Source organism: Myotis yumanensis, unplaced genomic scaffold (assembly GCF_028538775.1).
Source record: "Myotis yumanensis isolate MYYU_CA2020_CCGP unplaced genomic scaffold, mMyoYum1.0.hap1 SCAF_18, whole genome shotgun sequence".
NCBI lineage: Eukaryota > Metazoa > Chordata > Mammalia > Chiroptera > Vespertilionidae > Myotis > Myotis yumanensis.
In genome coordinates, this window is record NW_027223769.1 from 8562778 (window position 1) to 8630975 (window position 68198).

At 50.2% G+C, this 68198-nt stretch overlaps 4 protein-coding genes and 1 pseudogene across 15 annotated transcripts; 1 reads left to right on the forward strand and 4 right to left on the reverse strand.

Moving 5' to 3' along the window:
- The first annotated feature begins 4270 nt into the window (after positions 1-4270).
- Positions 4271-8300, forward strand: LOC138997327 (lysosome-associated membrane glycoprotein 1 pseudogene; annotated as a pseudogene).
- Positions 8301-12065: 3765 nt separating this feature from the next.
- Positions 12066-25461, reverse strand: MAG (myelin associated glycoprotein). Of its 3 annotated transcripts, none has more exons than XM_070397810.1 (11): positions 25414-25461; positions 23677-23735; positions 22921-22988; positions 22382-22750; positions 20953-21249; positions 20616-20873; positions 19218-19478; positions 14848-15135; positions 14396-14492; positions 13550-13643; positions 12066-12581 (listed from the first exon to the last, which is right to left on the reverse strand). In XM_070397810.1, exons 3-11 carry the CDS (start codon positions 22964-22966, stop codon positions 12417-12419), a joined length of 1875 nt encoding a protein of 624 aa, XP_070253911.1. In that variant the 5' UTR covers positions 22967-22988; positions 23677-23735; positions 25414-25461; the 3' UTR covers positions 12066-12416. The 3 variants fall into 3 exon arrangements, with proteins under 3 accessions (XP_070253911.1, XP_070253910.1, XP_070253909.1); XM_070397808.1 differs by lacking the exon at positions 25414-25461 and adding an exon at positions 13255-13292 and having other exon boundaries at positions 12494-12581; positions 23677-23733; XM_070397809.1 differs by lacking the exons at positions 13550-13643; positions 25414-25461 and having other exon boundaries at positions 12420-12581; positions 23677-23733.
- A 4025-nt stretch (positions 25462-29486) lies between these two features.
- On the reverse strand, positions 29487-31623 carry HAMP (hepcidin antimicrobial peptide). Of its 3 annotated transcripts, none has more exons than XM_070398800.1 (4): positions 31532-31619; positions 31008-31186; positions 29999-30058; positions 29487-29917 (listed from the first exon to the last, which is right to left on the reverse strand). In XM_070398800.1, exons 2-4 carry the CDS (start codon positions 31089-31091, stop codon positions 29813-29815), a joined length of 249 nt encoding a protein of 82 aa, XP_070254901.1. In that variant the 5' UTR covers positions 31092-31186; positions 31532-31619; the 3' UTR covers positions 29487-29812. The 3 variants fall into 3 exon arrangements, with proteins under 3 accessions (XP_070254901.1, XP_070254902.1, XP_070254900.1); XM_070398801.1 differs by having other exon boundaries at positions 31008-31183; positions 31532-31607; XM_070398799.1 differs by having other exon boundaries at positions 31008-31623.
- A 1735-nt stretch (positions 31624-33358) lies between these two features.
- USF2 (upstream transcription factor 2, c-fos interacting) lies at positions 33359-43515 on the reverse strand. 3 transcript variants are annotated; one of them, XM_070398796.1, is made up of 10 exons: positions 42876-43515; positions 42570-42616; positions 42343-42461; positions 42117-42236; positions 41459-41609; positions 41251-41338; positions 40903-40961; positions 34341-34435; positions 34104-34232; positions 33359-34010 (listed from the first exon to the last, which is right to left on the reverse strand). In XM_070398796.1, the coding sequence occupies exons 1-10, from the start codon at positions 42935-42937 to the stop codon at positions 33921-33923; spliced, it is 960 nt and encodes a 319-aa protein (XP_070254897.1). In that variant the 5' UTR covers positions 42938-43515; the 3' UTR covers positions 33359-33920. The 3 variants fall into 3 exon arrangements, with proteins under 3 accessions (XP_070254897.1, XP_070254896.1, XP_070254898.1); XM_070398795.1 differs by having other exon boundaries at positions 42036-42236; XM_070398797.1 differs by lacking the exon at positions 42117-42236 and having other exon boundaries at positions 42876-43513.
- Positions 43516-44026: 511 nt separating this feature from the next.
- Positions 44027-58016, reverse strand: LSR (lipolysis stimulated lipoprotein receptor). Of its 6 annotated transcripts, none has more exons than XM_070398087.1 (10): positions 57868-58013; positions 56404-56748; positions 51028-51147; positions 49064-49120; positions 48380-48526; positions 45598-45759; positions 45372-45428; positions 45148-45279; positions 44243-44862; positions 44027-44155 (listed from the first exon to the last, which is right to left on the reverse strand). In XM_070398087.1, exons 1-10 carry the CDS (start codon positions 57974-57976, stop codon positions 44120-44122), a joined length of 1785 nt encoding a protein of 594 aa, XP_070254188.1. In that variant the 5' UTR covers positions 57977-58013; the 3' UTR covers positions 44027-44119. The 6 variants fall into 6 exon arrangements, with proteins under 6 accessions (XP_070254188.1, XP_070254187.1, XP_070254191.1 ...); XM_070398086.1 differs by having other exon boundaries at positions 45372-45431; XM_070398090.1 differs by lacking the exon at positions 45148-45279 and having other exon boundaries at positions 57868-58016.
- Positions 58017-68198: the final 10182 nt, after the last annotated feature.

A 68198-nucleotide genomic window follows, 5' to 3' on the forward strand; every position in this document is an offset into this window, starting at 1 on the left:
GACATCCCACCTGGCCGGTGTGGCTCAGTGTTTGAGCATCAACCCATAAACCAGGAGGTCATGGTTCGATTCTGGTCAGGACACATACCTTGGTTATAAGCTCGATCCTGGTATGGGGCTTGCAGGAGGCAGCCAATAGCTGACTCTCACTCATCATTGATGTTTCTGTCTCTCTCTCTCTCTCCCTCTCCCTTCCTCCCTGTAATAAATAAAAATATATTTAATTTTTTTTAAAAAGAAAGTGGACATCCCTGTAATATTCCTGATCTTAAGGGAAATGCTTTTAGTTTATGCCCATTGAATATGATGTTAGTTATGGGTTAGTCATATATGACCTTTATTATGTTGAGGCATGTTCCTTATATTCTCACTTTTGCTGAGAGTTTTTGTCCTAAATGGATGCTAGATTTTATAAAATGCTTTCTCTGCATCTGTTGGTATTATCATATGATTTTTATCCTTCATTTTATTTATTTGGTGTATCACATTAATTGATTTGCATATATCATACCAACCTTGCATCCCAGGAATAAATTCTACTTGATCATTGTGTATGATCTTTTAATTGCTGAATTTGGTTTGCTAATATTTTGTTGAATATTTTTGCATCTATATTTATCAGGGATATTGGCTCATAATTTACTTTCTTTGTAATATCTTTATCTGGTTTAGGAGTTAGGATAATGCTGGCCTTTTAAAATGAGCTTGGGAGTCTTCCTTACTCTTGAATTTTTTGGAATAGTTTGATAAGGCATGTGTTATCTTTATTCGAATGTTTGCTGCAATTCATCTGTGAAGCCATTGGGTCCAGAACTTTTGTTCGTTGGGAGTTTTTTTTATTATTATTATTACTGCTTTGATTCATTAGTTGTAATTGATCTGTCCAGATTTTCTTTTTCTTTCTTTTTTTCTTAGAAAATACATGAATTTATTAACCATACACATAAGAATGCTACCCATCAACTCAATAGTCCCGGGAGCCGGTCCATCCTTGCTGTTTCAAGGGACCTGGCGTATATGGCATACTGTTCTTAATATGTTTGCTCCCCTTCTTGGCGCTATGTGTTTTAACCAAAGTCACCTCTCCGAGAAAGGTTGTTTCCCCAGGTAGGAATTTTTCCCTGAGGTTAGGGAGGGGATACAACCCCTTAATTAAGTGCCAGGCGGGTAGTTAAGCTACATAATCTTTACTCCCTGGAATGGAGATAAGAAACGCCCTAACCTTTGTAATAGAAATTGACAGGATTAAAATCGGCTGGTATAAATACGGATGTAACAAGACAATAAACATCAGATCCTCATCAGCTCCTCATCAGCTCCTCATCAGCTCCTCATCAGATCCTCATCAGATCCTCGTCAGATCCTAACCAGAACCTAGCCAGAGAACATGGCAAGAGATCCTGGACAGAACCTGGCTACAGAACTTCACTGGAGAACCTAGACAGAACATGGCAAAAGAACCTGGCAACAGAACCTGGCGACCAAACCTGGCTGGAGAATTTGGAAACCCTGGCTGGAGAACCTAGCAAGAGAACATGGCTACAGAACTTGGCTGGAGATCCTGGCTAGAGAACCCAACTCTGCTGATGAACTGAACCCAGATTCCATGTCATTCATTCTTCGCCGACTCCGTCCACACCTTTGGGGACCCCTGGACCCGCTGGGGTTGGACCCCAACACAATAGCACATTCTCAATATTAGAAGTGAAAAGACCCAGAGAGATTTTTGGGTCCAGAGAGGACCTCTATCTGAATCCTTCAAATATGTTTTGAAAGGTATGTCATGCAGAACATAAAATTTGTATACAGATAAAGTCTTAGATAATTCTACATTTTCTGTTTTAAGAATCATAGTCTACATAATTATTTCTACATAGATTTAATCTGATGATATTCACTCATCAAACATAATTTTATGCCATACATACTCATATTCTATAAGACTGTACTTAGCCTTAAATAATATTCCTTGAAACAAATATTTATTGAGTATATATTGTGTACTAATATGAAGTGAATGGTGTTTTGAAAGCCACTGGCCTAAAACCCAAAGTTACATTACTAAACCTAGTTAGTTTTGGGCATTCAGAACTTGTTTTTTTTAATATGTAAAATAAATTAATCCCACTCATAGGGTTATTTGAAAAAATTAAGTTAACTGAGAAATGTAAAATATTTTATAAACTGTGAAATAAATCACAAAAATGGACAAATCAGTTAATTATCATTTACATGAAATACATCATTGCTTAATTTTCAAAACATCCGTTTTGGTAAGCTTAAACCCAAATATGTTTTCAATAAGATAAAATGATTATTATTTATAAAAAAGTATTAACAAATTTATAACCTACATTTATATAAGTTGAGGAGTGGCTTTGAATCAGCTAATTCAAGACAAATTTGTCAGTCCAAATGTGTTTTGAGTACCTATCAGTACAAATATCTTTTTTCAAATTAAATCTTTATTGTTCATATTATTACATTTGTTCCTCTTTTTCCCCCCATAACTCCCCTCCACCCAGTTCCCACCCCACCCTCCACCCTCACTCCCCCCTGTCCTTATCCATAGGTGCACGATTTTTGTCCAGTCTCTTCCCGCATCTTCCTCACCCCTTCCCCCCGCCAAGAATAGTCAATCCACTCCCTTTCTATGCCCCTGATTCTATTATAATCACCAGTTCATTCTGTTCATCAGATTATTCACTTGATTTTTAGATTCACTTGTTGATAGATGTGTATTTGTTGTTCATGATTTGTATCTGTACCTTTTTCTTCTTCTTTCTCTTCTTAAAGGATACCTTTCAGCATTTCATATAATACTGGTTTGGTGGTGATGAACTCCTTTAGCTTTGTCTTATCTGTGAAGCTCTTTATCTGACCTTCAATTCTGAATGATAGCTTTGCTGGATAAAGTAATCTTGGTTGTAGGTTCTTGGCATTCATCACTTTGAATATTTCTTGCCACTCCCTTCTGGCTTGCAAAGTTTCTGTTGAGAAATCAGCTGACAGTCATATGGGTACTCCCTTGTAAGTAACTGACTTTTTTTCTCTTGCTGCTTTTAAGATTCTCTCTTTGTCTTTTGCTCTTGGCATTTTAATTATGATGTGTCTTGGTGTGGTCCTCTTTGGATTCCTTTTGTTTGGGGTTCTCTGCACTTCCTGGACTTGGAAGTCTATTTCTTTCACCAGGTAGGGGAAGTTTTCTGTCATTATTTCTTCAAATAGGTTTTCAATATCTTGCCCTCTCTCTTCTTCTGGCACCCCTATAATTTGGATGTTGGTTCACTTGAAGCTGTCCCAGAGGCTCCTTACACTGTCTTCGTATTTTTGGATTCTTTTTTCATTTTGCTTTTCCGGTTGAGTGTTTTTTGTTTCTTCGTATTTCAAATTGTTGACTTGATTCTTGCGATCCTCTGGTCTGCTGTTGGGAGTCTGTATAATATCCTCCATTTCAGTCAGTGTATGCTTAATTTCCAGTTGGTCCTTTATCATAACATCGAGGGTCTGACTAGATTTCTTGAGGATCTCACTACATTTATCAGCGGTCTCACCAGTATTTTCGAGGGTCTTACTAAATTTATTGGCGGCTTCTAGGAAGTTCTTGAAAAACTTTAAAAGTGTGGTTTTGAACTCTATATCATCGTTTGCTTTCCTCCATTTCTGTCATTTGTGTCCTATTTCTTTGTCTCCACATTTTTTGTGCTTCCCTGTGTTGATGGAGTGGCTTTCTGTGCTAGGTGTCCTATAGGGCCCAGAGGCTCAGCCTCCCCAATCACCTGAGGTGGACACTCTTGGTGCACTCCCTTGTGGGCTGTGTGCACAGTCTTGTTGTAGTTAAGCCTTGATTGTTGTAGGTATCACTGGGAGGAATTGACCTCCAGGTCAATTGGCTGTGAGAATCAGCTGTGTCTGCAGTGGGAGAACTTCTGTGCTGAAGACACCCTTATGGGGCAAGACTTGCTTCAGTGGAGCTTTGGTGCTCACTGAGTCTGCCCCCTGAGTGTGTCCCTTATGGGTCCAAGGGGTTGCAATCTGGATGGTCCCACTCTGACCACCGAGTATACAGGCTCCTGGATCTTTCAGGAGGTGCTAATCTAGCCTTTGCCTGAGGCTAGTCAGCAGGAGCTCAGCTGTGAAGGAATGCAAGTTGCCCTGGGGCCTTGGGCCAGCTGCAAGTTTGTTAGGTAATTTTCAGATTGCAAAAGCCTCCGTGCACAGCTTGGGCGGGGTGGGGTCCTAGGGGATCAATAGGGCGGAGCAAATAGCTATGGCTGATCGTCAGTCCTGCCCTAAGAGGCCCCGAGTCTCAGTGTCCCGGTAATCGCTGCAAACACCTCTGAGAGAAAGCCACCCTCAAGATGTGAACGATGCCAGACAGTCTAGCCTCTCCCCGTATCAGTCAGGGTCCCCAGAGACTCGCCCCGGACTGGAGTTCAGAGCAGTCGGGAGTTTGAGACTCCCTCCTGATTGAAAAAGCCAACCGTGTCCTCAGCCACCAGCCCTTTCTGCGTCTGCCTCCGTACCTGTGCACTTAACTTCCACACTGCAGCTCCTCTGAGTCCCGGTATGCTTTTCTCTTTCCTTCTAGTTGTAGTATTTCCACTCAGCCAGCCTTCCTGTGGTTCTGGATGATGCCCATTCTGTCTTTTAGTTGTATTCTTGAAGTGGTTGTGCGAGGTAGCAATCTCCGGTGTTTACCTATGCCGCCATCTTGGTTCTCTTTTACATTTTAATTCAGTGGTTGAGCATCAGTTTTGAAAGATTGTGTGCATTCTAGGAATGTATCCATTTTTTCCAGGTTATCCAATTTGTTGTCATAATATCTATATATGTAAAAGCCTAGGCGACTGGCCCACTGTTCAACCGTCCAACTGGTAGCTATGACATGCACTGACTACCAGGGGCTAGACCAGCTGTGGGCAAACTATGGCCCACGGGCCGGATCCGGCCCATTTGAAATGAATAAAACTAAAAAAAAAAAAAAGACCGTACCCTTTTATGTAATGATGTTTACTTTGAATTTATATTAGTTCACACAAACACTCCATCCATGCCTTTGTTCCGGCCCTCCGGTCCAGTTTAAGAACCCATTGTGGCCCTCGAGTCAAAAAGTTTGCCCACCCCCGGGCTAGACTATCAACACAGGAGCTGCCGAGCTTCAGTGACTTGGCAGCTGCGGTTCTTGAGTGACACACCTGGAACCAGAGAGGAGTGAGCCTGATTCTGGGGTGCATCACCAGAGAACCACACTCTCACAATCCAGGACCCCTCGAGGGATGTTGGAGAGCCAGTTTCAGCCTGATCCTCACAGGCCAGGCTGAGGGACACCCCCACACACACCCCGTGCATGAATCCGTGCACTGGGCCTCTAGTTTTCTTATAATAATTTTTATTTTTGTGGTGTCAGTTACTTCTCCTTTTCATATATGATTTTATTTGTTTGGGTCCTCTCTCTTTGTTTCTTTTTTTTTTTTAATACATTTTATTGATTTCAGAGAGGAAGGGAGAGGGAGATAGAGATAGAAACATCAATGATGAGAATCATTGATTGGCTGCCTCCTGCACACCCCTTACTGGGGATCAAGCCCACAACCCAAGCATGTGCCCTTGACTGGAATCAAACTCGGGACCCTCCAGTCCACAGGCCAGCGCTCTATCCACTGAGCCAAACCAGCTAGGGCTCTCTTTGTTTCTTGATGAGTCTGCTTAAAGGTTTATTTATCTTGTTTATCTTTTTATCTCTATCAGCTCTTGGTTTTGCTGATCTTTTATATTGTTTTTGTTAGACTATTTTTCATTTATTTCCACTCTGATATTTCTCATTTCCTTCCTTCTACTCACTTTGAACTTTGCTTGTTGTGCTTTTTCCAGTTCCTTAAGGTATAAATTTAGTTTATTTGAGTTTTTCTTACTTCTTGGGGTAGGACTATAATGCTATGAATTTCCCTCTTAGGACTGCTTTCGTTATGTCCCACAGATTTGGGGTTATTGTGTTTTCATTTGTCTCAGGTATATTTTGATTTCTCCCTTGATCTAATTGTTAGTTCATTTCATTGTTTAGTAACATGTGCTTTAGCCTCCGAGTGTTTTGTGTTTTTTATGTTTTTTTCTTGTAATTGATTTCTAGTTTCATACCATTGTGGTTGGAGAAGATGCTTGATATGAATTTAATCTTCTTCAATTTACTGAGACTTTTTTTGTGTTCTAACATGTAGCCTATTCCTGAAAGTGTCCCATGTGCATTTGAAAAGAATGCATATTCTGTTGCTTTGGGGAGAAATATTTTGAAAATATCAATTAAATCCATGTGGTCTAGTGTGTCATTTAAGGCCGCTATTTCCTGGTTGATTTTTTGTGTGTGGATGATCTATCCATTGATATCAGTGAGGTGTTAAAATCTCCTACTATGATCTTATTATTGTTGCTCTCTCCCTTTTGCTTTGTATATCTAGGTGCTCCTTGGTTGGATGCATAAATGTTTACAAGGGTTCTATCCTCTTATTGTATTGATCTCTTAATCATTATGTAATGTCTTCCTTTGTCTCTTAATATAGCCTTTGTTTTAAAGTCTATTTTGTCTGTTATAAGTATTGATACCCTGGCTTCTTTTTTGGTCCCATTTGCATAAAGTATCTTTTTCTATCCCTTTACTTTCAGTCTGTGTGTATCTTTCATTCTGAGGTGGGTCTCTTGTAGACATTATATATATGGGTCTTGTTTCCTTACCCATTTAGCTACTCTATGTCTTTTAATTGGAGCATTTAATTCATTTACAATTAAAGTGACTACTGATAGGTGTGTATTTATTGTAATTTTGGGTTTTTATAACTATTTTTTTTTCTCTTTCTCTTCCTAAAGAAGTCCCTTTAACATTTCTTATAAAACTGGTTTGGTAGTGCTCTTGACCGCAGGACCTGCTGCTCTCACACCGGCCCCCAGCTCTTCCCCAGTGCCCACCCTCTGGTGGCCCAACCACCCGACCCCTCCAAGTTCCCATTCCCGTGGCCCTGGTGCCCATGGCGACCCCCGGAGGCAACCCCTGCTCCTGCTGTTACTCACAGGCCTTGTGTGGTGCATCAGCAGTGTTGTTTGTAGTGAAGGTTGGCAACAGGACAGCTTCTATAATGGCCAACTTCTCTGCTGACTTCTCAATCAACTGTAATACCAAGAGTGGCTCTAAGAATGCGATCTTCGACCTGTCACCTAATGCAAAGCATTAAATAGCAGCTCCTGTGCTAAAGAGGAGCTTCTAACCCCAGTCTCATGATTGCTTTTGGAAGAAGACATACACTGACCCTCAATTTAGCAAGAAATGCTACACGTTACAGTGTCCAGATGATTCGTTCTGTTTTATGACTTATCAGACACACAGATTTTCCCCAATGCAAGCTTCCAGGGAGTCAAGACTGTAAAATCCATAACTGACATCATGGCAGACATAAATAAAAAATACATATGTGTGAGCAGCAACCAGGTCCACATGAATAGTGTAACTGTCACCATCTAGGCAAACCTTTCAAATGATAGCTTCAGCAAGGAAGAGACATGCTGTATGCAAGATGGACCTTCCCCAACAATTCACCAACATCTCATCATCCCCTCCCCACTCTTCACCTCCCCGCCCTCCCCCTCCCAACCTTCACCAACCCCTCCCCACTCCACCGTCTCCAGTGCCTGAGAGCCCCTCGGTGCACAAGTACAACGTGAGTGGCACCAACGGAACCTGTCTGCTTGCCAGCTTGGGGTGCAGGTGAATGTCACCTACAAGAAGAAGGAAGACAAGACTGTGACCAGAGTATTCAACATTAACGCAGATAACACCAAAGTCGGTGGGAGCTGCACTACCCAGCTCATGACCCTTGAGCTCCAGAGTGAGACCAGCACTTTCCTAGTCTTCCAGTTTGGAATGAATGTGAGTTCTAGCTGTTTTGGTTTTTTTTGGGGGGGGGGGGGTTTCAAGAAATCCAATTGAACATGACTCTTCCAGACACCAAAGACCCCACCTTCAAGGCCACTAACAGCTTACTGAGAGCTCTTCAGACCACTATAGGGAATTCCTACAAGTGTAATGCCAAGGAGCACATTTGGGTCACAGAGGCCTTTTCTGTCAACATTTCAAAGTGTGGGTCCAGGCTTCCCAGGTAGAAGGTGGCAAGTTTGGGTCTGTGGAAGAATGTCAGCTGGATGAGAATAACATGCCAATCCCCATCACCGTGGGTGGTGCCCTGGTAGGGCTGGTCCTCATCGCGTACCTCATTGGCAGGAAGAGGAGCCATGCCAGCTACCAGATGATTTAGTGTGGCTGCAGACCAGCAGAAGCTGCAGGGCTCTGTTCATTTCCCTGAGCTCAGGTTGACGTTGAGGGAGGCACACTTTAATGCAAACTGATTTTCAGATCTGCTTTATCCAATGTGAAGTTCATCTTGCAACATTTACTATGCACAAAAGAGTAACTCTCCCAATGATGGTGTTAATTTTGCTAATGGGGTTAAATATTTTCCTAATTGGTTATATGTTAATATTTACCAAAGTAGAACTTTAAGGGGGAGAGGGTAAGAGTGCTTTTCTAAATGGGCACTGGCTCTACTGTCATTTGACTTTTTAAGGTTCTGGTGTCTAGTTTCTCTTCATTCTTGACTCAGATATAAGCCTTACAAAGGGAGGTTCTGTGGTCTTAACACTTACATCTAATGAAGGCTGGCTAACTGTTAGACTGACACAGTTCATAAATTAGTAGAGAAAGAAAATTCTAAAACAGAAGTACTTCAAAAGAGGAAACTCTAGAATGCTTAAATTAAGCTTTAGAAGCCAAGACAGGCCTGGCCCTCACAGGCTGCACAGCTGAGCATTAAAGCGATTGGTCTTTTTATGCTCTGCCACTCAAGAGCTGGCACTTCTTTAAATAGAAAAATGGGTGTTATTTTTATTTACTTTTTTTTTGTAAAGTGATTTTCAATCTTCTGTCTGAGGTTCAGGGTGATCTTGTGTCTGCACTTGTGTACAATAATCGGTTCCACTCTGATTTATCTGCTTGCAGCTTGGGTGGGCTGTGCACTGAGGATCCCTTCATTTAATGCATTGCTGTAACAAGGCTAATAAAATGTCTCTTTCTTTAAAAACAAAAATAAAACAAAACAAAACAAAAAACTGGTTTGGTGGTAATGAAATCCTTTAGCTTCTTCTTGTGTAGGAAGCTCTTTATCTGTCCTTCAAATCTAAATGATAGCTTTGCTGGGTAAAGTAATTTTGGTTGTAGGTCCTTGCTTTCATCACTTTGACTATTTTGTGCCAATCACTTCTGGCATGAAATGCTTCTGTTGAGAAATCAGCTGACGGTCTTATGGGAGTTCCCTTGCAGATAACTGTCTTTCTCTTTCTGCTTTTAAGATTCTTTGTCTTTAATCTTTGCCATTTTAATTATGATGTGTTTTGGTGTGGACCTCTTTGGGTTCATCTTGTTTGGGACTCTGCACTTCCTGGACTTGTGTGGGGTTTTTTCCTTTACCAGGTTAGGAAAGTTTTCAGTCATTTATTTCTTCAACTAGGTTCTCAGTCCCTTGCTCACTCTCTCTTCTCCTTCTGGTACTTTATGATATGAATGTTGTTATGCTTGATGTTGTCCCAGAAGTCCCTTAAACTATCCTCATTTTTTAAATTATATTGTTATTGATTTCAGAGAGGAAGGCAGAGGGAGTGAGAAATAGAAACATCAATGATGAGAGAAAACCACTGCTGCCTCCTGCACACCCCACACTAGGGATTGAGCCCTCAACCCAGGTACGTGCCCTGACTAGGAATCAAACTTTGACCTCCCAATTCATAGGTTAATGCTCAACCACTGAGCCATGCCAGCCAGGCTCTATCCTCATTTAAAAAAAAATTTTTCTGCTCTGATTTGGAGTTTTTTGCTACCTTGTCTTCTAAATCACTGATTTGATTTTCTGCTTCATTTTATCTGATATTGATTCCTTTTAGAGTATTCTTCATTTCTGACTGGTTCTTTTTTATAGTTTCTATGTCCTCTTTTATGTTACTATCTCTTTGTTTAAGTTCTCACTGAGTTTATCCATTCTTACCCTAAATTTCTTGAGCATCATTATAATTATTGTTTTGAAATCTGTACCAGTTAAATTGCTTGCCTCCATTTCATTTAGTTCTTTTTCTGGGGATTTCTATTGTTTTACATTTGGGGTATATTTCTTTGTCTCCCAATTTGGCTGCCTCTCAGTATTTGTTTCTGTGCATTAGGTAGATCTTCTATGTTCCCAGTCTTGGCATGGTGGCCTTATGTAATAGGTGTTTTCTGGGCTTGGTGGTGGAATCTCCCTGATCACCTATTCTAGGAAACTTGTGAGGATTATGTGATCCTCTGGTTGTAGTTGAGTCTTGATTGCTGTTGGCCCATAGTCAGCCCAGTTGACTATGAGGATTGACCCTGACCACAGTGTATGAGCTACTGTGAAGAAGCTGACCCCACATAGCAGAATTCATCCCAGCAGGGTCTGGTGCCTGCCAAGATCTCTCTTTTGATGTGTTGGTTGTAGAGGTAATCGGGTCATGCTCTGATGGGGTCTGAATCCTGCCACCAGGTGTGTTGTTTCTGAGGCCTCTTGGAAGGGATTCTGGTACAGTTCAATGTCAGGTACTTTCTGTGATCATCCCTGGGCTACCTGTTTGGAGCTACAAAGCAATCCACAGTTTGTGGCTACCTCTACTTGGCCTGTGCACATGGGTGGTGTCAAGCTACATAACAAGACCAGCTTCCATTAGCATCAAGCTGGTCAGCAAAGGGTCCCAGACACCTGAAATCCTAGATTCACCTCCTCCTGCTGGCTGCCTGTTAAGCTCAGTCATGAAAAAGCCTCTGGGCAGTACACAAGTTGCATGAAGTAGGTTCTCAGTGAGTGACCAGGTAGGGGCGAGTGGTGTTCACCAGGTTCATACAGCTTCAAACTCAGCACCAGTGCTGGGTCTGAGGCCACTCAGCAAAAGTCTCAGGATACACCAAGGCCACCTGCTACCTTCCAGGTACCTGTGGACCTTTGTGGTTGGCAGGGTCTTAGGGAGTCATCAGAGTGAGGTCAGAAGAGTTCATTAGGCTGAAACAGACCAAGATTTAGCCATGTGAAGGGAGGACTGTGCACAGAATCAGTAGTGCTGCTTGGGTGTGCGAGGGGAACATGGCCCCCGCCCTAGAGCCACCCAACAAGTCTCTCCATGTGTCTGCCCAAACCATCTCAAGAGTCTTCCAAGAGAGTCTGGACCACAGGCACAGGTTGTCCACAGCCAGCTGACAAATTTGCAACCTCGACAAGGCGTGGCCCCTGGGAAGTCAGGAGGTAGGGTGTGGCTAGTAAATCTCCTGTGAGTGTGCCACTCAGGGTCTGGAGCCTGGCCACACCATTTACTAGCTTCAGGACCCTGGAAAAATCACCTAGCTTCTCTTGGCCCCAGTGTTTTCATCTTCAGAGGGTTGTCCTGGGGGTCCCTTCCCAGGATAGCCTGAGCCTCCTAAATGGGCTCAACGCACAGCTGGAACCTAAGTAATGTTTCTTAAACCAAATGGAGTAGTTTGAAGACTGAAGTTGCAGAGTGCAACATGAATGTTAAGGATGGCAGTCAAACCAATACAGGCTCATGAATAGGCCTCGGGTCACCCCTGACCTTCAGAGCACAGGAGGGCATGTCAGTGAGTGAGGGAAACCAGCCAGGTGTGGGACAACAGGAAATGGTGGGAACTACGGCATATAGGGAGCCCATAACCCTTCTCTTTCAGTGAGTCACAGCTGTGGTAGTCAAGTGCAAGTGCAACACTGTCAGTCACTCTGTGGCGGAGGCAGGAATGAGGGTTGTTATGTGAAATAAACCAGAAGTCAAATAAGGCATGCTGTGAGCCAGATCCAGCCCACAGCTCAGAGTGGGAGCAACTTAATGGTGGTTGGCCTGGACTCAGGGCTAGAATCCCTGGGCCTTGCCCACACACAGGGCCCAGCAGAGGATAAGGAGGGGGATAGAAGTCTCCCGCAGGGATAGGTCAGAAATCATCAGGATCTAGACAGGCATTTGGCTTTGGGGCATTTATTCCATGTCCCTTCAGTATACACCCTGGGGCCAGGTGTAGGGGAGGAGACCAGGCAGGGGATAGCAATAAATAACACAGACAGACAAAACTCCCCTCCAGACAGATGAGGTTAAAGGAGGTTAGAGGAGAGCCACACTGTGAGGATGCGGTGCTGGCCGGGGAGGGGCAGCTGGGAAGGATGGGGGGCCAGACCCCCAGGACCTTGCTGTCACCTGCTCCATCCCTTTCCTGCCTCAGCCCCCAGTACTTTAGGGAGGAAGGGAGCCCGCAGCCAGTGTGGGCCAAGGAGGGCGCTGCGAGGGTGGCAGCCACATAGGCTGCCCCAGCTCCCTCACTTGACACGGATTTCCGCATACTCGGCCAGCTCCTCTGTCAGGGTGTAGCTGTCCTTGGTGGGTCGTTTTCCCAGGTCCGAGTGAGAAAAGCTCAGGTCCAGCTCTGGGTGCTCCCCCCGAAGGCCCAGAAGCCTCCTCTCAGATCCCAGGCGCCTCTCACTCTACGAAGGGAACCAACCCATTAGAAGGGTCCCGTTCCACCTTTTCCAGATCCAAAGGCTGGAGTCACTTGCACCCCATCCCTTAGAGTTAAGTCCCAAAGCTCCATATGAACCTCTTTTTCTAAGGACCTCCAGCCCAGCCAGCCCCACAGTCCCCGCGTCCACTCTAGAGCCTTTTCCCATGCTGATCCCCCTTCGCAACACCCACCTCATCGCTTAGCCTGAAAGTTGCCTACAAATTCAATGTCTTCAGGAAAACTTCTTCAACATAGGAATTTGGGGGCACACAACTCAATCCATAACACCTTTCCAGAGTAAAGCCACCTGGTCAGATTTCACCTTTCCAAATGTTTGTACACCTCAATCTTGGTGATCCTGTAGGTGTGGCTTTGGCTTCCCCTTCATGCTTTCTACCACCACCCTCACCCCACTCCCATACTCCCCTCCCACACACACACAAGCCTTTGGACAGACACATAGAACAATGGCCAAAGACAGACAGACAGACGGGAGTAGCAGTGGGACAGAATAGACAAGGCTAGGAGTGCTGGGCAGGGCAGACTTAACCAGGGACCATCTTGGACTCCTGACAGGGAAGCACACATATGCATGACAGCCCCAAGGCCCACTGAGGGCCCAGAGGCAGGCACACTGAGGCCCCCCCGGAACCTACCTCCTGGGTGCTCATTCCAGGGTAGAGACCACTCTGGACTATTGGAGAAGGAAATGCTGTCATAGACCTACATGAGGGCTTCCCTTGGGCCTGAGCCCCATAGTCCCCGTCACAGTCTCAGCCTCAGCACCCCTCCCAGCCTAGGTCCAAGCCAGCCCTCCATACTTCCTCCTTGTCCCTCCTAAAGGGCATGGCCTCCCCTCTGCCCCTTGGCCTCCCAGGCCTCTCCCAGGACCCCAGTGTCCCTGACATTTAGGTTCCAACTAGCCTGGAGCCACAGGGTTCTGGCCCTCACCTTCTCCGGTGCCCCCGAGATGCGGAAGTCGCTGCTGAACAGGACTGGGGGGTTGTCCCCTGCGGAGAAGCTGGGGCTCTCTGTCACGTTCTTTCTGTTGGGCAGGAAATGAGAGCCCCAGTGGGACTCCCAGGCCTCCCTCCCCCTCCCTTTCTATACCTTCATCTACCTTAGGAATTTGGCCCAAGGGACCCCAGAGTTGGTCCCACCAATCTCTCTAAGATGGGGCAGACGGGCTCTACAATGACCAGCCCTTCCTGTCCACCACTGTCCATCCCTCCCCTGTTTTGTGACCCCTGATCTCTACCATTTTTTAGGACCCGCCTGGCTTCTCCAGGTTCTCTTCATTTGCTCTGGGTCTGTCTACCCCTCTTGCTGCCAAGATATGGAGCAGGGAGATTAACTCATTTTCGGTAGAGCCACAAGGAAGGAAAACAGCAGCACAGTGGTGGCAGGTGGGTGTGGTTTGGGCTGGGGAGCATTTTTGTTGCCACAGATGTGGGTAGTCATTGGCACTTCTGGAACCAACTGTGACCGACGCTGTAGCTGCAAGCAGGGAAGCTGGCTTTCCCCATCACACCTCTTGGAGGGCAGGAGGGCAGAGTGGAGAAACAGGAAATGACTGGTGGAAAGTGCTTGACTCAGGCACTGGCACATGCTGACCTGTAGTGGCTCATGGAAGCAGGACTCCTTTCTCCTCCGTCCAGCGGAACATCCTCAGAGCAGAATACACCCTCCCACATACACAGGGCTGCCCTCCCTTGCCTAGCCCTCAGCCTCCCTCCACCCCTCCCCCACCGTTAGAGTCTCTCCCCTCCCCCAGGTGGGCCCCAGCGGGGCACTCACTTTCTGCGTGTCTGGGTAATGTAGCAGACGATGGCAATCAGGATGGCAAAGGCAACCACGGCTCCCACGGGCCCAATCTTAGCCCACATCAGGCGGTCTGAGGAGAGAGAAAACCCAGGTGCCCTCAGACTGCTGGTGGGAGCGAACATGCCTGGGTTCTTAGGAGACGGACTGGGACATCAGTGACAGTGAAAAATATCTGTACAGCTGGCACATCCTTCACTGACTGACTAGCCTGGAGGGCCTGGAGGGCCTGGAGGGCCCAGGACAGTCAGGCAAACTCAGGGCGGCCTCTCCTTCCGGTCCAGAGGGACCTCTTTACCATATGATCCACCTGCGTAGCCTGACCCAGGCTCGGTGGCTGATGGTCAGCCAGCCTTGGGGAGAGGAGCCTGGATCCAAGAGGAGCCCCCTCTTCCCTGTGGCTCCCAGCCCCAGACCACGCCACTCACGGGCTCCCTGGAAGGGCAGCTCCAGGCTCTTGGTGCCGTAGAGGTTGCGGGAGGTGCAGATGACGCGGGGCGGGGCCTGGGCCTGTCCCCGCAGCGTGAGAATGCTGGTGAGCAGGAGGCCACTGCGCTCCGAGTACACGAACTCCCGCTCTGTCTCATTCACGGTCACGTTGCGCGAGGGCAGCTCGAAGGCCACAGACGGCTCCGGGTTGGATTTCACCACGCACAGGCACTGCACCGTGTCTCGGGCCGCTGCACAGTGGGACTCCAAAAGGATCACCGGAGCAACTGCAGGGGCAAAATCGGACGGAGTGGCTGGAGACAGCCGGAAGCCAGGACTCCCTGGCTGAGGGCCCGGAGCCGCATAGCTGTCATCGAGGTGAGCTGCGCTTTCTCCTTTACACGGCTAACTTTGTTCTCCCAAAACATAAATTACATCATGGTGCTCCCTGCTTAAACCTATCCTCCAATCGCTCTGTGTCACTTAGAATAAAATCCAACTTATTTGCCTTGGACTGCAAGACCCTGCGGGACTGAGCCACACTCTGACCTCCGTGTCTTACCCTGAAAGGCTCATTCCTTCCCGTCACACCAGCCTCCTTGCTGTTTCTCGGGTTTATGGAGCTTTTCCCACCCAGGTATTTGTGTTTCTCCCTCAGCCTGGAACACTCCCTGAAGGCACCTTCCCACTCGCTTCTTCGCTCCATGAAGGTTCTACTCAGACCACTCAGATACTCTCTCCTCCTCTACCACCTCGCTCCACTGACATCACTCCCGTCCCGCTAAGTCTCCTGCCCAGCACTCATCCCTACCCGGGTTATATATTGATACGGCTTATCTCTCTTTTCCACCAAGACAGGCTCTTATTCTGTCTCGCTCTGTTGCCCACACTTACATTGTGTCTCTCACGTAGCAGAGCTCTGGGAAGACTTGTGGGGTGACCTATTGAGTTCTGCCGCCCCCCTTTCAGGCCACCCTGCAGATGGCCCTGTTGACTCTCCAGAGCCCCCTTGCATTCTGATCCCCCTCGTGAGAGTCCCAGTGCCACTCGAACCCAGCACCACCCTCCACCCAAGGTTCTGTTGAGCTTTGCTTTACTGCCTTTGTATTTTTTAAAATGGTACAGGTATGATGATTTTCTTTCATTTTCCAAAATATGAAATTGTCGTCAAAATTTGAATGCTGCTTTTTAAAACTATATTCTCTTTCCTCCTGGAGAGTCGAGCACTCCCCTCTGCTCACCGTAGCCTGAGTTCTGGTTCTCGGTTCTGACCAAAACCCACGTACACCCGGGCCAAAGACCCTCAGCTCGCCAGCCCACTTACTAGTATTTTCACTTTCCAGCAAAAGAATATCCAGGTGACAGTGATGGGCCAGGGAGTCACGTGACCAGATGTATACATAATAGAGATGGTTCTAATCAGAACCTCAATGCGTACACATATCTAAGTCTGGTAAATCAAAAGTTAAATACCCCCAATTCTGTTTAGGCAGGCATACACCAGTCTTGCTGTAGTGTTAACGAATTAACACACTATAAGTAAACCAATAATGACAAACCTGAATGGACAGCAATTAAATTTTTTTAAAAACCCTTTCGTTCAAGACTGCACCGCTAGTGCTCCAGTGACGATGTCTGCCCGAGATGCTACGGGAATGCTGGCACCTGCCTGCATGTGCTCAGCATTTTCCAAGCTTTGCAGGCCGCCTGGAACACCCCAACTGACACTAGACAAACCCCAAGTGGCCATCTACTGGCTGGTGCCTCAATCAGGCCCTCAGCATCCTTGGGCCTCCAAGATGGAGTTCTCATTTATGCAAACAGGGTAATGGTCCTTAACTCACAGGGGCTACAGGAACTCTGAAGATAGACACAGGATTGTGCTGTAAAGACAAATTAACATCCACCCGAGAACTAATGATTAGAAGAATAGAACCATTCCAGCAGAGGGCGCATGTGAGCAAGGCCTTGGCTTCAGCATGCAGGGCGGACATCCAGCCTGGAGTCCAAAGGAAAGGTGGGTGGGAAGCGATGAGGATAGCTAAGACTTACGGAACATATAGGAAGTGTCAGATGCTGTGGAAGATCACCATCATTTCCGTAGTCTTCATACCCAACTTTGGAGTAAGATACTCTTATCACACTCATTTTTCAGAGGAAATGATTTAGGCTCAGTAAAGGTGAAGTCTCTTGTCTGAGATGGTGCAGCAAGACGGAGAGAGAGCTGGCATATAGACCCAGGGTGGTTCAGCTCTCGGGTACTTGATACCAGTAACATTTCAGTTTCCTTAAACTGGTTTGGGGTAAAGAACAACAGTCCCCTTTCCCAATCACATTGTTGTGAGAATAAAATTGCCAATACAGGCAAAGAGCTCAGACTCATCGCTTGCATGAGAGCCTCCTGCAGTGCCCAAGCCATGCCGGCTCTGGGGTGGGCAGGTAAGACTGGGAACCCTGCACCAGACTGGGTACCCACCATTGTCAGTGAGCACTAAAGCCAGGTGCTAGGGGACACAGACTTTAGGGCTGAGGCTGCACTCCCAGAGGGAACGCACTATGACACAGGCCTTGGAGACGCCTGAGGAGCTTAGCAGGGCGGCCGGGGGGCGGGGGGGGGGGGGGGGGAATGTCATAGCTGCTCTGCTACTCCAGTGGGTTGATGGCTTTATATTCCAAATCGAGTCTTTTTTTTAAAAAAAAATCCAGATTTTAAGTGAGTCCTTGGGTGCTAAGACCTGCAGGGAGGTGAAGCAGCTGAGGTTTGCCAGGTAACATCTGGGGCAGACGGGAGTCCAGAAGAATCTTGGCTCTGACCAACCTTCCTAGCTGCATGAGCATGGGGGAATTCTGACCTTCGTTCTACTTAGTTAAGGACTAAGGCTAACACACACCTGCTTCACAGGCCACCAGGAGGACCCAGCAAAGCCACACCGATAAAGGATGGAATCGTGACCCGGAATAGGCCCTTTATGGCCATTTGCTGCAACCACTCTTACTATGCGGGGGGCAGAGGGGGAAGGGTGACTGACAATGTACATGAGACGGTGTTGTGTGTATGTTCAGTGGGTTCTGACTCTTAAACTAAGGACAATTGGCTTGGGGTGTGACAGAAAAAAGGGTACATCAGAAGAGGGAAGCTGGGCCCAAAGGGCACATACGGAGAAGACAGTGCCACAAAGCCCATACATGGTGACCACATTGGATGCTGTGAGTGACCAGGGACTGAAGGGAATGTGGCCAATGATGAAAGGTCAGCAAAGGAGTGGATGGCCATGGCATTGCCCTGGAAGATGGCACTCCGGGAATGATCGATAGCTACCATGTACTGGTTATCACCATACATGCAGAATATTATGTATGGGCTGTGCTCGTTATCTTCCGGCAAACTTGTGTTGGGGGACCATTATAAGTGAAGTAATTGAGGTTGAGAGTAGTGAAGTTTGGAGACTAGTGCCAGAGGTCAGGTCAGAGCTGAGGAGGAAGCAGGAGAAATGGAAATATGGAGGTGACATTCCAGAGAGAGTTGCTGAAGGAGGGGGGGGGGTCAAAACTGTGACTTGGGAGCTACAACCCAGAATGGTGGCCAGGGTGGGCGTCGGTGTGTTAGTGGTGCTGTCCATAGAGAGGATGCTGGGGAGGCACCAGCTGGCAGTGGAACAAGGAGTTTCATTTCCAAGGCAGTTAGCTTTTTATGTGCATCCATCTCATCTCCCTGGCTTATATCTGTTAATAAGCTTGGTGTCTTCTTGGTGCTCTGCCCCACCTCTCACAGAGCCACACAGCCCTTTGCACAGAACCACTGCTGGACCACTGACTGTATTCTGATGTAATAATGCAGGATGAAGTAAGCTTTGGGCAGCACAGAAGAGTGGAACCAAACTGCCTGGATTTGAATCTTAAAATTCTGCCCTTTCCTAGCTGTGTGACCTTGGGCAAGTGGTACAACCTCTCTGGGCCTCCACTTATTTCTCTAGAAACTAGGGGCAGTAATGGAACCCCTCATAGGGATGTCATAAGGATGAAATGAGTGTGTCCCTATACAGAGCTTCCAACAATGCCTGGTACATAGGGATGCCCCACGGGGTTAGATTTCATGGTTACTATTTTAGTTAAAGAGGCAGTGGCCACAGGATCCAGAGTCTCCCTGGGTAAAAGCACACTCCAGGATGTGGAGACAAGTGTTCTCAGGTGGGACTTGTATTTTCTTATGTGGATTCCACTTTCCTGCCTTCCCCATCCTTACCTGCTGGTGCAACGTTAACTCTTGGTTACCCAGATGTCCCCTATTGAACCATCTACCTCAGGTGGAGGGGAGACACCAGTCAAGCCCGCTCTCAGCAGGGGACGGGGGTTGGAGGGGCATACTCACACTCCACGGAGAGGTTAAAGGCGGTGGCTCTCTGGCCATACTGGTTCTCGGCCACGCACCAGTACTCTCCATCATCCTCAGGTGTGACAGCCGGCAGCTCCACCTGCAGTTCACTCTCATAGATGACTGTAGCCAGGATCTGCTTCTCTTTGAAGATGGTGAGAATAGGATCCGGGTTGCTCTGTGTGGAGCACAGGATGGAGACCGTCTCCCCCTCCACAGCCACCAATGTCACGTTCACCGTTGGCTTCCAGGGTGCATCTAGGGGCAGAACAGGGGGCGATGGTCAGATGCCAGGAGGTACCTCTTCTGCCAGCCAACTTCTACCCCCAAATGTGACCCATAAACCCCAATCCAAGCACAGCAGCTCAGGATGGCTCGGGGAACCCCAGGCCTGGCTGTCCTGTTTACAAGAACAGGGGCTCTACAGCCAGAATGCTTGTGTCTGAATCCAGGCCCTGCTCCTTCCAGCTGTGTGTCTTAACCTCTGTGGGCCTCATTTTTTCTTATCTGGAAAATGGGCTTAATAATAGTTCTAACTCCATAGGAGTAACTGAGAACTTAAGTAATAGGCACTGTTCCAGCCTGAAGGAGGTAGAGGAAGATCCCTGCCCATGTGGTAGTTGCCATGTAAGTAAATAGAATGTATCATTGGCAAATTTGGGATAAGTGCCTTGGAGAAAAATGAAGGGAGGGATGGGAAGTTAGGGTGATTGCTGTTTTAAGTAGGATGGTGAGGGAAGGCTTCAGTGAGAGTAGAAGGAGGTGGGAGGAGCCAGCCTTTGGGATGCCTGGGGGAAGAGCATTTGTGTAAAGTAGTCAGAAACTGCTGAGTAAATGTTGGCTGTAGCTGTCATTATTATTATCCACAGCCCTGGCATTTTGCCTCAATAAGTATTTGTGAATGAAAAATGAATGAATGACTGCTCCTGGGTTCCTAGCTAAGAATCCTGTCTGATTAGCCCCCTCCTCTGGGGCTCCATAATGTACAGGTGCACACAATGGGCTGGGTGAGGCCTCGGGTCCCACCAGCCCTCCCATTAGAACTGGATTGGGACTCATTTAAAATTCAGATTCGTAGGGTCAGGCCCTGATCTACTCCCAGGTCAGCCAGGCTGCCCCAGGAAACGGAATAAAACCAGCTTTCCTGGGTGACAGGGACCACATCTGTCTTCTGCTCCTGTCCCAGGGGTGAGAGTGGTGCAGAGTAGGTGTTCACTAGATATTTGTGCAAAGAACGAAGGAATGAATGAATGCCTTGACCCACAACCCTCCTCTCCATCTTCCCTCAACCATAGTTCTGTCCCTGATGGCCCAGCCCGCCCTGGGCAGGGACCCTTTCCCCTAATCCCTGCTCTGCAGGACAGTGCCAAGCGAGTCCACAGGGCGGCCACTCACACATGACGCTGAGCCCCACGGTGCGGTTGTCCTGGCCATAGGCGTTCTCTGCCAGGCAGGCGTAGACGCCGTCCTCCCTGGGGGTCACTTCGTCCAGCTCAAGGAACAGGCTCTCGGCCACGGCCTCCCGAAGCACCGTGCCGTCCCGCATCCAGGTCAGCAGCGGCAGCGGGTTGCTGTCAGCCCCACAGAGCAGGCCGACGTGGGACCCCTCGATGGCCTCCACCGAGGAGTTCATCTCCACAATCACAGGGGGGTCTAAGGCCAACGACACAGTGGAATCAGCAGGCAGGAGCCACGGGCCCCACCCCCACCCCCGGGTGGCACCCAGGCTCACACTTGACGTCCAGACTGGCGTAGCCCTCGAACTGCAGGGTGGTGTTGGGGAAGGAGGCCTGGCAGCCCAGCCGAAGGCCATTGGCCTCCCTAGTGGGCACAAAGTGTAGCAGCGACATCTGCACCCATGTGCCCTCGTCCTCGCGCAGCCGACCCAGCACAGCCGGCTCCCCCAGGCCATCGTGGCCCAGCCAGCTCAGCTCTGGGCGCAGCTCTGGGCAGTTGTCAGGCACCAGGCAGCTGACCTCCACTTCCGTGCCTGCCACCACTTCCAGGGGGACCACGATGTTGGGGGTGTCTACATGGGCAGGGAGAAGGAGGACGGAGGAAGCAGACATCCCCACCTTGACCAACTCCAATCCTGGTACCTGGTTCCCTCCCCTTGGATACAGAATTCCCTGAAACGTTCTCTGACCGGTTACCTTCACCCAGAGCCCTGCACAGATCCAACCACGGTGTAATGGTAATGAAAACAACAATTGCTGGTCTGAGTCCTTCACAGCATTGGATTTGCCTCCCAGCCATGCTAGCAGGTAGGTAATATTACTTTACTCATTCTGCAGTTGAGGAGATTGAGGCCACAGCTGGTAACACTGAGCTTCAAACCCTGTCACTCTGGCTTGATCATCTGCAACATATTCCTTAAGAAGCCTGTCTCCTCCCCATGTTTGATTTGGTGTACTTCCGTGTGTGTGTGTGTGTGTGTGTGTGTGTGTGTGTGTTGGAGGTGGATCAGGCCTGTAATCCAGCTAGACTCACTACTGACAGGAGCCTGAATCTAAGAGCCCCAGGCAGTAGGGCTTCTCAGGCACTCAGCAGTAGGAATGTCCGAAATCAAGCAGTGGGTCCTACTCTGATGGTCAAATCTGGCCCAGAGCTGCATTTTATTTGGCCTACATTTAGGAATTAAAATATATATATCGGAACCAGCAGCTAATGTTTAGGAATTAGGAGATCACCGGAAAATACACAATTCTGGTTTCTTTTTCAAGTTCAAACTGCCTGGCAGCAATGGCTCTGCATTCTCACCCAGCGCAGTGAGCAGAGCCAGTGCCATGTGCCAGGCACGTCTCTGAGCACTTGACAAGCACTCACTCACTGAGCTTAAAGTGCTGCCCCTGCCCCCATTGCAGAAGAGGAAACCAAGGCTCAGAGAAGTTAAGTCACTTTCCCACAGTTGCCCAGCGAACGCAGTGATCAGGAGACCTTAGCCCTATCCCTCCCCCCCCCCCCCCGCCCCGCCCCTTTGAGGGCCACGAGACTGCTTGGGGTCCCCGCTCTGCTCATTTCTGTCATCCGCCTGATCTGTGTGGGCACCGGGCTTTGCACCTCCCAGCCTAACAAACAAGTCCCTGGGTCTGTGCTGCTACACCCCTGCCTGACCCAGGGATGCCCCCGCCCCACTGCTGTGCAACCCCCGGGGCACTCACTGATGATGTCCAGGACGCTGTGCTCGGAGAAGGTGTACTGGTTGTAGCCCCCTAAGTCCCCGCGGAAGTAGTACTTGCCGCCAAGCTCGGGGCTGAGGTTGCTGAGCAGGAGGGTGCAGTTGCGCAGGCCCAGGTCCCCCAGGAGGCGGCTGCGGCCCTGGAAGCTCTCGTGGACGACTTGGGTGCGTGACTTGAAGACCACCGGGGGGTAGTTTTTCGGGTAGGGGCTGTTGAAGTACCAGACGCCATGCACAACGGCAGGCCGCAGCTCGTCAGGGAAGTCAAAGCGGCAGGGGATGGAGACGCATGTGCCCTCGAAGGCGGAGATGGACGAGGGCATCCAGGCACCCCAGTGACCCCCTCGAGAGGCTGTGGGTGAGTAGGACTGCTGAGGCAAGGGACATGTCCTGACCGAATCACCTGGCCCCATTCTCGTCACCTTCCCCCAGCCTGAGGGATCCAGGGACCCACAGAAACAAGCGCAGCCTGCTCGGGGCCGAGGCCCCAGAATCCCCAGCCACCCCCTCCCCGGCCAGTACCTGCAATCATAATCCAAAACAGAGGCAGTGCTGTGAGGAATATCATTTTGTACAGCGTGTGATGACAGCTGGAGGAGGGACAGGAGGGGTTAAGGATTAGGGAAGGGGTTCTTCTCTTAAGGCTTCAGGAGGGGGCTTGTTCAGACAGTAGGTGCTGCCATTAATATTGATAAAGACAAACGTTTCTATGGCATTGACCAGGTACCAGTCCTCAGTGCTTTACTCTGCCGTATTAATTCATTCGATCTCTTTGAGGCAGGTGCAGTCATTGTTCTCATTTTACAACTGAGTTCCAGAGAGGCTAAGTAACCTGTCCAAGCCACACAGCTCGTAAGTATCAACTCCAGTGTCAGAGGTGACACGCGAACTCATTTTTTAGTTGATTTTTCTTTGTTAAATGGCATTTAAATATATAAAATAAATATCAAAAATATAAATCTTTGTTTTACTATGGTTGAAAATATCAAAAAATTTCTATATGTGACACGGCACCAGAGTTAAGTTAGGGTTTTTCAAAATGCTGACACACCGAGCTCAAAAGGTTCGCCATCACTGAACTAGGCCAAGCCCTATCTGCCCGGCTCCAGGTGTGCAGGCTTAACCCCCAACTGTCCTGTCCCTACGTGGTTGTAAGATGCTGACAACGATCCTCAGCACCATGGTGCCCCTGGGGACCCTCAGGAAGTAATGACAGAGCCAAGCTGGACCAGCAGCAGGAAGAAGGGGGAGCCCGGAGGAAGGAACCCTGGCCCTCACCTCAGTCTCCCTGAGTTGGGGTGTCTTCTGGTCCCACTTGAAGATGTCAGCCTGCCAACCTGGAATAAGAGTCAGACAGGTGCAAGGGGGCAGGAGCCTGAGCACCCCTGTCCCGCGTGGCATCTGCTATGAGTTGCTGCCTGTCGTAAGGCTGCCTGCCGTGGATGCTCGGGCCCCTCCCACACAGCCTAGCAGCTACTCTACATAGGGTCACTCCCCACCCCACCAAACTGCCATGGAGAACTGTGTGGAAGGAAAGGGGAATGACAGAGCCTTGTGGGGGAAGGGGATGTGGTGAGTGGGGGGAGACCTGGAGGTGGTAGGCAGAGACTTAGGGCCATCAATGACTGGGTTTCACAGCATCAGCATTCCCAACATGCCGTGTGAATTCCTGCCGCCCGCTCCCACCCCACAGACGGCCCCTGCTGTCCCCACCCTCAGCAGAGGCCAGTGCCCAGCACAAAAGAGCCCTGTTCCCTCAGGGGGAGGGTGCTGCATCTTGGGGGACTCCTGGGGTAGGTGGGGTGAGAGAAGAGACACAGTCCTGGCTGGGCTCTATGTGGGGCCAGGAAGGACCAGGGGTTGGGAGGTCAGGAGACCCTCCTGGCTGCTCTGTAGGTCCCCCTCAGGGTTGGAGACAGGGTCTCCAAGAGCTGCCTTTCCAGGCCTTCACCACCCTCTTCCCACGGACACAGATGCATACACAGCCAAACACATGCAAATGCTGCTCTGAAATATGATAGATCTAGACCCAGCCAGAGGAGCAGGCTTGGGCCACAGAGACTCATGTGGACACCTGGTCAGGACCCTACAATGTGAACAGGCACTGAGACCCCTGTGTTCGTAGACTGTGCTGGCACACACAGTCACAGAAGCACACCTGCACTGACATTGGCACCACGTTCAGGCATGCACGTGGACCTGCCTGCATGCCATGCTCACAAAGACACACGGCTGCACACCCACACTGACATGTAGCTAGGACAGACCTGCCCAGACACATATTGATGGACACAAGGCAGATGATGGCAGTGATGGTGACCCTCCAGGGCCACAGTACATAAACATGCACGACACATCTGTAGTAGTGAAATTCACAGGGCCAGTGGGCTTTAGGAAGAGCAGGTCTAAAAATTTTTTTGGTGGGGGTGTAATGAAAAAAGGTTGACAAACACTGATGTAAATTCAGACCCACCCAGGGGTCTGAATTTACACACCCACACGCGCACACACGCACACACGCACATACACGTGTATACACGCGCGCACACACGTGCGCACGCACACACGCACACCCGCACACCCCTTGTTGTGCTCCCAGGTGCTGGAACTTGCTCACTCCAACCCCACTGCCTCACCCTCCCAGAGGGCAGGATGCAGGTATCTAATCACCTGGGCATCAGTCAGCTCTTCACCCAGCCCCAGGCATTTCCACCACATCTGCCCCAAACTTGGAAGCCCCAGGGCAGCTGTTCCTGCAGAACCTCCACCAGGAGGGGTGCTGAGGAGGGCCCTTCTTTCTCTCTCTGTAGTTTCTTCTCAAAGCCCTGTCACTGTCCTGCCATGGTCCCAGCTCATTCCAAAGTCCCAAGGAACACCCTCCCCATCCTAAATTAGTGGCAGTTCACAGCGCCATCCTCACCTTACACATACCTCCGGTGCCCCTGCTTCACCCTCTCAGTCATGGCCCTCTGCTCCCACCCTGTCCCCAGCCCCTCTTGGCTGCTGTGTACTCACCAGGATGCTCCTGTGTCTGCACCCTCTGCTCCTCACCCCTGCTGACAGTCCCCTGGCCTCCCAGGGTCTAGGCCCCCACTTGCCAGCCCCTCCTTCCCGCCACCACCCCCCTCCCCCCGTGGGTGCCAGGGACCGCCTGCCTCCAGGGCCCAGCTCCTCCCTGTCCCCGGGGGAGGGGGGCACAAAGGGGCCCTTGTCACCATTGCTCGACTGGGCAGCCTGATGCCTGGGTTCTACTAGCTCCTTCCTGGACGGGATGGGGGGGCTGCCTCACTTGTTCCCCTCTCCTGCATTGCTGTGCACTCTGGTTCGGAGTCCCTGGGAGGGCATTCTAATATCTCTGAACATCTCAGACTGAGAAACAGAAGGCATTGTCCTCAGCATCCAGGGAATCTTGGTGGCAATGACAGGTACAACCCTGGTCAGGAGAGGCAACAGAGGCAGGTGTGGGTGGGAGAGGAGACAGGACCTTGCCATTCTGGGCTTCAGTGTCACCTCCACCCTCCCTTACAGTCACTTCCCTGGTCACAGTGGTGCCTGCATCCTGGTGTATTTGCTTCTCGGCTCTTCTTGTCATCAGAAATGACCTTAGGTATTGACTATCTCCTCTCATGAGAACATGACCTCCAGGAGGACGAGGGCTTTGCCTGCTGTAGCCCAGCTCCTGGCGCAGCTAAGCTTCATAAACGAAGGGTGGATGCAAGCACGTATCTGTCCAGTACCCTGTGGCACCTTCTGACTGGAGGCCTTTGCACTGATTCCCTCCTCCTGGAAAGCTCCTCTACCTCGCCCCACGCCCACTCTGCCTCGCCAGAGCCACCGAGTGGATGCCACTTCCTCTGGAAGCCGGCCTGCCTTCTCACCAAGCCAAAGTCCCTCATTTACATGTGACTGTCCCTCCACACCCCTCGGCACATCTGCTCATCTGCACAATCGGTGAGCTCCTTCCCCACTAGCCAGGAGCTTCCAGAGGGCAGTGTTTCTATCTGTCTGTCTGTCTTACTCCCCTAGAAAAGAGCCCCAAGGGTATTTGCTGAGGGCTGTGCTGACTCAGCAGGGTAGGGACCCGCTGTGGACAGATTCCGCGTGATCCTCCTGCCATCCAGACCCTTCCATTGGCACCATCTCTGCAAAGTGGTGGTGGGAGCTGGCAGTGGTTTGGTTAAGTGCAGTAGTGTTTTGACTGTGAGCTGCTCAGTCACATTGGGGCATCTTCTGTGGGGAGGAAGGGCGGGAGGGAGTGTCCTTCCTCCCAAGGGAGAACCTGGGTGGATGGCGGGCTGAGGGGTGGGAAATCCCTCAGACAGGGAATTGAGGAGAGAAGGCTGGATGGAGGAGGGAAGGAGAGTCCCATCCCCACATCAGGCTTTATGATGTCAGACTCTGCCCGTGCCTTTCCCAGTCAGGGACAAAGGCCCATTGAGAGTGGGGTGGGGCTTGAACGCCTGGGTCCTGGAGAAGAGAGGGGCCTGGTGCCTGGGCTTTGGGGGAGGGACCATGACCTGGATACTCACGTTACAGCCTCCAGTGTCAGCACCAACCCCCTTGGGTTCATGTACCTGCGCTGTTTTGGGGTACATCTTTCTGGGTGTGAATTGAAGGCTGTCCCTGAGAGAAGGATGCACAGGCGAGTGAGTCCCATAGACAGCACTGGCAACTATTACCGAAATCTGAAAACCCCGGTGTCCAGAACACAGGAGGACTGGGGGACCGGAGAGCATAGGCCTGCCTACAGGGGAGCGGTGCCACTCACACCCAGCCCCCAACTCTGCCAGATCACCCAGTCCTTCCCTTCAAGGCTAGGGACACTGTGACAAAGTACCACAAAACAAATGGCTTAGAAAGTTTATTATATCACTGCTGGAGGCTGGAAGTGGGAAGTCAGCATTTGGGCATCGGTTCCTTACGAGGGCTGGGGGAAAGGAGCTGTTCCTTCCCTTCAGGGTCCCCTGGGCTTGCAGATCGCCACCTTCATGTTCAGCAGGCGTTCTCCCTGGGTGAGGGCCTCTGTGCCCAAGAACCCCTTTTATAGGACACCAGTCCTCCTGGGTTAGAACCTACCCTAATGACCTCATTTTAACTTAATTACCTCTCTACAGACCCTCTCTCCAAATAAGGTCACAATCTGAGGTACTGGGATTTAAATCTTCACAGTTTAGCCCATAATATCAGGAGTTCAGATTTTTATGTGCCGTACCTTGCTTTTTAGGTATTAGCCCAATTGTATCTAAAAATACTGTGCAGTGCAAGCAAAAGTCAACTCAAGGCAGATCAAGCCCTCAGGCCCACTTGTTTAAAGCTCTCTTGATCGATAGCTGGTTCTTGGTCTCAGCGCTCAGCCAGAGTTGTCAGCTTTGTACCAGGAGTTGTCAGCTTTGTACCCCCCACCCCCACCCCCACCCCCACCCACCAGCAGCATCAGTATTGCCTGGAAGCTTATTAGAAACGCAAGTTCCATGGCCTCACCCCAGCCCTGCAGAGTCAGCCACTCTAGCAATCTGCCCGTAGCAGATTCTGGTGCCCACAGAAACTGGAGCACCTTTGCCGCTCTCTAGGACCACCTGGAGAACTTGCTAAGATGAGCAAAGAGCACTCAGCATCATGAAATGTATTTAGTCGTTTCAGGTTTCCCACCTCCCAGGCATTTATTGGGGGGTCCGGAGTCCTCTTCCTTCCCCTTTATACTGATCCTTTATACTGATGAGGCATTTGACAGTTTCCAAAACCATTTCACACTCATTCCTTGCTGAGCCGCTCAACAGCCCAATCAGCTGAACACTGTAGGGACACTTCTGTCCTTTCACACATGAGGAGGTGGGGTTCAGAGCAGGGGGTGGAAGGTGGGGGTAGAGAGAAGATGCCTGCTCCATCCTACAGCAAATGAGGCCAGGCTCTCCAGCTTGCCTTCCTCTCCCGCCCCTTAGTCTTGGTTCAGGAAATCCTCTCAGAGGAGGAGCCTCTCATGGCTTCGAAGGCAGAAAGCAGAAGTATGTGGGTTACCAAACTGATCTAGCTCCCAGTTGGGTTTAGTTTAGCTCCCAGAGTGTTGATTTAAAAAAATCAAATTCCTTTAATCAGTTGCCAAAATTTTTACAATCAGGAGGGATGGCCACCTTCTCTGGGAAAGAAGCTCTAGCCATGTTTCACCCGGAGCCACTTTAGATGGGATCAGGCCTCCCCACTTCCTGTCCATACACAACACTGAAGCCAAATGGCCAAGCCCCTTCAACATCACACCACTGCTGATGTTTTCTTATAGGCTAAGAAGATAGTGAAATGCATCTTTGTTTCTATCAAAAGAGGGAAAATTGGATAAATTGAGAGGGATATAGCTTTTAAAAAGAATGGGAGGGACCTTAATTCCTTGTGAAGGTGAACGGTATTCTCTTCTGTGTGTCATGTGCAAAGTGTGTCCTTATTGAGAGATTACAACCTAATATGCTCCTGCGAAACAAATCCACACCTCCCTCATTTACTGCAGCTGTCTGCAAGGCCAGTGGTTCTCAAACATTTTGGTCTCAGGAACCATTTCTGCAAAATTACTGAGGACTCCAACAACTTTAAGTGGGTTATATGTACAGTTGCTTAACATATTAAAAATTGAAACTGGGAAATTTTTAAAGCACAACTACAGTCCATTAGCCATCAGAGTGATGATGTCATCATGTCACAGAGCTTCTGGAAAACCCCACTGCACACTCATGTGAGAATGAGAGTGTAGGAAATAGTAACATCTTAATAGTGTCCGCCTGTGGGGCCTTGGATGGAGCCCCAGACCTGACTTTGAGAAACCCTCGCTAGGCATTTGAGTTTGTCACCCATTTCAAGACTTAAAGAAGAAACTTTGTTTAGTTGTTTTTTAAAAAAATATATTTTATTGATTTTTTTACAGAGAGGAAGGGAGAGAGAGATAGAGAGTTAGAAACATCGATGAGAGAGAAACATCCATCAGCTGCCTCCTGCACATCTCCCACTGGGGATGTGCCCACAACCAAGGTACATGCCCTTGACCGGAATCGAACCCGGGACCCTTCAGTCCGAAGGCCGACGCTCTATCTACTGAGCCAAACCGGTTCAGTTGTTTAGTTTTTATTTCCTGCTGTAGCAACAAAAATTCTAGGTCTTATGAAGTGGGGCTTAAAGAAGGGGAAGAGCAGAAAACAAATTTCTTTCACCAAGCTTCCTTGCAACCTGGATACACAACAACCCCGCACATCCCACTGAGTACACCCTTACAAGACAGTAGCCAGGCAGACCTCTGGCATAGGCCTTGGGCAGGGAGAAAAGGCAACACGCTGGTTTGGAAAATAAAAGCTGGAACAGTCATTTTATTCTGAGACATTTACCGAGTGTTCGAGGGCGGCAGGAATAAATAAGGGAGGGCGTGAGGGCAGGGAGACTAAGTCTTGCAGCAGATCCCACACTTGGATGGGTAACAGCAGCCACAACAGAAGATGCAGATGGGGAAGTGAGTGTCTCGCCGCCTCCGTCTCTGCAGCCCAGGCTGTAGGAAGGAAGGAAGAGTGAGCGGGTGTGGGCTCAGGGAAGGCTGTGAGGCTCTGAAAGGAGGCCCAGGTGTTCTCACCATCAAGCCAGCTGTGGCTCCAGCTGTATCCTGGGTCTGGAGGTCTGCAAGCTGTGTTGTCTGTGAAAGCAGAAGGGAATACTGAGGATGGCAGGGGCCCGGCAGAGCTTCATTTGCACACCAACCCATTCTTCCCTCAGCTGGAAGCCTTGCTTCCTGGCCTTTCTCACCTCCCCACAGGCAATCTCCTTCCTGCAGACACCCAGGCCTCCTACTCTCTCCACAGCTGCTGCTCTTCTTTGGGACATCACCCTCCCTGGCCTGGATGCCACCCCTCACCCATAAAAAAACCTGCCTCCATCTTGCCCCTACAATCCATTCCCACACGTATCAGTCATGTTGTGGCTTTCCCCATTAGAAAAGCCTGCAGGGCTCTTCCTGCACTTGGAGGAAAATCAGGGTTTGCAAGATTGTCCATAAGACTCAGCATGCCCACCGCTCAATCTCAGCTCCAAGCACCAGCACCCACTTCCTACAGCCTGATTATCAAGTACACCATGCTTGCCCCCACCTCGGGTTTTAGCTTACCGTCTCCGTCTCACCCTCCAAGTTCTAGGTCAAATACCATTTTCTCACAAAACACTCCTGCTTGACTGCCAGCTCTTGATCTCACCTATCCCCTTCCACCTCCCACCACCATGGTCACTTTACAATTTTTTTGTTAAACCTGAGTAGCATTTACTAAACACCACGATCTTTTGTTTTTACTAATTCCCTGACCAGATTGTATGCACCATAAGAGCAAAAATCTTCTCTCATCTCCCTTGTTCATTGCTTGATCCCCACCGTTTAGAATAGAACTTTACACAGAGTAGGCACTCAAATGTAGAATTAGTTTGGGACCCCCAGTCCCTGCCACTTGGACCCTATCTCTGTACTTCAGGCAGCTGCCCATCCCCCCCTTTGCCTGCCTTTCCATCTGCCCAGTCCACTGCCCTCAGCAGTCCCTTCCAGGGCCTGGCTCTCCCATGTGGCTGCCTGCTGGGCCCCGGCCCCCGTGGGCTCTCACCTGGTGCAGAGCTGAGGCACTGGTCAGGCTGGCCAGGAGGAGGAGCAGCAGACAGGCAGCCTGGATCCGCACGTTCAGTGCCATTGTGCCGTCTGGCTAGCTGTCCTGCTGTGAAGTCTAGGACCGCTCTGGTGTCTGGTCTGGTGTCTGGGCCGTTACAGCCGCTTTTATGGGGCCTGCTAGGAGAGGCGGAGGTGCTAAGCCCCCTCCCCTTTGTCCTAACTCATTTCCAAGAAGGTAGTGGCGCCGAAAAGGCGGGAGATAAGCGGGAACAGAGTGACAGGGAACAGGGTTGTGTCAACCTCAGCCAGCAGAGGTGTGTACAGGGGGTGGGGCAGATGGGGCCACAGACACAGGCCTCTAGCCAGACACCTGGGAAACACTTTCCCTAAGATGACATCACCTTGTTGATCTCAGAAAAAATTCCCCCTTTTGCCACAGAGGTTGCACAGGTCAATGAGCAGGAGCAAGGTGTCCTTGTTCCCCACCCCTCCTCATTCACATGGGGGATGGCTGTCACTTACCAGGGTCCATTGGGGTGCCCCATACCATTCCCCCAGCTTCGGGTTCTGTTCTGTAGGGAACACTGCAACAGCCAGATGCAGGAGTTTGAGATGGCACAAGCGTGGTCTTTTATAAGTGTCAGAACCTTGAGAAGTGGCCTGGTATCTGGAAAACGTTCCTGTGAACTTCAGACCATGGAATAGCAGTAACAGTAGTGGCTCACCTCATGCCCCAGCAGGTGTACTCACTTTTGTGTTAACCCAGCCAGGACCACCTGTCCTCAAAGCAGTGCCTGCTGCCCCATTCTGGGTTCTGCACTGTATTCAGGACCCTAGCTGCCTACTCAGCCCTGGCTTCCCAGGCGCTGCTCCCTCTTAGGAGCCCACCATGCCTACCCGGCTTGCTTTCCTCACTTGACAGGAGAGGAACTGAAGGCCAAGATGGGGCTCTGCCCAGATCAGAGGCAGAGCTGGCACTCCAGAGTAAGCAGCCTGACTCAGGCCTGTGCTCTGATCACCAGGCTTTCCTGCCTCCCCCAAACACAGGATGTCAGTGGGCTGTGCTAGACCTGGCTCATACTGGCTCAACAGAGCCACTATGCACTTCTCATCCCACCTCCACATTCAGTGGCAGCATGTTGGTATCTGGACACCAGCAATGGGGTATGTACACAACAGCCAACACTACAAACCAGGGTTCTTTTGGGGGGAGAGCGGTCCCTTAGAATAGCGGTCGCCAACCTTTCGGACCTCACGGACCACCGGTTGGCGACCACTGCCTTAGAACACCACTGGGTGGGGAGATGAACCAAGGCTCCTGACTGTCCTGGCCACTACCTGAATCACAGGTAGTGGGTACACACAGCCCAGAGGACCCACAAACTTAATTCCAGAGATGGGACTTTGGCAATTTTGGCTCTGACTCATTTACAGATCATCCAGTGTCAACCTTACCACTGGAGCCTGAAGATGCTGCTGCCAAGGATTGAAAACTTCTCCCCTGCCCTGAACTATAGCCTAGCTCATTCAAAACAGTAAGATGGGGGCCCCTGGGAAATCAAGGCTGCCCCTTGCCATCTGCCTCCCCATTCACATCACATTAGGCTCTTCCTGCTGCACACACCCACAGAGGGACTCAAACCGAGTAATGGCCAGGAAAAGGAGACAGGGCTCTCAGCGGGAAGAAACCAGTTGGGGACATCTGGGGTGCATGCATGGTGAACTCAGCACGGTGGCGACTGGCAGGCCTAGATCCTGGGGGTGGATGGAGTTGCACGGTTGGCCACAGGGAGACCCAGAAGCATCCCCCAACATTGCCTGGTGTCACTACATCTCCACTCAGGCCAGGTTTCATCATCAGCCAGGGGCAGGGGTCATAGCACAGGCGCCAGAGCCACAGTGCAAGGCGACAGGCTGACGGGCCAAGCCTGGCTTCCTGGCCTTCTGCCTTCCTTGGGGGTGGGGGGCTCAAGGCCAGGCCCCACCATTGGCTGATGCAGAGGGAAGGGCTTCAGCCCAGAAGAGCAGAGCCAGGAGCCAGTCCTGTTTTTAGGAACTGATGACACAGGAGACCCCAGCCTCTCCTCCAAAGACATAGGTCCTTGACCCAACCTCTCCCCGGCCCCCACATACATATACACACCTGGGGCCTCAAAGAGGATATTCATTCTTTAACTCCTCCAGCCAGCCAGCCAGCCAGCCAGCCAGCCAACAGACTGGGTCCCGTGCAGTAGAGAATGGCAGGGACTGGCACAGAGCCACCAACAGCAGCTGAGGCCCTGCCCTGATAGAGCTCTGCACAGACCCCATGACCCCTGCCCATACCTGAGATGGACAAATACGCAAACAGACAAGGCGGGGCCACATGGGGCCAGTTTATTGCAGTTAAATACCTCTCTCTCTATTTTTTGTCCATTTTTCCATAAAGAAAATTAAAACACACACACACACACACACACACACACTCAAAGGGGAGCAGGAATCCAGAAACAAGAGGTGGGGTGAGACATGGCCTCCCTTCTTAGGTCCAGGTCCCAGGGATGGCCCCCCAAAGGCTCCCCTCCTGCCCGTAAGCACCATGTCAGTACCTCTAGAGGCCAAAAGAGGCAGCGGGATATGGCAGGGCCTCTGTCCTCCTCCCTTTTGCCTCCAGGCGAGACCACTAGAAGTGCTGGGGCTTAGTGAGGGCCAGGAGAAGGGGCAGACAGATGGGGGAGGGAGGTCATTTCCACATCCAGGAGAGCAGTGGGTGTTTATCCAAAGAAATGCATTACTTCTCCCCATTTTTTTTTTGTTAAAAATCTACTATAAAAAAACGCAGCTGGGGGAGGGGCATCTGTCCCTCTCTGTGCTAAGGGCTGGGGGAGGGGCAGCAGTCCCAGAGGAGGGCCTGCGCACGACGGGAAGGGCGTCACTGCCGGTTGCTCTCGCCCACCATCTCCAGGTTGTGCTGCTGCAGCTGGGCTCGAAGCACGGCATTCTCATTCTTCAGCTCCTCAATCTGGCAGACATGAGAGGGCACAAGGGGCCAGGGATAGTTCCCTGCACCCTGGGGTCCTGGGTCCTCCACCCAACTCCCAGCCCTGGCACTCACCTGTTGCCTCAGGAGCTCATTATCCATCTGCAGCCGTTCGGCCTCCTTGAAGGTCTCCTGCATGCGCTGGTTGGTCTGGCGCAGCTCCCGGATGTAGTCGCAGGCCTTTGACAGGATCCCTCCTTTACTCTGGGGGACGGGCAAGAGCATTAGAGTGAGCACTGCCCACTGGCCTCTGCCTACTGGCTCACCCCAGTGGTCCAGGCAGACTTTCTGGGTGGCGCCAGGGGCACTCACCGCTCCTGTCTTGCTGTTGTCTGTGTTACAATCTGGAATGATTTTTGAAAGTTGGACAATCCAGTTGTTGATCTTGTCCCTCCGCCTCCGCTCCACTGTAGGCACAATAGCAGTATCAACAGCTAGGTTTATAGCACTTTCTGTGCGGCTAGGCGATTTGCCTCCCGAGGCAGGTGCCGGCAGACCCCAGGCTGCTGAGGGAGGGCACGGGCCTTGGGCAGGGTCACACTGCTAGCAAATCTAGAGTCAAGATCTGAAGGCAGGCCGCCAGCTTCCCCGCCTGCTTCCCAGTGCTTCTCAAGAGAAACAAACAAAGTCTCGCTCTCAAGTACCACATATACCTTTAAAGCAGAATTAACCATGGGGGACAGTGGGTTCATTTTGTTTGCCTACTTTTAAAATTTGAGTCAACATTTTAAAATAAGGAAATTTCACGTAATAGTTAACATCTTTGGAAGAAAGGAGTTGTGGCTACAGTGGGCATGTACTCTTGAGAGGCAAGAATGGGCCGGAGTCCCTGTGCATGGGAACTGAGAGCCCCCACTAGTCCCCACAGCCCCTGTACGTGACTGTCCACAGTCCTCGGGTTTCCCCAGGGCACTGCGTACCCTGAGTCTGCTTTTTCTTCATCTGTAAGTCACAGTCTGGCCATGTCTTATCTGTTTAAAACCCTTCTCCAGGGCCCCGACAGCATGCCCCACATCTCCAAACTGGCAGTGGTGGCTCTCAGGGGCCTGGCCTATCAGGGCATTGGGTAACCCAGGAACAACATGAATCCTCTTAAAGACCAGGGATGGCAAATTAATGGAAGGTTTCACTTGAAAAATACCCAGACTTGTGGTTTTGTTTTATAAAACGCCACACTCTCACACTGCCAGCTGAGCTGAGCAGTAGCTGCCCCCTCGGGCAGGGCATATCTCCTCTCTGGCTTCTCACCTGGCCTGCACATCCTGACTTACGACAGCGGCCTGGGGTCTGCCTGCATTGGAGCCTGACACCCCTGGTTTGGGGACCATTGAAGCAAACCTGTCTCAGCCTTTCTTTACCTTCCAAGTACTAGGCATTGTGGGGACAAAGACGCCCAGCTATCCCCCAACTCTCAGTTCCTGTGGACAAATGTGGGCAGTGTCTGTAGAGAGGGAACTGGGCTAATAGGATCTGGAAAGGAGGGTGAGAAGATATTTCTCAGGGTTGGGCAGTGTTGATGGGAGATTGTGGAGGGGGCCGAGGGAGGGTGGGAAAGGAGGGGTTGGCCAGTACCTCCTCTGAGGCTGGCACTGCCCCTGACCCTGGTGTTCCCTCAAAGAACACACCTGGCCACTGACAGACAAATCTTCTCCTGGCACTGGTTTTATCCACTCATTGCTGACCAGTCCTCCCTACCTCTCAGGGCTCTTCCACTTTGGCCTGGGTGACAACACCTTCCTCTGTGGACTCTCCTCCTCCCTGGCCCTTCTTCCTCCCTCGCTCTCCTCTTTCCTCAGAAACCTCCCTAATATCATGACAAGAATGTGCCCAGCACAGAGCTTCATCTGACTCCAGCCCTGGGCCCTGTTGCTGGGGTGTGAGAAGAACCTTCCCTTCAAGGACAGCCTTGTCTGTCTTAGTCTCCGGAACTCGGTGGCCAAAACCTGCAGCAGAGCCAAGAGTGCAGCCCAGGCCCACACCCTCACCCCTCAGCTGCGTGCCTGCTCCATTCGCGAGGTTTCAGCTGAGGCACTCGCAGCAATGCCTCCTCGGTTCCTTCCCTCCCCCGGCAGTCCAGCATGCACCGGCCTGGGCGCTGGGCTGTAGCAGCATCTCCCACGTACTCCTCATTTCCAGCCACCAGGGGGCAGACAGGGGCGTGGCACATCTCTAGTTTGCATTTACTTCTTAAAAACATATTGCCACCCAGCAGGAGTGGCTCAGTTAGTTGAGCATTGTCTTGTGCACTGAAGGTTGCTGGTTTGATTCCCAGTCAGGGCACATAACTGGGTTGCAGTTTGATCCCCGGTCAGGGTGTGTGAGAGAGGCAGCTGAATTGATGTTTCTCTCTCTCCTCCTTCCTCTCTCTAAGCATGCCCTCAGGTGAGGATTAAGATAAAAAAAGTACTGCCTGCCGTGGCACTCTGAGAGGCTGGAACCCACAGTCAATTCAGTCTCTGTCCTGCTGGCACCACTGTGAAGTGCACGTGACAGGGGACATGGTACAAACACTCGAGGGTATGTGTTATAACTGGAGATTGTGCCAAGTGCCTGGGAACTCCAGGGTAGAGCAATGGTCTCTGCCTGAGAGTGGGGTAGGGTGTAGCCTCACAGTTTTAGAGAGGAAATATTTGGGCTAGTTTCCGAGGGGAGAGGCATCAGGCAGACAGGTGTCAAGATCCCAGAAATGGTGACACTGAAATACTTGGGCGCATGGAACAGGGTGACAGGAAAAGGTTGTAAAAATAGGCTGTGCAGACCTTGAATGCCTGCTAATGAGTCTGGACCTTATCTCTTACTCTAGGAGTTCAGGCCCTTGAGTCTGGGGCCTTTCATTAAGCAGGTAGTGATGTGGTCAGACCTGGGGCTTGGGAAGACCATTTTGGTACATCTGAAATGGAGGAAGATTAGTTAAGACCAAGGCCACATGTATCCACAGAAGTGCTTCAGTTATACCCACACAACACTTAAAACACAATTGAGAAGTAAAATCTGCCAGGACAAAAGGGAGAAGTGAACAAACTCACAAATATACTTGGAGACATCAACACTCCTCTCTCAGTAACTAACAGAACAAAAGACAAAAAAATCAGGATAGGAAACCTGAACACTGTCAACCAACTTGACCAAGCTGACACTGAGGGGACACTCCGCAACAGCAGCAAACCCACAGAAACTGTCACCAAGACAGACCACATTCGGGGCCACATAACTAATCCTAATAAATTTCAAAGAACTAAAGTTACAGAGTATAATAAAACTAAATTAAAAATCAATAGCAAAAGACATCTAGAAAATCCACACATATCAGGAAATGAAGCAACACACCTCTAAATAAAACATGAGTCAAAGAAGAAATCACAAGGAAAACCGAAAAATATTTTTAACTGAAAGATAATGAAAACACGACATATCCAAATGGGATGTAGCTAAAGCAAGTGTTAAAATGAAATTTGTAACTAGAAAGGTTTGTATTGGGAAAATAAGTTTAAAATGATCTTTAAAAAGTAGAAGAAAAAAAACCCTAGCAAATTAAACCCTCAGTAAGTAGAAGGAATGAATTAGTAGCATTAAGAGTGGAAACTAATGAAATAAAGAAAGCAGGTCCATCTTAAAAAATTGGATTTCACATAAAGATCTGGATTTTTGGCTACTGAAGAGGTTCTCACAACAGTGGACCCAAAACTGACATGGCAGCAATGGGTGCTGCAAAGGCCACCCTTCAGGCAGGACACATGCCCCAGTTCATGAGGAGGCCAGAGACGGGTCCCACAGTACCAAGAACTGGTGGGAAAGACGTAAAAAGGAGAAAGAGAAGCTGATCTGAAGTCCACTTCAGCAAAGAATCTCAGGTTTGGGGGATGAGGGCCGAGGGCAGAGTTGAAGGTGGCCTGGCTTTCAGTTCTGGCCTGGACACTTATGACAGGGGTGCCCCTTGCTGCAGTGGGAAAAGGAATGTTGCATGGGAGCCTTTAGGGAGGAGAGACAGCGGTTCTGTGTGGACACACTGAGTCTGAGGTGTCTCAAGGACACCCAGAAATGGTACTTTGAGCAAGCAGCTCAAAATGAGCCTGGAGTTCAAGTAAGCCCCGCAGGGACATAGAGGGGCAGGTTTCACCTTTTTGGAGTCCCATAGGAGAAAGCCAGCAGAAACCCCTCAGAGAAATACTGAGCACCTACAACTGGGGATGGGGCTTTGGGATATTGACAATTCCCGAGCCTAACATTTCACTCTCCTGAGACTGACCTGAGACGGGATCAGACCTTAAGAAACACCACAAGCCAAAGCAGTTCCCCAGCCTTGCACAATGTGAAGAATCATGTGGGGAACTTGTCAAAATACAGACTTCTGGAACTCCCTCTGTCCTACCCATTCAAAGACTGTGAGGACAGCCCGGAGACCTTGATTGTTAACAAGCTTCCCGGAGCATCTGGGAAGCCCTGCTCTAAGGAGCAGGCTGTGAAAAAGAGGCAGAGTGTAGGAGAATCAGAGCAGGTAGAGCAGAAAGGATCATTACCAAAATGCTGGGAATAGGCAGGGTCAGGTGTGTACAGCACAGACAGGGAAGAAAGCCAATGGGTTTGGCAATGAGGCTGTCAAGGATAGCCTTAAATGGAGCCATTTAGGTAGAGAAAAGAGCCAGACTGCCAAGGGTACAGGAAGGGTAAAAGGTGGCCCAAATACTCTGCAGGTTAGGAGAGGGCAGGATACAGCTGGAGGGTAAAAGCAAGGTTATGAAAGACTTTTTTATAGGAGAAAGATTCCAGACTTTTTGCAGGTGGATTAACTGTGAGAGGCAACGAATGAGAGTGAGGTAGAGGGTGGCTAGATGGTATCCCAAGAGTGGTTTGCTACAGTCTCACTGGGGGGCACACCACACTGCCGGGCACTCAAACGTCTCAGCTCGTGCATCCTCACTCTGAGCCTCTGCAGGAGATGGGTTAACATCTTACTGAGAGGACTAAACAGGTGCAGAGATTAAGAACCAGTCTGAGGTCATATGACCTAAGCAGTAGATACAAAACTGCTGGGTAGCCTACAGGAGGCCCCTCAAACTTGCCACACCCCAAAACCAAGCTCAGACTCACTCACTCCTTCCCTTTTCAAACCAACCTGACCCCATCATGAAACCCTGATTCATGAAATCCTGATTCTTCAGCCTGTCTCAGGCCAGACATCTGCAGTCACCTCCTATTTTTCTACTATCTGACCTCCATACACAAACCCTCTGTTGGTTTCCCCTCAAACTACAATAAATATCCAAGAGCAGGGACACTGGGAGGGCCTCTTACAAGGATCTGGCCCGACCAATCTTCCTGTAACTCTGCCAACTTCCTCTTTCCTTTCCTGAATTCTGCTCTTCTTCATACATGCCAAGTCTGTTCTGACTCAGGCCTGGGTGTTTGCACTTGCTCATCCCTCTGCCTGGGACCCTCCCCCAGTATTTGACTGGCCCATTCCTTAAGGTCTGTTCAGGCCTCTGCTCAAATGTCACCTTAGAGGCCTATACTGCCACCATTACCTAGCTTTATCTTCCTTCCTGCTATCTGACGTCATATTGTAGCTTTGTGCAATTTCTGTTTTTCCTACCAGAATAAACACTACGAGAGCCAAGACCTCATCTGTTCGATTACCCACTATCTGAAAACCTAGAAGGGCTGGCACATCGTATGTACGTGCTGAATGAATGCCTCAATTTAGTGAGATGCTTAGATCAAAGCTGCAGAGCCATCCCCAATCGAAGACCTTTAGGACTGTGGGGTCTCACCCTGGCTTTCAGGGCCTTCCTTGACTCTCCTGGCTCCCTTTCCAAGCACTCCACATGGAACCTCTGCAACAACCAAGCCAGTACCCTCCAAAGCAACTTGACTCCTCTCTGCCACCCCCCCTTCCAGCCTGTGCTCCCTCTGTCTGGCAGGCCCTCCCAAAGACTAACCCCCTGGTGGTCAGTGCTCAGTCAGACACTAGCCTGAACTCCTAAACTTCTCTGACACTCTACATGCCCCATACCTGGCCCAGAATCTATCTTCAGGAAATATTTGCTAAAGGACAGTTGTTTGGATGTAAGAATTCCCCTGGACTTGAATGCTCCTACATCGATCATAGTGGCTCCTGACTGGAGGCAGAGGTTGAGTGGGAAACTAGGGGACAGCAAAAAGAGCCAAAAATGACCTTAGGTTGGATTTGGTGTTTATAAGGGCAGGATGCTCCAGCCTTGGCTAGCCAGAGGCACAGGTTCCTGCAGTTTCATCCTCAGATGTGCCCACTATCAGACCAGAGTTACTTCTGGAAGCCAGGCAGGCAGGGAAATGACGGACTCAAACACAACAGTTGCCAATGGAAACGAAGGTCCAGGGGAGCAGGAAATCCATATGTGAATGTGAAACCTGCTATTTTATTTACTTATTTATTTATATTTATTTAATATATTCTTATTGAGTTCAGAGAGGAAGGGAGACGGCAAGAAACATCAATGATGAGAGAAAATCATTGATTGGCCGCCTCCTGCACGTCCCCTACTGGAGATCAAGCCAGCAACCCAGGCATGTGTCGTGACTGGGAATCGAACCGTGACCTCCTGTTTCATAGGTCCACACTCAACCACTGAGCCACTGCAGCCGAGTGAAACCTGCCATTTCTGATGCTGGCCCTTAATTCAAAACTAGCCAGGATGACAAAACACATTCCAGTCCATTCATCCTACCTATCGGTTACAGACAATGAACCTCCTCCACCGGTTTCTACTTTTCCAGCATTCAACACCTCTCTCATGTGGAGCATGCCCAGTGATCTGTGACCAAACACAAGGCCCGCCTGGCAGTGCCGGTGAGGCCAAGGCCTGGGACTGGCGCAGGGGCTCCACACTGACTTTACCTTCATTGTGCTGAGCTCTCCTTCTCTCATCCCGGGGTGTTCTAGTTCCATCAATTTTCCTAGAAGAGGGATAAATGGGCACATGTCATCTCAGGGCCCATTTGTCCAAGCATCTATTAAGAAGTCAGACTTGAAAATGACCTTTGTAAGACATATTCATATGTAGGAAGAAAGAGGAAATGATACTTTCTTTATACTAAAGAAACAAAAACAGACCAAAAAATATATCAAGTGCCTACTGCGTGCTCAACTGCCTGACTTCTACTCCAGAAAACCTTTCCTTCCTTCGGCCCCACACCAGGCCCTCCCAGTGTCCCCTGCCCCTGGGCCCAGGTCTCCTGCACATACGGGGAGTAGGGATGGGTCCGCGGTGCAATCGTCCTTTGCGTTCCTGTCTGAAGCACGTCCTGGGGCGTCATCATGACATAGAACTGGCCTGTAGGGAAAGCCGGGTTAGTGCTAAAACTGGGGGCAGAGTCAGAAATGGCTGGGGAATCCCTCCCTGATGGGCCTGTTGCCTCCCCTGCCTTCCACCTCGGCCCCTTCCTCCCTTTACCTCCGGCCTGCAAGCTCTGGTCTGTGGTCTGTACCGACACAGCCGTGGTATCTCCCACACTGGACGCTGGGAAATAGGCAAATCGTGCCTCCCCACTGACAGCCTCAGCTGCTGGGCTGCCGCCATTGCTGAAGGGATTTTGGATTACAGCCTGGGGAGTAGGAGGACACAGAGGCCACCCTTAGCCATCTTGTTCCCCAAACTCTCCCCTTGTCGCCCTGTTTGATGGATGCTGCATCCTCTACGGAGGGTGGGACCCCTCTGTATGTACTACTCTGCCGATGTCTCAGAGGGCCCTGGGACCTGCAGACACTCGGCAATCATTTGGTGAACCAACTGACTTTTACCTCTGAGAAAGAGACTTTTCTATTACCATGATCCCAAGTTTAAAAAAGAAAAAAAAAAAAACGATGTTCCAAAGATCTGGTCCAAGATTTCACTGTGCAGAACAGGAATTTAACCCACACAGCCTGACAGCCTGACGGCAGCATCTGTGTTGCACATGCCCCACCCACTGGGACTCCCCCAAAACGGTCAGTGTACCCTCTCCGTCCCCCCGGCACTGCTGAGGACCTACCAGTGGGAAGGGTGCTGCAGGACCTGGGGGCACAGAGGCAGCAGCAGGGCCGGGGCGCTGGGCTGCCCCATCCACACCCACCTGGGTCACAGCCTGCTGCCCCCCAGCAAAGGCAGCCGTCGACACGACGCTGACGGCGCCCGCCGCGTCGCCCTGGCCATCCAGCTGACCATCAGTCACCTGGACTACGCGGTATGTCACCTGCAGGGGGCGGCAGAGCAGCGAGGCCAGCGCTAGGGCCCGGGCAGGGGCCGGGTCCCAGCCCCTCCCGACCCGACCCTCCGGCCCGCAGCGCCCCCCCTCTCACCTGTCCTCCATTATTCTCTGTGCGGAACTGGTACTGGATGTTGTGGTCGCTGAACGCCGCCTGCTGGACGCTGGCGATAGCCACCGCAGTCTGCTCCTCCGCCCCGGGGCCGTCCCCGCCTACGGTCCAAGGAGGGTCGGGGCGACAGTCAGCGGTCCCGAGGGCCTGGGCACCCCCGGGGCCCGCCCCGGGCGCAGGCCGCAGCCCGGCGCCGAGCGAGCACTCACCCTCCTGCAGCTCGACGCCCTCCTCGGCCTCGGGTCCTTTGTCGTGGCTGCGGGGAGGGCGGGTAAAGGGGGTCAGGGCCGCCCGCGCCCCCGCCCCTCTGCTCAGGTGCAGCGCCCCCGTCCCGCCCGGCCCTTTCGGGGGCTGAGGCTCCGCTAGGACCCGGGGCTGGGGCACTAGCACGGTCCCCCTCCCTCGCGGCCTCCATTTTGAGCTGGGCCGGGCGGTCGCTCGGGATCATGGCGGCCCGCCCGCCAGGCCGAAGGGCCGGAGCGGGGCGCGGGGGCACGGCCGGCCGGCACCCTTACCTGGCGGCGGCAGCAGCGGTAGCCGAGGCAGCGGGATCCAGACCCGGGTCCAGCATGTCCATGGGGGGGTGGGGGCGGGGGGGGGCGCGGGGCCCGGGGGAGGGGAGGGGAGGGGTGGGGAGGGAGGGAGGGGAGGGGGCGGGCGGGCGGCCGGGGGGGCCCCCGAGCCCGGCGCTCACGCCGCGCGGCAGGAGGGGACGGAGGAGACACGGGAGCCGCTCGCGCTGATCACGGGGACAAACAGTGGGGTCATGTGAGGAGGAGATGCCGCCGCCGCGCTTTTCCTGCAGCCGCCGCCGCCGCCACCTCCGCCCGCCCTCCTGCCGGCTCGCGCCGGCTCTGGGCTCCGGGACGCAGCGGCCGCCCCCCGCCCGCTGCACGCGGCCCTCGGGCCTCCTTCCCGGAGCCGCCGCCGCCGCCGCGACTTTTTTTTTTTAATCCGGCCCGACCTGGACGGCCGCCGCCTCCCCTGGATCGCCGGCTCGAGCGTCAGCCGCCCGGCCTGGCCCAGTCCCGCGGCGGATCGCTGCGGTAGCAGTCGCCGCTTTCTATTTTTTCCTCCTTTTTTTTCCTCCTTTACTTGAGCTGCGCGCGCGCGGCGGCGGCAGCGCGATCCCGGGCCGACGCGCGGGGAGGGCAGCCCCCGGGGAACGCGCACGCTGTTTGTCTCCGATGGCCGCGGGCGCGCGCCGGCCGGGTCTCGGCGCGGCGCGGGGTCGCCCCCGCCCCCGGACTGCCTGGCACTCGCCAGCGGGCCGCCGGGTGGAACGCGAGCCCGGATAGAACGCCGGGGGACGAGGCAGGCCGCGGGGTTTGGAGACGGTGAAGTCGTCAGGGGGGAGGGCGGGGGGCGCGTGTGAATGGAGTGGAACGGTAGTGGAGCGCGCATGCGCGCTCCCGTTTCGGCTAAAGTGCGCGAAGGCGGAGGCCCGAGGCGCATGCGCACGTCCGGACGGGGCTGGGGCGCGCACGCAGGGCGGGGCGGAGCCAGCGGGTGCGCACTCCCCGCCTAGGGGAGCGGGAGGAGACAGCTGGTCCTGCCCAGGGCGCAGGGCAAGTACGGGGAGCAGGGGCAGGGGACCCTGTGCCCACACGCAGGGCAGCTCTCCGGGGCCCCACCTCACGCAACAAAATAAGCGCTTCCCTCCACATTAGGCCTTGTGATTATATATTTTATTAGAAGAGGAACATCAACAGTTCCTCAAATTAAAAAAAAAAAGTACAAAACTACATACAAAAGGAGATCAGACGACTAAACTTTCCCGACTCAGGGCCAAGTTCTGCAAAGGAGAAAGAAAGAAAAGGGTGTGTGAGCTTAGGGCTGGAGAGGGTCCAGGAATGCAGGCCAGGGAAGGCTGTCCACTCACCTTCTTGAGCCTCCGCTCCCGTGAGGCCTGGGAGTCGGTCTCAGAGTAAGGGGGAGGCGCTGGGGGGTAGTAGGCGTCCTCTTCCTCCCGGTAAGGTCTCCTCTCCGCTGGCCCCTTTCTCCTCAAGGCCTCTTCCAGAAGCCGACCATCATATTGGGGGTCCGGGTCCGTGGACCTCTCGTTCCGAGCATCCCGAGCGCGGTGGGAGCGGTTCCTAGGGTCAGCACCAGGGCGGTCTCTAGACCTGAAGTCATCGAAGTGGGGTTCCTGGGAGTGTGGAAAGCCCCTTGGGTCCTCTTGGTCGTAGAGGTCATCACGGCTGCGGCTTCGGGGGTGCGCATAAGCTCGGCCTCTCTTCCCACTATTTGGAGGAGACCTCCTCCCTGATTCAGCAGAGCCTGGCCGTGTAAGGTCATCCAGAGCATCCACAGAGCGAGCCCGGGGACGCCCGGCCCCCCAGCCACTCCTGGGCCGTTCTGTGAGGGGCTCTTGCTCCCACCTCCTTGGACTCCGAGGGGAGCGGCGACCCCATTCCTCATCCAGGATTGGGGTGAGGGCAGGGCCGCGGGAAGGCCGCGATCTCCAGTCGTCTTCATGGAGGGAGGTGACTTCACTCATGGCTGTAGGGAAGGGATGTGTCACTGACTGCTGGGAGGTCAGGACCTAATGCCAGGAGCTCTAGGGTCCAGCAGTGTTACCACTGCCTCATACACTCTCTACAGGGCCCGAGACTTCTCCCACCTGTTAAGGGATGACATGCAGTGTCCCATACAATTCTCACTGGCCATGGTAGGGAAGGAAGGAGGTACCCTGTCCAGGATTTGCAAGCATCCTTGGGACAGGTAATCCGGGAGATGTGCCCCACCCCCCACCTCTGCAACCCCTCAAACTCCAAGGTTCCTCACCCCTCTCTACACGGCTGTTGGGGGGGCCAGGTCGAGAAGGGTCAAAGTTGGCCAGTTCTTTCTCCATGTAGTATAGGACTCGCATAGAGTCATCCTGCTGGCTGGCCTGAATTCTGTAGCCACTACGGACTTCTGGAGACAGGAGATGGAGGTGGTGAATTTGGGTGCTGGCCCAGTCCCCCTCCCTTACAGGCATGTCCAACTTAGTAACACTTGGTTCTTACCAGAGGTCACACTGCTGTCTGCATCACGAAGCAGGGGTACCTGGGAGCTACAGCCACCTACTGGGGGAGAATGGCTGTCAGTGGCTGCTCCCCTGGAGCAAAGTCCTGCATTCCCAGCCCCCTTCCCCTGCCCCCAGTCCTCTCTTCCTTCCAGCCCCATACCTCTTAGTGCCCAAATGCCCAGCCTATCCCTCCCCTAGTTGCTCCTGGCTCCCCCAGACCTCACCTGAGCTGTTCTTGTCAAAGTCTCCAGAGTATCCATTGTAAACGGTGCCCATAGGAATCATGGTTGCCGGGGGTGGGGTCTTGGCAGGAGAAAGGTAAGCATAGGTGCTAGGGGCGTAGATGCTCGGGACGCCTGAGGTGGCTGCTTTGCCAGCAGCATACACTGGTTAAGACACACAAAGCATGAGATGGTGGCCAGGAGCCATACTGCCCTTCCCTATGATACAAGGACCAGAGGGACATGTGCCTCGACCTTCTCCCCATCCCCAGTTGTGGAGCCTCCCTGGGGACTTGGTTTCTGTAGGTCTGTCATCGAGTCCACACCTCCTGTGTGATTCCTCACGGAGCTTTGAGAACAGGGATGTACGCTGCAGCCCGCAGCCCCAATCTGGCAGGACATGTTTTCTTTAGCAGTGATGTTCACCAACATTTGTCGAGGTTTTACATAAAATCCCAACTCTCTAGCCACCTTATCAGAAGTGGCCACCTTGGGCCTGCATTCACAGAGCAAAGGGAGAAGATGCCCCTTTAGATAAACCCACGTGCTGGACCCACAGGCCAAAACATTCCAGTTGGCAGCTGAGTCCCAGCTTTAGAAAACAAATCATCTCGGGGCAGGGGAATCCCATGCCTGCTCCCCTCAGGCCTGCTGGATCCTCGCCATGGCATCTTCCTGAGCTCGAGGTCATGGGGATTCTCCTAGTGGCTGTACCCACTTACTCTGCCTTCACCCCCTCCTGGTTCTAGGCTTGACAGTTCGAGGGCAAATCCTCCCTGCTGCCTTCCTCTCCAGGCCAGAGGCTGGGTTCTGGTGGCTGCTCCTGCAGCACAGTCACTGCCCAGGCACGTTGTTTCTTCCCTGGGCTTCTTAACAGGAAAATGGGAGTGGGGGTGGGGGTAGGAGGAATAGGGCGTGGAGATAGGCTCAGAAAGGTCCCTTCACTGCTGATTCAGTGGGGAAGCAAAAGGCTCAGTGGTCCCCCCAGAAGCCCCCCAGTAGCTCAGGTGACTGGCTGATTTCTAATTTGCTGTGGGATTTGCTTTCAGATGGCCCAGGAGGGCTGTGGCTGTCACTATAGCTGTGGAGTAATGCAGCCTCTGGTAGGGAATTAATGGGGCCTCAGTTTGGATAACAGATTCAGAGTGGAGAGAATTTGCAGTCCTGGCCCCAGCCTTAACCTAATTTGTGGGGTAACTGCAAATTTGGTTATAGCCCTTGGGAGTCCCTTTCCACCTGTGAAACGGACCAACATCCACCAGGTAAGCCAGAAGCTCCCAACTAAAAATGACAAGAAAGGTGATAGCTTAAGTCCCCAGATAGCAAATTTTTTCCAGGGAGTGTTATTTTGAGGAACCAGTTTGCCCACCACTGAGCCCAGTGGCCACAGAATTAGTCGGCATGGAGTGAGTCACAGCCCTGTGCTAGGGACGCTCACAGTCTTCCCTTAATGCTCACGACACCCCTTGAGGTAGGAGAAACAGGCTCAGAGAGGGAACACTGCTCTGAGGTGTGAGTGGCAGGGCTCTGATTTGCTCTCTGGCCCTCGGTCACTGCCGATGCTGACAGCAGCAATGTCCAATGGCTAGTGAGTGTGGAACACTTCATGTAGGCCGAACCCTGCAGTAAATGCTGGACACACCAGTTTCCCACATTCACCCTATACAGAGGGCTCTGCCATAGTCCCATTTTACAGAAGAGGAGACTAAATAAGGGGGATTTACTGGGCTTCCAAGCAGGTAAGGAGGCAGGCCAGGCCTCAAACCTCCACCTTAAAAAATCGCTTGTGATTCAACTTTTAACGCAGCTTGGACTGCGTTATACTGAAATCATGTGTATGAGCTTTAAATGTAAGTACACAGACATACACCCATCTGGAGTACATGCATCATTCTTTCCATCACTTGTTCACTACTGGCCTAGAAATGGGCAGGTGCCATGAGAGAAGCAGGTCTGTCCCTCTTTTGGTCTCATGTTCTAGGTGCTCCTCATGTGTAAAGTTATGTTTCTAGCTGTCAAGGTCATCTGTTCATCAACCAAAGATACAGTAACCTTTACAATGATAAAGGAAAAGGTGGGAGTGTTGAACTTACTAAGGACTAGTAGAGAAGTGTGCTTTCATGGCCTATTTTCAGTGCAAGAGACTAGATACATATATGCATGGCTGAAAGTGGCCCACATAAATGTCCATGTCAAAGTTGATTAAAACTTCAAAACAACTGAGTGCAGAGGTGCTGGTTTACCAGACAGTCCCTGCAGAGGAGCCAGGGGGCAGCGGGAGGAGGGACTCACTTTCTTCCTTCTTTCCCCTCCTGCTTCGTTTGCTTCCTTCCCCACTTCCATTCCCAACTCTCCAGGTGCTACTCATGTGCTAGACATGTCTTTAAACATAGTCCCCGTATAAAATCCAAATGGTTGTGTGGATGAGGTTTTTTAATTTGCTTAAATTATGTGATGCTGAAATTATTATGAAACCTCGTTTGGTTTCTTACCTTTTGACTTAAGATTTTGTTTTTAAAGGGAGATTTACTCTACAGTGACTGATTTGTACTATTTGAGTTTTTCTTACCATGCATATAGATTATACTTTCAAAAAGAAAAACTCAAATGAAGAATCAAAATAAATGAAAAGTTAAAGTATGTAAATAAAAATCTAAATCTGCTGGTCCTCCTTGACCCACTTTCTCCCAAATTGCTCACCTCATAACCTCCAGACCAGTAGCACCTCCTCCCCTTGGACCCAGGCAAGTTGCTGAATGGGGGTGGTCACTCGAGGGACACTCACAAGCCTCTGGACAGCAGCACTTGTCTGGGCAGCAGGGGCACCGGACGTAACAGCAACAGGTGTGCGGGCAGCACTGACACCAGCAGATGCCCAGGAGGAGGAAGACAAGGAAGACAGCTAGGCAGACAACAACCACGAACAGCCAGTCTGCAGAGAGATGGGAGCAGGCCCTGAGCCAGGAGGCCTGGGTGGGAACAGGGACACAGCAGGACAGTGCAGAGATGGGTGGGCGAAGCTGTCTGCAAAGCTTGTCAGGGAAGCTGTAGCCCTTGCTGGAGTCTCCATGCCAGAAGCTGGGGCGCAGCAGCAGAGGGCTGCCCACTCCTCTACAATTCAGGCCGGTCCCAAAGGAACTCGCCCTGGACTCATCGGGGCAAGGCAGAAAAGGAGAGGTGACCTAGCCAGAGCAAGACAGGCTGTAGCCTGAGAGAGGGACAAAGAGCCAGCTGCCCAGATCCCAAACCCCAGAAGAACTCTACAGGTACCAGTCACAGGAGCCTCCTGCCTACACCCCAGGCCACCCTTAGGCTCCCTGCCCACCCCAAAGCCCAGAGCCAGGTCACTAGATGCCATGAGTTGGAGTCAGGCAAGGTTAGTGGGGGTCCACAGCGAGCGGCATTTAGTGGGGTGGGGGGAGAATACTTAGAAGCAGTAAGTGGTGTGTAGGGGCCTCCACCCCCATACCTTCCATGGGCCCCGCCTGAAAACCAGGTAAGAGCTCAGCCACCCCCGAGGTCCTGCCTGGAGGGACAAAAGAGAGACATATTATGCTGGCAAGAGCCAGCCCAGGCTGCCTCTCCCCAGAAGCCCAGCTCCAGGCTTATCAGGGTGAAGGTGTGCCTGGAAGCATCAGATAGGGTGGTGGCCTAGGAGGATCATAGCACTTGGTTCCTGCCCTCCCCAGCCCCCCCACCCACATGGGTGCTGTTTTCCAGAAGGCTTCCATCACATAATTTACCCTCTCTCATGCCTCAGGGGATTCTGTTGCCCCAAAGGGTCCCAGTACATTTCCCATAGGTTCTGAAGGTGTGAACTGAATTTGAGCACTTCATCTTTTCCACATACATGGGTCCTATTGCCCCAAAGGGTTGAACCCATCCCATGTGATAAGGACAGTCCTGGTCCATCAGGCATAATAGGCAGTGTCCTAGGGACCTTGAAAATATTTTTATTTTTAAATCTGAAGAAAAAATATAATAATACCAAATATATAACAAATGGTTTTTATAGCAAAGTAATCATAAATATATATATATATATAATTTTTTTTAATGCCTTCCCATGAAGGCAAAAGTGCCTACAGCCCTAAAAGTTAGTGTGGCCCTGGTTCTTTAGTCCATAAGGGTCCCATCTCGGTCCATGCATTCTGTCCCATCTGCAAGTCTCATGGCCCAGCTAGTGCCTTCCCTCAGGTGCCATCAGTGATGTGTGCCCACGAGCATATCGCAGGGGCATCTATACACCCAGCTCTCCACCAGCCTCTATCCAGAGCTCACACACTCCATGCCACATGCCCCATGAGGGGTTTTCCACCATCCAAACCAGCAGTTCTCAAAGTGTGGTCCTGTCCCCAAAGCCAAACTGATTTTCATAACACTAAGCCATTATTTGCCCTTTTTGCTGTCATTGTGACATGCGATGACACAACATCATCACTTTGATGGTAATGGATTATGTCCTTGTGTATCTTGCTTTAAAAATTTTCCAGTTTCAATCTCTATGTTAACCAACTATAGACATAACCCACAGAAACATACACAAAAACTCTTTTGAGATCCTCAATAATTTTTCAGAGCATAAGTAGGTCCCGAGACTGCATTTTGAGAACTGCTAATGCAGATTGTACAGTTCACCAAGGACAAGCAGAGGTTCTCTGGGTCACTGGTGCATGCATTGTCACCCACGAGCGAACTGTCACATGGTCTGAGCCCCTGCAGCATGCTCCCTCAGCATGTGTGCTCATTCACACATGTGTTTCCTTGTAACATGCATCTGATGGCAGTGTGTAGCCGGGCAGCATTTCACATATAGATGTCACACGAGACTATATGTGTTGGCTGAGAACAGAGCATCTGGCTAACGGCAACATCCCTTCCACACACGTAAAGGGGCCTCATGGCCAGACAGGGCTGCTGGTGGCTACCCCACCCTGCACCTGGGCATTTGGAGGGGCCTGGCCTGAGGGAAGCACGCACTGTATAAGCCACAAAACGCCATCCCAGCAGGCAGAGGGCAAGGTTCCTGTGCTTTGGCAAGGGCCTCTGGGGTCAGACGTGGCCCTGGAGATGTGACAGAAGGTGGGTCCAGCTCCCTTCTCAATTACACATACCATCAACCCTCCTCACTCACTGCCAACCAACTCTGACCATTTCTGTATTTTTTTAAAAAATGAGACAAGAAGAGATCTGGTCCCCCATTCCTTCCACTCTTAGTTTGGCTGTGGCTTACTTGAAATGTGGGGGGAGGGAGTCTCTGCCTAGGGTGCAAGGCACAGGTAAGCCCAAGTGACTGATGGTGCCATGTGGGGAGAGCAAAGCAGGCGACAGAGCCCAGAGGGTGAGCTGGAGGACAGAGGGAGACATGCAGAAGTGGGAGAAGAGGCCCCCCTCCCCTCCCCTTCCCAGGCCCTCAGGGCCCAGCCCACTCACCCAGGACGATGAGCTCTGCGTAGGCCTCATTGTTCCCCTGGAGGTCCTGGGCCGAGACCACAGAGCAGTAATACACACCACTGTCCCCCCAAGCCGTCTGGTCAAAGGTCAGGTCAGCATCTGTACCAGGAGGAGAGTGTGAAGCCACTGTGGGGAGGCCGGAGCCTCCCACCATGGAGACATCAGGGAATGGGACTGCAGGTGCGAAGAGTGGCTATGAGACAATTCAGACCAGGCAGTGCTTCCTCTTAGGCTTTGCATTAAACACTTGGCATGGGGTATTCAAGAAATCTGTGAGGTGGGCAGTGTTACCCTTCCCGGTTCATAGATGAGATGACCTGACCCACCCAAAGTTGTCCAGCTCATCAGTGGCCTTGACTCCAGAGCCAGCAATTCAGAATTAACAGCCATTCTCTGTACCTCTCACAGCAAAAGTTACTGCCCCCACTGTGAACTACCAGGGAGCCTGATGTAGGCCCAGGGCGTGGGCCCAGGGTAAGGGAGCAGAGGTAAGTAGCTCAGATTCTAGGAATCAGAATTCGTGGAGGCATGAGAAAAAAACGGGGTGTGTGTATGTGAGGGAGAAAGACCTGGACCGTCCCAGTTCCCTAATCCATCCACCCGTCAGCCCCCACAATCCAGGTCAGGCCCAGGGCTTGGGGACGCTCAGGTACGAAGCTGCTCGGGGCAAGGAGCCTGTTAATTACACCAGTAATGGAAGTCTGTCAGCATTTCCGTTTCCTCTCTATGCTCCAGGCCCTAATTAGTTAAATCCCTTCAGGTATGCACCAGCGTGGGGCAGGTGGGACCGAGCTGGCAACAGGAACACGCCACAGCCACCAGCCAGTTTCTTCCCAAAAGCTCTGGCACTCGGGCCTCCGATGACTTGCCTACCACATTGCCCCACGTACCCGCTGCCCTTCTCCAAGACAGTCGAGGGCAGTAACTGTGTGTGCCCCAGTCTGCAGCACCTGGCACTCACCAGGGCATCAGCCACTTGCCAAAGAAATGAAAAAGAACCGGAGCCTTCCTCCTTTGGAAAGAGCTCACATCCATAGACAAACCCTCCTTTCGATACGTCTACCTCCATCACTCCAAAAGCCCTTCCCTGGCCCACAGGCCCTTGGTTTGATCTCGCTACCGGACACACCAGCCTCACCCCCACCAATCTCCTTCACTCACTACTCTGGACACTCTGGCCTCCTCACTGGGCCCAGCATGCTGGCCCACACCTGCCTCTGCTTGCACCTGTGCTAGTTCTTCTGCCCGGCACTGTGTTCTCAGACCCTGGCAGGGCGGGTTCCATTCCACTGGCACAGCTCCCCTGCCCCACTGCTACACTGTATCAGCTAGCTTAGAGGCTGAGCACTCCTGATCCCACCCAGAATCTGAACTCCACACAAGCAGACCCTGGTCTCAGTCACCGCTGAGTCAAGAGTGCCTGACACAGGGGGACTGGGAAATGAACCCCTTCCGTCCTAGCGTCGACCTCCCTTAGCTACCGTAGTCTGTTCCAGGAGTCTAGGCACCTGGTTTTATTCAAATATGCCCTTAATACAGTCAACATTTCACATAATTACTGAAAGCATCCTATGTTCCAGGCAGTATCTGAGGCATGTGGTATACTCGACAGCAACAGTTCTCAAAGTGTGATCTGTGGCTCCTGGGGTTCCCCAAGACCTTTTCAGAGGATCCCAGAGATCAAAATTACTTGCATAATAATACTAAGATGTTATTTGCCTTTTTCACTTAATCTCTGAATGTACTGTGGAGTATTCCAGAGGCTACATGACACACGCTATCACAATTTCTACTCAGCCAGACTTCAAGGAGATGAGCAAAATTATAAAGCAACGATGCAATTTTCATTAAAGTTTCTTATTTTGTTTTGGAAAATACGGTAATATTTTCGTTAAAGTATGTTATCCATATTAACTTATGAAGAGTTTATCACTGTCAGCTTAAATATTTTTTAAACTTCTCTCAGTTTGCTAGCTACAAAAACAAAATTCTTTGAGGATCTCAGTAATTAAGAATGTAGAGGCCCTAGCCCTAGCCAGTTTGGCTCAGTGGATAGTGTCGGCCCTCAGACTGAAGGGTCCCAGGTTTGACTCCGGTTAAGGGCACATACCTCGGTTGCAGGCTTGATCTCCCCCCTCCCCCAATCAGGGCGCATGCGAGAGGCAACCAATGTCTCTATCTCACATTGATGTTTCTCTCTCCCCCCTTCCCTTCCACTCTCTCTAAAAATCAAAGGAAAAATATGCTCAGATGAGGATTAACAACAACAAAAGAGTAGAGGCCCTAAAACTAACAATTTGAGAACCACTGCTATGGACCACAGATATAAACCCCTGCCCTTATAGCAGTCCTTAACTGGGAGAGACAAGTAAAAAAGGTTAAATATGTGGCATGTCAGATGGTGGCAAGCAATACAGAGAAAAACAATCAGGGAAGACAGAAAGTGCCAGTGTGGAGGAGGGGTTGTGCAAGGAGGGTGACCTTCGCAGCAGACATGAAGGAGTGGGGGACATAGCACCCCTCCATGGTCAGGTATCTGGCCACCAATTACGGAGTTTCTGCTATGTGCTGGGTTCCTTTGCACATATTCTTTCACTGAATCCTATAAAACTCTTAACTACATTCTCCCAAACTTTCTGGACTCTCCAGAACACCATCATTTTCTCAGCCTATCTTTCAAACCAGACTCTGACTACACCTCTCCAAACCAGAGCTCCAGGACAGGTCCCTGCCCAACAATGAAGAGGTGGACAGGAACCCCATGCCATAGCAAAAGCTTATGGGCCAGGAGATGAAATCTGGGCTCCTGTGGCCCACACCCGGGCCTTGACGTGTTTTGTTTGGCTTGCATGTTTCTAAAACCCATGAAAAATATGGATTTACAGCTTCTTTTGATCAATTCTAAGGCCTGGGCCCACCTCCTTCCTGCCAGGCGCGCCCTGTTCCCTGTATTATGTCTGGTCCTGACACACGGGGCTGGGCATTGCTCCAAGTGTTTTAGGTACAGGGAGAAGACACTGGTATCCAGTTGGAAACAGAAGCTGGGCCTCCTCCACACCTCTGAGCCTCTGGTTCCGTATCAGCACACAACAGAGGGCCCTTACAATCTCGGGGGCCCCATGGGCTCTCTGGTCATGTTACTGAGGGAGAGGGTGACACATGGACCCCAAGCAGCCTGAGGTAGAAACAGAGCTCCTATCCAGGCACCCACATCACCCACAGCAGGGAAGAATGGAAGGCGGTGAGGCCCCACTGAGCTGAGAGACTCTGAGGGTGAACTAACATTTCAGTTTGCCCCGAACCACTTTCACTTAAGACCTGATGCTGGTGACCCTTGGGACACCACAGGAAAGTCAACTTTTCACTACTTTCAAGGCTGAAATGAAGGAAGCTCCTATGGCTACTGGCTTTCCTGAGAGGACGTAGATACAATGGATGCCCACAGCCTACATCAAACATGGGCCGGATCAAGGCCGCTTGAAAGACCTGGGCCTGTGAGGCCTCCAGGATATGAAGAATCTGCCCCAGCTGGAGCCTGAGGGCCACTCTGGAGTTTTGGACTCAGCACAGGCATGATTCCAGCCAGCCAGGCTGTCCCACCTGGTCCTGGTGGGAGCGGGAAAGGTACAGGGCAGGTTAACCCCCAAGAAGCCCTTTGTCCTCAAGAACAGCAGGATGCTTTGGACTGAACTGCCCATGGAAATTCAGGGCAAGTAGATCTGGTCTCTCCTAGAAACAGGACTGACAGGCTCAGTACCTGGAACCTTGCCTTTCGTCCATGGTCTACAGAGTGAGGGGAGGAGTGTGCCCTGGCCCTGGTCTCTTGGGGTCTGCAAAGGGACACTCCCTTCACTCCTCTGCTCCCATGCCCAAGACTAAAACTTTAATCTTGTTTTAAGACAGTAAAAGGATAAATCCATTTAATGGGTGAGCCTTCACTCCTCACCCACTCCTTCCCATCACCTTCCTCTCTGCCTTCTATTGATTTCAGAGAGGAAGGAAGAGGGAGAGATAGAAACATCAATGATGAGAGAGAATCATTGATCGGCTGCCTCCTGCACACCCCTCACTGGGGATTGAGCCCACAACCCGGGCATGTGCCCTTGACCAGAATCAAACCTGGGACCTTTCAGTTCGCAGGCCGACGCTCTATCCACTGAGCCAAACCAGCTAGAGCTGCTTTCTAGATTCTTTAGGATCCAGTCCCAGTCCCTCCTCAAACTACATTTGTGTAGTTCTTAAGGTGTGCACTCGAGTCACTCCATACAGCACAACACCCAGGTCTGTTTTATTGTAATACATATACTCTCTAATATTCTCTTACTCTTTATCTGATGTTTACTATCTGCCTCACCCCACTACCCCGTCACCTCCTTGAGGGCAGGGCTATCAGATGTCCTGATCACCACCCCATCCCCAGTGCCTAGGACTTGGTAAATGCTCGATAAATACTATCTGAACAGATGAATGAATGAACAACTTCCCCTCCACCCCTTACTTAGTCCTAACAGGCACTTCCCATCATTAGGCAGAATTAAGGTCACGGAAAAGGGCTCCCAGGGCTGCCTGGGTTAAAATCCCAGCTCTAGCTCTGTGTGCTTAGATGAGCTACTTAACCTCTCTGTGTCTCCGTTTTTGAGTGGAAAATGTGGACGTAAGGACTCAGTGGGAGAATAATGTAATGCGCTGGCAAGTCATAGACCTTCTCCATTAAAATCTCTCACCCCACCCTGGTCAAGCAAAGGAGTTACCAGCTTAGAGACTAGACCCAAAGAGGCTGACTTAGAATCCCAGCTCTGTTATCAGCTCTGTGACCCTGTACAAGTCATGTTGCCTCTCTGGGCCTCTGTGAAATGACAGTAGCAGAATCTACTCACACAATTGTGGAGTCTAAATGAGTTAATCACAAGCCTGGAATTACAGCCTGGCACATAGGAGGTCCTTTTAAGTCGTTACTTACAGAAATTTTACTTACTATTACTGGTAATATTAGTATTATAGAACCCTGCCTCTCTCTCCATTACCCACTCGTCTTTATTTCCAAGCACTTGAGAATATGTGTTGTATTTATCTTGTCTCCCTCACTGGATTTCGAGCTCCACAAGGGAAAGAATTTAATAATTTTCTTTACTGCTGTATTTCCAAGGCACCAAACAACACCTGGTGTCTGTTAGGTGCTCCTTAACTCTTTGCTGTTATATAAAGGAATGGATGGATGGATAGAAGGAAGGGTCCTCCCTTTGTCAGTCATTTCAGACACTGGTGCTAACGAGCTTCCAGGTGGGGACTCCAGGTTGCACCCAAGGGAGCCTGCGCAAGCATCCCCTGCCTTCTCCCTTGCCCCACCCAACATACTTCCTGTTATGGTGATCCTCCGGCCCTGGTAGTAGTCTCCCAGGGTCACAGCATTGCCCTGCTTAGTGGCTACAACCCTGACAGTACGCACACTGTCCTGACACTCCACATAGGGGTTGTAGCCCGGGTTACCAGCTGCCAGCTGGGCATTGAGCTGGTTGTCAACACTGGCTGGTGAAAAGGCATCAGCGATGCGGTCCCGGCAGAAAGACTTGTACTTCCAGATCACGATGGGTGCTGTGGGGGTCGTGGTCAACTGGTAGGTGCAGGGCAGGGTCACGGGCTGGAAGAGGATCACCACGTGGTAGGGGTCTGACACAGTCACTTGGATGGCACTGGCAGGAGCTGAGGGCGAGAGGAGTCAGTAGGGACCACTACGAACGCTGGAATGTGCTTCAGCAGAAATAAGCAACAACCTTTGTCACCAACTCGACACTTACAAGTGTATGGTTTTATAGAGAGCCTGGCATACACTGATCCTTAATCCTCAGGACTGGTGGGGCAGCTCTGATAATCATGCCCATTTTATAGGCCCGTGGGGCTGAAGTGACAGGTGCAAGGTCAGATGGCCAGATTTCTTGGAACATCCTGCCAGCTCTCTTCCCAGAGTGTGTCCTCTGAACCACCCCAGCCCCCTCTTCCCTTGCCCATTCTCTCACAGAAAGGGCTCCTCTCTGTGGCCCATACAGGCAAGTGCTGAAGTGCTGGAGGCCCCACTTCAAAACCATTGTTCCAAATTACCCCAACTTTTGTGGACTGGAGGGTTAATTTTGGAGTTGTCTGAACTGCTTTGTCATGGAGTAGGTAAAGCTCAACAATGTCTCCATCAGCCTCCCATCTCACCCTACCCAAAGCCATTTCAAATAAATATGCCCAAAGTGCTTGCAGAAAGATAAAATCCCGCCCCCCCCCCCCGCCCACGTCCCCACCCAAACAAACATCTGATCCAGCGAAAACTTGCCAGCAGAAGATGGTTTCAAACCAAGTCCATTAGAAGTCCATCCTACCAGACCCTTACGCACAGATACTTCGAGCCTGAGGGACACCCATCAGAAGCCTGGGCACTGTTTCTTGGTCTCGAGTGCCCGCTCCCCATTGCCCCAGGACGTAGAAATGTCCGCGTGCGCTCACGTCTCCTTCCTGGCCTTTCCCGCTGATCGGGTGGGGGTCCCTTCACCCCTGCCCTCACAGAGTTCCATTCTCCTTGCGCTCCAGGGTTTTCGGCCCCGGAGTTTCACTTCCTGCTATCCCCGAACAAGGGCGGGGGACCGCTTCCAACGCAAACCGGAATTCCCCTCACACCGTACACCAGGGATCTCGGAGACCCTGGGATCGGAAGGTCCTGGTCTTCCCGATTCCCCTCCCCCAGCTCTCCTGCCTCCTCGGAGGTGCAGAACTTCATTCATCCCGTTTCTATAATGCCCTCCCGCCCTTCCGCGGCACCAGGGGCCCCGCTCTCCGTACCTGTGCACAAAGTACCAAGAAAGAGCCACATAAAGACGACCGCGCCCCAACCCGGAGTGCCCGGGTAGGAGCCCAGCACCCAGCTCCGGCCGCCTGCCCCTGGCGCCATCGCGGCCGTCTGGGCACGTCCGGTCCGCGCGTCCCCTGCTGGGTACCCGGAGGGTAGGGGGCGCGGCGCGCACCAAGGCTGGGAGGGGTACATGCTCCTCCCCTTCCCAGTTCCGATCTTTGTCCCTATTCCCAGGCCACCCTGCCCAGTTCTAGGGTTTTAATGAGCGGAAACGGCGTGGATGAAGAACACTTCCAGCTTTTCGGGGAGACACTTGCTTGACTCACTGTGTTTCTCCTAGTCACTCCACCCCCTATGCGCTCTGGGGAATGGATCGGCCCAGGTACACAGAGTGAGAAGAGAGGGTTGGGCAAGGGGGTGGGCGGTGGAAGGGGCTCCTCCACCTCCCTGCCCGGAAGTGGGCTGGCCCAGGTGCGCGCTGGCCCGTAGGGTCGGAACCAAGTTACCGCCCGCCGGGAGCGCGCCTACAGACCTGGGATCCTGTCTTCTGCTCGTGCCCAGCCGAGCGGAGTGTGACTCACGAGAACCGAGACTCAGCTGGGGTGACTCACCTGTTGAGCGGGCAGGATCCCTGTGCGCACCTGTTCCTTCTCTCCCCTCTCCCGGGCTGGCGATGGACCCGCCTGGATACACCCTGCGAGGCGGGACGAGTGAGTCCCTGTGGACGAGGTGCTCTTGTGTCTTTCACGTACTTTTTTAAAATTTACTGATTGACTGATTTGAGAGAGAGGATAAGAGAAAGAGGGGGAAATAACACCGGTTTGTGGTTCCAGTTATTTATGTATTCTTGGTTGATTCTTTTTTGTGCCCTGACGGGATCAGAGGGTATGGGGACGACGCTCTGTCCAACTGCCTACCTGGCCAGTGCCATGCCTTCCACATACTGCATTGACTTAAAAAACGAAGCGAGGTTCCTGAAAGGGACGCTCTGCCCCTCTTGGGAAGCCCAGGGAATCAGGCCCAGGAAAAGTTGGAATTCTACTTCCGAAGTTTTCTCCACCTCCCTCCATTCCCATCTCGAGGTTTGGCCCCCGGGGCATCGCTTGCCCCAAGTCAGGCCTCCGGAAACTCTGGCTCTTAAGGGGCCCAGCGGAGGCGCAGACTAAAGACGGGTTTTCCGCTAAGATTCCCGAGAACTAGACCACCTGCGCCTCAGGACGGAGCGGCGCGAGGCCACCGGAGCGCGGGGTGCGCAGCGCGGCTCTGCTGCCCCGCGATGGCGGATAGGGGAAGCGCGTCCTGGGAAACACTGCGCTTCTGACTGGACTCCGGGGTTCCCTAACTGGCTGGCCGTTTCGGTGACCAGGGATGTTTTGTTTTAACGTTGTTAAAACTCAAGTAGGATCACGTACCCCTGCTCAAACCTTCCTGTGGCTCCCCCTCCCAGCAGAAACCAAAATACTAAACCATGGCCTGCTCCGTCTCTGACCTCACCCCCCTCACTCAGTCACCCTGGCCTCCCCTGTGGAATGTCTCACACTCCCACTTCTGGCCCTTGCCCTTCCTACTCCCTCCGCAGGGACACCTTATGGAAGGTGGCCCCATGATCCTCCACCTCCTTTAGGGCTTCACTTAAAGGTCACCTTTGCAGTGACCTCTCTCCTGGCCACTTTATATGAAATTTCAAGATCCTTTCCCAACTTTCACATCCACTTTATAAAAAATATATTTTTGTGGTAAAATATACATACCAAAATATGTATGTATCATTTTAACCATTTATAAGTGCACAATTCAGCATTAATTACATTCACAGTGTGTTGGGGGCCAGCCCCAGCAGGTCCAGGGGTTTCCAAAGGTGTGGACGGAGTCGGCGAAGAAGAAAGGACCCGGAGACAGCGTTCAGTTGATCAGCATGGCTGGGTTCTCTCTTCATTGTTCTATTACATCTATATTTATACTATTTGATCCCATAAGCATGCCTCTATAATTACATCATGGTATGTTTTGGGAAACCTTCTACAGTTCCTAGTTTCATTTCCATAATCCTATCTCTATCTAGTTCTGTTGATTTTAATCTTGTGTAGGTTAATCTCTGTGTTCCATTACAAGGGCTATTCCAAGGTCACTATTCTATTGCTCTACTGATAAGCTACAAGGAAGTGACTGAAGGAGATTATCCTACCCAGTAAAGGTTATGTCCTCCCAGCCTCGCTGCTTGCCTTCCCTGGGACTGCCCTGTGTCAGTGGGTCTCCAGGGGTATAGGCTTTGGTGCTTTCCCTGGTGGGCAGACCCCTTGGGATGCGGGCCCAACAAGTCCCAAATTTATTGCCAACAGTCTTAGTCCAAGTTCTTCATAAGTAGTACATGGTATTTCTGTAACACTAAGGGGATTTACTGATTTATTCTCTTCCTTAGTCCTGTTAACCCCTAACCTGGGGAAACAACCTTTCTCGGGGAGGTGGTCCTGGTTAAAACACATAGCGCTTAAGAGGGGGAGCAAACATATGTCATATATGCCAGGTCCTTGAAACATAAGCTGTGCAGATGTTTCTTCCCTGCAGCAACTGCGTCAAGCAGCAAGGGTGGATCGGCTTCCAGCAAATTCCCCCATTTTTATTTTTTAAATGACAGCGCGTGTAAATCAGCGGCCACTTCTCGGATTGGGTTGTTTAAGACTCGGAAGAAGACTTGTTTGTGATTTTGCTAACAGGTCAGTCCGAGGCTTAACCCTATATCGGCTCCCCATAACAGTGTGTACTCATCACCACTATACTGGTACGTTCATCACCTGCCGGAAGCCGGTCCATCCTTGCTGCTTGACACAGTCACTGCAGGAAAGAAACATCTGCACAGCATATGTTTCAAGGGACCTGGCATATATAGCATATTGTTCTTAATATGTTTGCTCTCCTTAGTGCCATGTGTTTTAACCAAGGTCACCTCTCCGAGAAAGGCTGTTTCCCCAGGTGGGAATTTTTCCCTGAGGTTAGGGAGGAGATACAACCCCTTAATTAAGTGCCAGGTGAGTAGTTAAGCTAGATAATCTTTACTCCCTGGAATGGAGATAAGAAACGCCCTAACCTTTGTAATAGAAATTGACAGGATTAAAATGGGCTGGTATAAATACGGATGTAACAAGACAATAAACATCAGATCCTCATCAGTTCCTAACCAGAACTCCGACCAGAACTTTGGCTGGAGATCCTGGCTATAAGTCCTGATGAGGCTGCTGATCAACTGAAGTCTGTCTTCGTGTCATTCCTTCTTCGCCGACTCCGTCCACACCTTTGGGGACCCCTGGACCCGCTGGGATTGGACCCCAGCAATCACCCTAAACTTTTTCATCATCCTACCTGTCCCGTCCCCTAGTTATCTCTATATTCTATTTTCTTTATCAAATTGCTTATTCTAGGTACCTCATATAAGCAGAATCATATAACATTTGTCCTTCTGTGTCTGGCTTATTCACTAAGCATAATGTTTTCAAGTCCATCCATGTTGTAGTATATATCACAAAGCTTCATTTCTTTTTATGGCTGAATAGTATTTTACTGTGTGTATATGCCACATTTTGTGTATCCATTTATTTGTTGTGAGACACTTGGGTTGTTTTCACCTTTTGGTTACTTATTGTAAATAACACTGCTGTGAATTTTGGTGTACAAATACCTGCTTTTTATTTTTTTGGATATATACCTAGGAGTGGAATTCCTATATCAAATCTGTAGGGGAGCTCAGAGATGAGCATGTCTCCAGCAGTAAAGGTGTCTGGGAAATGTTGGACTCTCTGTTGAACTTTCTGTGACTGGTTAACTCTCTGCAGCCTCAGATTTGGCTGACTACCCAGAAAGCAGGACTGCCACCCAAAGATGAATGTGAGACCCCAGGAAGGGAGTTGACGAATATATGGAGTAAGGATAGCTGCCGGATGTTGTCTGCTAACTTAGAGATGCATTATTCTTTCTCGTAGTCTAGCTGACTCCCCACCATGTGGTTTTACTACTCAAACCCCTATAGAAAAAGAGACCCTGTCCTGGGAAGGGGTGGCTCTCTTCCAGGCCAGCCACCACTGGAGCAAGCAGCTGCTTTGCCCCTGTTTAAAGCTCTTTTGAATCAAATAAGGCTACGTGTCAGTTCTTTGGAATCCATCCTGAATTTAGACTTTTGGGGCTTTCCCCCAACAGTGTTGTTTTATTTTTTATCCTGAGGAACTGCCAAACTGTTTTCCATATTGCTGTACCTTTTACATTATATTACAGCAGAGCAGGAGGGTTCCGAACTCTCCACATCCTCACCAACACTTGTTCTTTCCCCCTTTCTTAAATATAGCCATTCCAGTAGATGCAAAGTACCATCTCATCGTGTTTTTCATTTTCAGTTCACTGAAAACTAATGATGTTGACAATCTTTCCATGTACTTATTGGCCATTTGTATATCTTCTTTGGAGAAATGTCTATTCACCAGTTTATTCTGTTCATCAGATTATTTAAAATCTTTGCCCATTTTTTAATTGGGTTGTTTTTTGTTGTTGAGTTGTGGTTCTTTTGTATTCTGAATGGTAATTCCTTGTCTAGAATATAATCTGGAAATAATCTGCATTCTATAGGTTATCGTTTCACTTTCTTGATAGTGTTCTTTGATGCACAAAGTTCTTAATTTGATGAAGTTCAGCTTATCTATTTTTTCCTTTTGTTGCCTATGCTTTTAGTATTATAGCTATGAAATCACCGTTAAATCTGAAATCATTAAGATTTCCCCCAAAAACCAAGATGGCGGCATAGGTAAACACCTGAAATTGCTGCCTCGCACAACCACTTCAAAAATACAACTAAAAGACAAAACGGACATCATCCAGAACCACAGGAAGGCTGGCTGAGTGGAAATTCTACAACTAGAAGGAAAGACAAAAGCACACTGAGACTCAGAGGAGGTGCGGAAGTAAAGTGCAGAGGTACGGAGGCGCGTGCGGAAAGGCCTGGCAACTGAGGGCACAGTTGTCTTTTTCAATCGGGAGGGAGTCTCAAGCTCCTGACTGCTCTGAACTCCAGTTCCGGGTGAGTCTCTGGGGACCCACACTCATACAGGGAGAAACTGGACTGTCTGGCATCGGTCGGAACTCAAGGGTGGCTTTGAGTTATACAATGGAGTATAACTCGATATTTGGGGCCTTTTTTGGTTCCATACCTTTTTTGGTATCATTGCCAAATTTCTTGTCTGATTGCTATAGATAGGATTTCCAGTACAATGTTGAATAGCAGCGCTGAAACGAGGCATCCTTCCTTGTTTTGTTCCTGACCTTATGGGGAAAGCTTTCAGTCTTTCACTATTGAGTATGATGTTAGTTGTGGATTTTCTATAATACCCTTTATCAGGTTGAGGAATTTTCCCTCTATTCTTAGTTTTCTGAGAGTTTTTATCATGAAAAGATTGGATTTTGTCAAATAGCATTCATCATCAATTGAGATAATCATGTGGTTTTTCCCCCTTTCATTCTATTAATGTATTACTTTGATTTATTTTCTTATGTTGAATCACTCATATTCTTAGATAAATTCCACTTAGTTATGGTGAGTGTGGGAACCACACCAGAGTCCCTGGATAGTCAAGGCTACAGTGTGGAGACCTTGTTGATAGTATGCCAAATGTCCAAGGCCACTCTGCACCTAGGCTAGCATACCATAAGCAGCTGCAAGGCCATAGCGATCTCACTGGATGCTGTGCCCTTCTGTAACCCAAATGATTGATGTCACTGTTGGCAACTAGCCTTCTTTGTCTCTGGGGTAATATACAGGTTACTGACCAGCTAGTCTGCTGGAGTGTGAAGTGTGCTGGAGAGACAGAGCTGAGAGCTGGTACTCCTACAACATAAGGCTAAGAGTTCATAGAGAGCTCAGATATAGCTACCATGTTAACCAGCTAGAGTGTGCTGGGCAAGAGAGACAGGAGAAGCTGCAGAGCCAGAGCGCTCAGATACCACTGCAATGTGAGGTGGTGAGTCTAGGGGGCAGCCTATGGCTGCTCAGATAGTAGCTGTGGGTACAGAGACTAATGCTGCTTTGTGGGAAAGAGGAACCAGCTGATGTTCAGCTCCCTGCCTGTACAGGACTTGCTGTGAAGGACTATTTTGTCTGATGGCTATATGGCCATTGGCTTCTGCAATAAAGATGCATTCTTATATACTCACTAGAGGCCTGGTGCACAAATCCGTGCGCCAGTGGGGTCCCTCGGCCTGGCCTGCGGGATCAGGCTGAAACTGGCTCTCTGACATCCCCAGAGGGGTGTCAGATTGCGAGAGGGTGCCGGCCAGGCCGAGGGACCCCACCGGTGCATGATCAGGCCGGGGAGGGACATGGGAGGTTGGCCAACCAGGGAGGGACTACAGGAGGGCTCCAGGGTGTGTCCTGCCGGACTGGCTCAGTCCTGATTGGCTGGACCCCAGCAGCAAACTAACCTAGCAGCCAGAGCATCTGCCCCCTGGTGGTCAGTGCACATTATAGCAACTGGTCGTCTCTCTGCCCCCTGGTGGTCAGTGCACATAATAGCAAGCGATTGAGCAGCCTTTGCATATCATTAGCATATTATGCTTTGGTTGAACAGCTGACCAATCTACCAGACACTTAACATATTAGGCTTTTATTATATAGGATAACTTCTCATAGCTTCTCCATCTAAGACCCAGCGTCCTAGGAGGTCCAGCCCTAGCAGGGGTCTTGGACCCGACACCTGTAACCAGTGAGTAGAGAATAAAGGAGGAATTTGTACTAAGTTCTCAACAGTTAATGTAGTGGGCATGGTTTGAGAAGAAACCTGCCCTCGCGTAGTCAGGAAGAATTTAGAAAAATATGTGGACTCAGAGAAACTCAGAGCAGTAGATCTATGCAGTGCTTTTGATGGCTCTGACAGTGAGTAATCTTTTTAAAATAATCTTTTAATATGCTTTTGGATTCACATTGCTAATATTTTGTTGTGGATTTTTGTATCTATATTCATAAGGGATATTGATCTGTAATTTTCTTTTCTTGTGATGTTTTTATCTGGCTTTGATATCAGATTAATGCTGGTTGCATAGAATGTTAGGAAGTGTTTATCCCTCTTCAATTTTTTGGAAGAATTTCAGAAAGATTTGTGTTAATTCTTCCTTAAAAGTTCACTTGGATTAATCTGTCAACCATTTGTTCCAGGACTTTTCTTTGCTGGGGGGTTTTAAATTACTGATACAATCTTTATTTGTATAGTCTTTTGAGATTTTCTATTTCTTCTTGAGTCAGTTTAGGTAAATGTATGTTTCAAGGAATATGTCCATTTCATACAATTTTTCCTAGTATTCTCTTACGATCTTATTCCTGTAAGATTAATAGTAATGTCCCTACTTTCATTTCCTTTTCTCTTTAAAAATAAAATAAAATCATTATTGTTCACAATATTAATATGTCTCGTTTTTTCCCCCCCCATTGACCCCTTCTAGCACGCCCTTGTTTCCCCACCCCAGGTCTTCACCACCCTCTGTCTGTGTCCATGGGTTATGCATATATGCATACAAGTTCTTGGTTGATCTCTTCACACCTACCTCCACCTGCCTTCCTTCTGAGATTCTGCAGTCTGTCCCATGCTTCTATGTCTCTGAATCTATTTTGTTTATCAGTTTATTTTGTTCATTAAAGATCATGTGATACTTGTCTTTCTCTGATTGGCTTATTTCACTTAGCATAATACTCTCCAGGTCCCTCCATGCTGTCTCAAAGGGTAAGAGATTTTCCTTTTTTATTTTCTGCTGCATATTATTCCATGGTGTAAATGTACCACATCTTTTTAATCTACTCATCAACTGATGGGCACTTGGGCTGTTTCCTGATCTTGGCTATTGTAAATAATACTGCTATGAACATAGGGGTGCATATATTCTTGCTGGTTGGTGTTTCAGGTTTCTTAGGATATAGTCCTAGAAGTGGAATCACTAAATCAGATGGAGTTCCATAGTTAATTTTTTGAGGAAACTCCATATTGTTTTCCATAATGGCTGCACCAGTCTGCATTCTCACCAGCAGTGAACTAGGGTCCCCTTTTGTCCACATCCTCGTCACACTTGTCCTTTGTTGATTAGTTGCTGGTAGCCATTCTGACAGATATGAGGCGATACCTCATTATAATTTTAATTTGCAACTCTCTGATGTTGAGTATGATAATTAGTGAGGTTGAGCATTTTTTATATGTCTCTTGGCCATTTGTACATCCCCTTTAGGTCTATTTAGGTCTCCTGCCCATTTTTAAATTGAATTGTTTGTCTTCCTTTTGTTAAGTTGTATGAGTACTTTATATATTTTGGAAATTAACTTCTTATCAGATGTATCATTGCCAAATATGTTCTCCCATGTAGAATATATTTTAATGCTTTTTATATTGATGCTTGTTTCTTTTGCTGTATAGAAGCTTTTTAGTTTAATATAGTCCCATTTATTTTTTTCCTTTGTTTCTCTTTCCCCAGGCGACATATCTGTGAAAATTCTGCTACATGAGATGTCCGATATTTTGCTACCTATGTTTCTTCTAGGATTTTTATGGTTTCACAACTTACATCTAAGTCTTTTATCCATTTTGAGTTTATTCTTGTATATGGTGTAAGTTGGTGGTCTAGTTTCATTTTTTTGCATGTATCTGTCCAATTTTCCCAACACCACTTATTGAAGACACTGTGTCTGCTCCATTGTATGTTCTTGCCTCCTTTCTCAAATATTAATTGAGCGTAAAGGCTTGGGTCAGTTTCTGGGGTCTCTATTCTGTCCCATTAATTTATATGCCTATTCTTGTGCCAGTACCAGGCTGTTTTTATTACAGTGGCTTGGAGTATAACTCGATATCTGGTACTGTGATTCCTCCAACTTTGTTCTTCTTTCTCAAGATTGCTGCAGCTATTTGGGGCCTTTTTTGTTTTCATATAAATCTGGAGTATTTGTTCTAGATCTGTGAAATATTCCATTGGTATTTTAACAAGGATTGGGTTGACTCTGTAGATTGCTTTGGGTAGTATGGACATTTTAATTATGTTAATTCTACCAATCCATGAGCATGGTATATTCTTCCATTTATTTATATCTTCCTGTATCTCTTTTTTCAAAGTCCTGTAGTTTTCTGAGTACAAGTCTTTTACCTCCTTGGTTAAGTTTATTCCTAAGTATCTTAATTTTTTATTGCAATGGTAAATGGGATTGTTTGTTTAATTTCTCTTTCTGAGAATTCATTATTGGTATATAAAAATGCCATCAATTTCTGGGTGTTAATTTTGTATCCTACTATATTGACAAATTTCTTTATTAAATCCAATAGATTTTTGCTAAAGTCTTCAGGGCTTTCTGTGTACAATATCATGTCATCTGCGAATAATGAGAGTTTGACCTCCTCCTTTCCAATTTGGATACCTTTATTTCTTCTTGTCTGATTGCTGTGGCTAGGTCTTCCAGTACTATGTTGACTGAGAGTGGTGAAAGCGGACATCCCTGTCTTGTTCCTGTTCTTAGGGGAAATGGTTTTAGTATTTGCACATTGAGTATGATATTGGCTGTAGGTTTGTCATATATGGCCTTTATTATGTTGAGGTATGATATTTCCATTTTGCTGAGAGTTTTTATCAAAAATGGGTATTGGGCCTGGCTGGCATGGCTCAGTGGTTGAGCATCGACCCATGAACCAGGAGATCACGGTTTGATTCCCAGTCCAGGCACATGCCTGGGTTGCAGGCTCGATCCCCACTATGAGGTGTGCAAGAGGCAACTGATCAATGATTCTTTCTTATAATTGAATAGAGGCCTGGTGCACGGATTCATACATTGGTGGGTTCCCTCAGTGTGGCCTGCAGGGATTGGGCTGAAACAGCAGTACAACGCCACCTGCTGCTCCTGCCTGCCTCTCTTGCTCATCCCGGCCCCACTGCACCTGCTGCTGCCGCCTGTCAGTAGGCTCCCTGCCGCTCCGCTGCAGTCTCCAGGCTTCGGTGGCCAGCCGCAAGCCCTGCATCTGGCACCTGTTGGTGAGCTGAGCAGCACTCCCGCTATCCACCTTCCATCAGTCGCTTATGCTTTTATATCCTTAATGTTTCTATCTCTCTCCCTTCCTCTCTGAAATCAATTTTTAAAAAATTTTGTAATGGGTATTGGATTTTGTCGAATGCTTTTTCTGCATCTATTGATTATGGTCCTGTGATTTTTGTACTTCAATTTGTTTATGTGATGTATCATGTTTATTAATTTGCAAATATGATACTAGCCTTGCATCCCTGGAATAAATCCCACTTGGTCAGTTTATGATCTTTCAAATATTTTGCT

Coding starts and splice junctions, on each gene's coding strand:
- MAG (XM_070397810.1), bottom strand. CDS start 22,966: ATGATATTCCTCACAGCACTGCCTCTGTTTTGGATTATGATTGCAG. Junction 21,250..22,381: donor CAGCGTCCTGGACATCATCA/GTGAGTGCCCCG, acceptor CTGCCCATGTAG/ACACCCCCAACATCGTGGTC. Junction 20,874..20,952: donor CGCCAGTCTGGACGTCAAGT/GTGAGCCTGGGT, acceptor CGTTGGCCTTAG/ACCCCCCTGTGATTGTGGAG.
- HAMP (XM_070398799.1), bottom strand. CDS start 31,091: ATGGCACTGAACGTGCGGATCCAGGCTGCCTGTCTGCTGCTCCTCCTC. Junction 30,059..31,007: donor GTGCCTCAGCTCTGCACCAG/GTGAGAGCCCAC, acceptor CTGCTTTCACAG/ACAACACAGCTTGCAGACCT. Junction 29,918..29,998: donor GAGCCACAGCTGGCTTGATG/GTGAGAACACCT, acceptor TCCTTCCTACAG/CCTGGGCTGCAGAGACGGAG.
- USF2 (XM_070398795.1), bottom strand. CDS start 42,937: ATGGACATGCTGGACCCGGGTCTGGATCCCGCTGCCTCGGCTACCGCT. Junction 42,617..42,875: donor ACCGCTGCTGCCGCCGCCAG/GTAAGGGTGCCG, acceptor CCCTCCCCGCAG/CCACGACAAAGGACCCGAGG. Junction 34,011..34,103: donor ATGAGCTCCTGAGGCAACAG/GTGAGTGCCAGG, acceptor CATGTCTGCCAG/ATTGAGGAGCTGAAGAATGA.
- LSR (XM_070398086.1), bottom strand. CDS start 57,976: ATGGCGCCAGGGGCAGGCGGCCGGAGCTGGGTGCTGGGCTCCTACCCG. Junction 45,760..48,379: donor GTGCTGCTGTCCAGAGGCTT/GTGAGTGTCCCT, acceptor TGTCTTAACCAG/TGTATGCTGCTGGCAAAGCA. Junction 45,280..45,371: donor AGACAGCAGTGTGACCTCTG/GTAAGAACCAAG, acceptor TCCTGTCTCCAG/AAGTCCGTAGTGGCTACAGA.